Here is a 56,706-nt window from a genome sequence, read left to right as displayed (position 1 = left end):
TAATATGGCCTATCGACTTGGTAAGATTCTATAAGTTTCTAAGTACAATTAAAACATCACAAAAATAAAATGTAATATAAAAGTTATTTATTTGATATTGTATATTTAATCGAGATCACATGTTTAAATGTATCCTAAACTAATAGACATGTTACCTATACATTTTACTTACCCCTGCATTAGCGTCTCGCCTCCCTACAAGATCGCCAATGGTTTCTTTGATGCTGTCTGTTTTCTTCAGGAGGCGACTAAACTTGGCCCCTGCACAATCGAGGATTGCTATGCGCCTTTTATTCCGGGACACTGAAGAGTCCAAATAGACCTGCTGCCCACATTGCAATACTTGGGATTTCAGTTTTCCTTTGTTTCATTTCCATTCTTTATTTGTGTACAGGGTCCGCGGTGGCCGAGTGGTTAAGGTGTCCCGTCACTTTATCACTAGTCCTCCACCTCTGGGTTGCGAGTTCGAAACCTACGTGGGGCAGTTGTCAGGTACTGACCGTAGGCCGGTGGTTTTTCTCCGGGTACTCCGGCTTTCCTCCATCTCAAAAACCTGGCACGTCCTTAAATGACCCTGGCTGTTAATAGGATGTTAAACAAAATAAACCAACTTATTTGTGTACTAAGTATTCGTCATCTGTTGGTGATCCTCCTCAAGGGACTGTGGCTATTTCGAGGTCTTAAAACATTAGAAGCAAACCTGTCGACGTAAATTTTTGCTTTCTCATTCCCATCTTATTTTGAGGCAAAGTGTTTTTTTTTTATGAAGATCACCATGTGTGATCTCTAGTTTTCAAATCTCCACCAAAGAAAACAAATATCTATATGGACAAATATATTTTAGATTCTTCTTAAATGTTAACTTAAATGCCTTTGAAAAAATGACTTACCGATTAACGGAAATCATTCAGTCATTGGCTAAATATATCTCCCCTTTTGTATTTTATAATTTGTCCAGGCACAATTTCGATTTTGTTCGCATCTCTTCTGGTTTTCAATATCATTGCCTTTATGCATCAATGACAAGAATAAAAAAGGGAGTAAAAGGTGTACGGAGCAGTTTTGTATGAATGATTTCATTCTTGTGATGTTTGAGTTGTACTTAAAATAATCTCACAAAATCGATAGATCAGTGTGAAGACACAGTTTAAGACCTTTTCGAAATATGTTGTGAGTGAAGTCGTTGGAATGATTAAAGTGGATTGAAGTCATAAAAAGGACATATCGGATAGTAGAGACACACAATAAGAAAATGAGACTCCCCTCAATGAACAAGGATTCTACCAGGACATGAGACCTGTTGGTATCATTTTACATACGGACCAGCTGAACGTATCTATAGGGGAACGAGACGAAATAATGGAGGGGAGTGAAGGTGATGGGAGTTGAGGAGGGACATTTGGTGTATAACTGTTGGATAGATAGACTTTTCTAAACAAATTAAACACAAGAGAGTTTTTCATTTTTTATATTTGGTTTTTGTTTGTTTTTTTTTTTTTTTTTTTCATTTTTGTTTGTTTTGTTTGTTTGTTTGTTTGTTTGTTTGTTGTTGGGGGTTTTTTTTTTGGGGGGGGGGGGGGGGGGGGTGGTCTTAAAGAGAGAGAGAAAGCCGGGGTTGTTAGTCAAGGAAAAGGAAGAGATAGGTTTTCATTTCCTTAAGTAGACGACAAATTAACTCCTTTACCATTTTTGCTGGGGTCCCATGATTAATCGCTACTTACGACCAGGTAGGAGTTTACTTCCCCATTCTTTTGTCCTGATTGTCCAATAGTTGACAGCTGCTCTTTTCAATCTACGTATCAAAGGAATGCCAGAGCATGTTATGTCATTGTTCAATAAAAGAACATCAATTGTAAAAAAAATAGTAATAAAAAGGAAGGAAAACTAAACAAAGAATCAAAATAACAACGCAGAGACACCAATACACAGTACAGCGGATCAGGGGAAATTACGACCCAGAGTTGTCGTTCCTGTCTGGATAAAGCGCGGGAAAGGTTTTTTTATTTACTTCTGTCTTTATGTCGTTATGTCGTACTGCGTCTGGTATGTACATGACATTGTATGGTGTATACTATATAATATGAAATGTGTGTGTGTAATTTCTTGGCGGTTTAGAATTTTCAAATTGTTTCATACGTACAAACTTTCGTAGTTTAGAATTTTTGAATTATTTTGTGAGTACAAAATTTCGTGGTTTAGAATTTTCAAATCATTTCTTGAGTACAAACTTTCGTGGTTTAAGAATTTTCAAATTATTTCGTGAGTACAAACTTTCGTGGTTTAGAATTTCCAAATTATTTCGTGAGTACAAACTTTCGTGGTTTAGAATTTCCACATTATTTTGTGAGTACAAAACTTTCGTGGTTTAAGATTTTCAAATTATTTCGTGAGTACCAACTTTCGTGGTTTAGAATTTTCAAATTATTTTGTGAGTACACTGTACAAACTTTCGTGGTTTAGAATTTCCAAATTATTTTGTGAGTACAAAATTTCGTGGTCTGTCAATGCAACAATTACATGTATACATATAACAATAATATATACTACGAGTAGCATTCCTCATTGTATTCATATCCATTGTTCAATAGCAACCACGATAACAAACGAAGGTTTATACGCAACGAACGTTTCATGTTTAAATGTTCATGTTCCAGATATCGACCAAGGACGTGTTGCATAGATTTATCGAAATCCTAGAATGTTAAAAACTGTTACGAACTTTCAAAAATATCTGTCAGGTGATCACGAGATCAGTAAATGCTTTCCCTTCACGTGATTGATAATGTAGATATGAAATCACCTTCTATATATAAAAACAGCGTACATGGTTGTCAATATCATATGCATAGTTTTCACCTGTATTATTTACTTAACTTTTTATTTATAATGTTAAAGCTTAGTCACGTTGATACTCGTGTAGATAAAAACATATCATGCACATATTGAATAAAACGACATGCCGTTAGTTAAATTTCCACTTGTCACAGTGGGACGTAATTGGTCGCGATCGATTTATATGGCAGAGGAATTTATATGGCATATGAATTGCAAGAGTCACGTAGTTGTAGCAAAATGTTAATATAAATTTTAAAGAGTAGTAATTTGACTACAAATAACTGAAAATTGGAAGGGGTACTGTATGAGTTATTCGTTGTGTATAAATATTCCCGGCTGATAAGGACCCATGGAAATAAATTTATAAATTTATAAAATCTGAAGTATGGGATGGTGTGTGTGTTTGTATGTATCTGTGTGCTTATTTAACAGTTTCTGTACTGTTTTGAAATAATGTCTAAAATTTTGAAAAATTGAAATAAATATAAAAAAAGTAAGATTACTAGACTATGGTGTTTACACACCACCTGACTATGTAAACAGCATATAAACACAAAATAAAACACCAACATGTGCTTCCTTTTACAGAATATTTAAATGATTTGTTTAGTTAAATAGTTTTTATCCCGTGGCACATCAATTGCTATAAAGCAGAAATTCATAGATTTTACCGTATCTATATCTTATTGAAAATTTGAATTCAAAAGCGAATGTGATGTGCTTTGTACTTCGCATAATTAGGAAAATCGATCGCGAGTATAAGACTCTTATGAACGGAACATTTTCACCTTGGGCTTCTTCCCTGTTTTACAATATGTCAATGTTTGATCATACGAGGACGGATGTCAAGGGGACACAAACAGCCGGGGTCATAGGAGGACGGGTGTCAAGGGGACACAAACAGCCGGGGTCATATGAGGACGGGTGTCAAGGGGACACAAACAGCCGGGATCGTATGAAGACGGGTGTCAAGAGGACACAAACAGCCGGGGTCATATGAGGACGGATGTCAAGAGGACACAAACAGTCAGAATCATATGAGGACGGATGTCAAGGGGGACACCAGCAGTCGGGGTCATAGGAGGACGGGTGTCTAGGGGGACACCAACAGCCGGGATCGTATGAGGACGGGTGTCAAGAGGACACAAACAGCCGGGGTCATATGAGGACGGGTGTCAAGGGGACACAAGCAACCGGGGTCATATGAGGACGGGTGTCTAGGGGACACCAACAGTCAGGGTCATATGAGGACGGGTGTCAAGAGGACACCAACAGCCAGAATCATATGAGGATGGGTGTCTAGGGGGACACCAACAGCCAGAATCATATGAGGATGGGTGTCAAGAGGACACAAGCAACCGGTGTCATATGAGGACGGGTGTCTAGGGGGACACCAACAGTCGGGGTCATATGAGGATGGGTGTCTAGAGGACACCAACACACAGTCATATGATGACGGGTGTCAAGGTGGACACCAACAGCCAGAATCATATGAGGACGGGTGTCAAGAGGACACAAGCAACCGGTGTCATATGAGGACGGGTGTCTAGGGGGACACCAACAGTCGGGGTCATATGAGGATGGGTGTCTAGAGGACACCAAAACACAGAGTCATATGAGGAAGGGTGTCTAGAGGGGCATCAACAGCCGGGGTCATATGAGGACTGGTGTCAAGGAGACAGAAAAAGCCGATGTCATATAAGGACTGTTGTCAAGGAGACACAAATAGCCAGGGTCATATGAGGATGGGAGTCAAGGGGGACACCAACAGCTAGGGTCATGTGAGAACGGTTGTCAAGGAGACACAAATAGCCAGGGTCATATGAAGACGGGTGTCAAGGGGGACACCAACAGTCAGGGTCATGTGTGAACGGTTGTCAAAGAGACACCAATAGTCCGGGTCATATGAGGACGGGTGTCAAGGGGGACACCAACAGCCGGGGTCATCGGAGGACGGGTGTCAAGAGGACACAAACAGCCGGGGTCATCGGAGGACGGGTGTCAAGGGGACACAAATAGCCAGGGCCATATGAGGACGGGTGGTTAGGGGACACAAACAGGAAGGGTCATATAAGGATGAGTGTTTAGAGGGACACAAACAGGAAGGGTCATATAAGGATGAGTGTTTAGAGGGACACAAACAGGAAGGGTCATATAAGGATGAGTGTTTAGAGGGACACAAATAGGAAGGGTCATATAAGGATGAGTGTTTAGAGGGACACAAACAGGAAGGGTCATATAAGGATGAGTGTTTAGAGGGACACAAACAGGAAGGGTCATATAAGGATGAGTGTTTAGAGGGACACAAATAGGAAGGGTCATATAAGGATGAGTGTTTAGAGGGACACAAACAGGAAGGGTCATATAAGGATGAGTGTTTAGAGGGACACAAATAGGAAGGGTCATATAAGGATGAGTGTTTAGAGGGACACAAACAGGAAGGGTCATATAAGGATGAGTGTTTAGAGGGACACAAACAGGAAGGGTCATATAAGGATGAGTGTTTAGAGGGACACAAACAGGAAGGGTCATATAAGGATGAGTGTTTAGAGGGACACAAACAGGAAAGGTCATATAAGGACGAGTGTTTAGAGGGACACAAACAGGAAGGGTCATATAAGGACGAGTGTTTAGGGGGACACAAATAGGAAGGGTCATATAAGGACGAGTGTTTAGAGGGACACAAACAGGAAAGGTCATATAAGGATGAGTGTTTAGGGGGACACAAATAGGAAGGGTCATATAAGGATGAGTGTTTAGAGGGACACAAACAGGAAGGGTCATATAAGGATGGGTGTTTAGAGGGACACAAATAGGAAGGGTCATATAAGGACGAGTGTTTAGAGGGACACAAACAGGAAGGGTCATATAAGGACGAGTGTTTAGAGGGACACAAACAGGAAAGGTCATATAAGGATGAGTGTTTAGGGGGACACAAATAGGAAGGGTCATATAAGGATGAGTGTTTAGAGGGACACAAACAGGAAGGGTCATATCAGGATGAGTGTTTAGAGGGACACAAATAGGAAGGGTCATATAAGGATGAGTGTTTAGAGGGACACAAACAGGAAGGGTCATATCAGGATGAGTGTTTAGAGGGACACAAACAGGAAGGGTCATATAAGGATGAGTGTTTAGAGGGACACAAATAGGAAGGGTCATATAAGGACGAGTGTTTAGAGGGACACAAACAGGAAGGGTCGTATAAGGATGAGTGTTTAGAGGGACACAAATAGGAAGGGTCATATAAGGATGAGTGTTTAGAGGGACACAAATAGGAAGGGTCATATAAGGATGAGTGTTTAGAGGGACACAAATAGGAAGGGTCATATAAGGATGAGTGTTTAGAGGGACACAAATAGGAAGGGTCATATAAGGATGAGTGTTTAGAGGGACACAAACAGGAAGGGTCGTATAAGGATGAGTGTTTAGAGGGACACAAATAGGAAGGGTCATATAAGGATGAGTGTTTAGAGGGACACAAATAGGAAGGGTCATATAAGGATGAGTGTTTAGAGGGACACAAATAGGAAGGGTCATATAAGGATGAGTGTTTAGAGGGACACAAATAGGAAGGGTCATATAAGGATGAGTGTTTAGAGGGACACAAATAGGAAGGGTCATATAAGGATGAGTGTTTAGAGGGACACAAACAGGAAGGGTCATATAAGGATGAGTGTTTAGAGGGACACAAATAGGAAAGGTCATATAATGATGAGTGTTTAGAGGGACTTAAGCGTGTTAAGGCAGACACCAACAGCTACGGTCATATGTGGGTGGATGTCAAAGGGAACACGAACAGGCATGGTCGTCCGAGGTAAGGTGTCTATGGTAACACTTACAAAGGGGGCCATATGAGGACGTATATTTATGGAAACACAGTTAGTCAGTGTCATCATAGGACAGGAATCTAAGGAAAATCAACAGCCAGGGTCATATGTCGACAGGTGTAAAGGAGACTCCAAAAGCGAAAACCAAAGCACAGACGGAAATGCTATGAGGAGGTAAGGCTGTTTGATATGGTTATCCTCAGAATGTAAATCAAACCGAGTTATGTAACAGATCGATAGGACGTGCAGGAGTGAGGATTAACCACGAGATACGACATACATAGATAAAACATAAACCCTATGTTGGGATCTGTCAGCTATTTATCCTTGTCTATTTAACTATGTGTAAGTAAATGCTGGCGATAAATCCCCAGGTTCGCTCGTACTCTGTCCGCTATGCCTTAATCCGTGTAACTTTTTACACCGGTTCTAAATTCATATTTAGCAGATCAAATTGGCTTTTTTTAGGTTGATGCACATTTGGACTTTATGTTTCCTCAGAATCATATTTGATTTTCCCCACAACTTTACTTCTGAATTTCCATCTGTTTTCACTGACTAGACATTGAATGATAAAACAGCTGTGTGCTACAGTTTACAATTCGTGAATAGATGCTGTATCTGTAAGTGAAATCATATTCAAATATACTTATCATTTGTGTGTCTTTCTACAATCATTATTTGGCTTCCGCGAAATTGACCTACCAGCTTTTAAAAGGCGAATGCTTTCTCACTTTTCTCTATATGAACATAAATTAATTCATGTTATGAAATGCATATAAATAGAAACATGCTGATATCAAATTATTTGTAGTATCTTTATATCAATTGACACTAGAATTAACAGCTTTATTGAAAAGGATATATAGAAGTTATTAGGCAATTATTTGTTAGTGCAGGCTAACCGTATACAATTGATATGCTATTACCTACACAGGTAAGTAATAACACAGGTGAAAATCATACAGGTGTAAGGACCCAATACATATACAGATAACACTATCTACCATACCTAGTACAAAATGCATGTAGCACATTCCGTTGGCAGTCATCAAGAAGGTTAACTTTGGTCTCGACGTCATTTATCAACACAACCCAGGGTGATATTAGCTTTTCTATATATAAGTATTAGCAAATCATATTTGTTGATAGGTAAATATCTCGTGCAATACAGGTGTATATATACTTCCGTAACGGACTGAAAGTATTCGTAAATTTTCCGAGAACAAGATAACAATGTTATATAAACGTCTGTTTTAGGTGATATTTTATTAGTCTGAGCAGTAACCAGGAGTGACATCATCGATATCGGGTTGTAAGTATTCCTTATGATATCCTTCGATCACTTTATACCTATCCTATATCCTTCACATGTTACTGTTAGTAACTGTTTGTTGACGATTGACGTTGTAAGTAGCCTAGTGGTGTAAAAGTATTTACCAATATATATTATGGACGGCCTACTAGGTACTGAGTGGCACTTAATATTATAGGTACCAATTTCATTGTTATGTAATTAATAATCCTGTCTGTAATGAACTGAAGGGGTGACACCAGACTTTATACTGGGGAAGTCTTTATTGACATAGTCTGTCGATATAGACAGGTGATCTTTATAGAACGGTGAAGTTGTAAAAATGTATATGTTATAGATAGGAAATATAATAGACATTCGGTAGATATCGATATTTTGGAGGTTTAAAAATTATTTATTATAGACAAGTATTCATTATAGACAGACAGGTAGTTTTTCTACACAGTTGGTCTATCTATATATACAACGGAAATAATCAGCATGCGACCCGAGCAATCAAGTTGTGTGTGAAGTTCTATTAAGCTGTAGTCAGGGCCCAGTAATTGGACGTCTAGCTTACTTTAGGGAATATCGAAACACATAAATGAGACGTATTCGAAATGGAGTTGTTTTCTATGTTTGAGGAGAGTATTATTAAATTGTTAAGAAAGTATTATGAATTTTGAATTAAAATTTATACCAACTGGAAGTAACGAATAGTTACGGTTAAGTTGACAAGGCTTACAATAAAATGAAGACAAATGATGAGTATTAAATACAAATGTTTGATAAGTTACACTGGAGTGTTAATAATTATATCGTCGATAAATATAGTGTTTATATCTAGAATCGTCTTCAAAATCGTATGTTTGCAAACGATATTTGAACATAATCCATGGGCGTCGACGATTTTTTGAAATGTAATACAATAAATAGTTTCTGGGTTTCGATATCTGTATTCTGTATTTTTAAATAGACGCTTACTCACCTTCTCTTCCCAGTAAAAGTGTAACACGAAGGATTATTGGACATACTACCTTGTACCTTAGGTTACATAACATAAATACAATACCCATGGCCCCGCTCGCCCAGATTACCGTTTAGCTAGTCACATTCCAAAGGGAAGTCTTATATATCAACGCGTCGACGGAACCTTGAACTTAAATTATTCGAATTGTGTTACCTGTCAATGTTCGTAGAAATTTCTCCGTTCTTTAACTAGAGCTTTGAACAAATCTTATTGGATAAACTAAATTTTTTGTTTGCAAATGATATATACATATATATATATTGATAATAAAAGCACGTTGATCTGTAAAACATCAACGCTTTCATTATATTTCATGCTTATGCTTTACAGATGAATGTGTTTATGATATTATTTTTTTCATATATAATACCTAGACTCTGAGCTTTTGGTGTTTTTTTATTTCCTACATGTACCTGCCGTATCTACAAGGTATATTTTTTTTCAAAAATCTAGTTGTTTACCTATTTAAATGTACGTTTTAATCATTTTATTTGTATTTCTATTTGTCTTTTGATAAATATATCTTTGTGTTCATCTATATTTTATTGATTTTTTTTTTTCAAATTAAGGTTTTTATACATTGATAATTATTTATAATCGATTCAATCATAAAACTGTCTACCATTTTGTAAGTTGTTACAATTAGCTGTTAAGGTTAACTACAGAGCTGTCTGTAATTTTTGCCATCGATAGTTTAAAAGACCTTCGACAGAATAAATAATCTGCTAAAATTACGCAATGAATAAGTATTGATTTTGTCTTCTTTTCATTTCCTTGTTGACTGTAAAGTTTTACACGGTGAAATTTATGTGACAGATATGTTACAATATAAACATACCAAGGATATTTATTTGATTTCAATATATTGTCACACTCAAGACTAAAGGAAAAGATATGTTTGAATAATGCTATATAAATTGTATAACGTCATCGGGCCTATTAAATCAGCACGGGACATTACAACCAACTAATAATGGAATATATTTACTAAGTTACAAATTCAAGTACAGCATTTTTTGTTTATTAGACACATCAAAGTCCCTCATATACCCTTCTCTCTCTGATTTAAAACCCCATTCTCTGCTCTGATTATCTTCTAACTTTCCTTTAATTTCTTTTATCTCTCATTCCTTCTTTCTTAAAAAACGGTACATATCACAGTTATTTGGCAGTTACACTATAGATCATTAATATAATTTTATCTTGAATATAATGTTGAATTTTGGATAACGATTAGTATTCGAATGATTGTGTGTATGTATGGAAAAATATATTTGCAAATGTATTATGTACTGTTAAAATTATCTTAAAAATAAAAAATAAATAAATAAATAAAAGGAAAATTTAACAAACCGACAAATAAATTTATATTTGACCAGATAAGACCACACATGGAATGTCAATCAATAGATTTAGGATTTTATGTAAAAGGGGTGGGTTGGCCTGGTGGTTTATATTTCCTGGTTAATTTCAAAGTGAAAATGTAGCAATGTCTAATAAAAAAAATAGGATTAATACTGCAAGGAAAGAAAATAAGGAACACCTCGGTATTTTTCATGTTCGTTTGGTTTTCGGATCTCGAGAGAAAGCTGTGATTTAAGGGTTTTTCTCACCTTTCCTTCCAACGTTTTGCATTTGTCTCGACATATTTTGCATTTTGCTCGCCTCCCTTAGCAACAATGATGCGATTTACAGATACGAAACAGCTATATTGTGTAGTTAAATTAAGTTTAGCTCTACCTTATCTATATCTCAATTTGTTAAAAATGCTTATTGCTAGTGTCTATTGATCATTTGGCTCTACAGTATCTTGTTTTACTTCGTACAGAACGGTGCTAAAATATAATATTTGCATTTTGGTGGCAAAGCCACGATATAAACTAAGTAAAAAGATTTGCAGTCTATGTGACCATAATTGACACCCAAAACGTGACATCAATCCATGCTTTGCAAACAAACATGTCATATTGTGCTAGCGCACAATCGGACGTTTGTTTGCAAAGCTCTGGCATCTATATCGACCATAGACATAAAAAAGACAGTTTAATCCTTAAGTGTGTTTTGTACAATTAGATGAAAAATTATCTTTGAATAGAGTATATAGTATAAGTAAATCAACTATATATAAGCTTCCGTAACTGTGAGAAGAGTAAAAAAAAAAAAGAATTAAAAATAATATGTTATTCATTGTAATCGTCTCGTTTTTTGAACAAAAAATGCAGTTACCTGACTGATTCCGTTGACATGAGGTCAGGATAGCAAAGTACAAGGTTATAACGACACTCTCCGGGACTCCAAGGTACAGCGACCAGGCCATCAGGGATACATCGTAGGAAGGGTGTGAAGAAGTCAACAAGGGAAAGAAGGTATGGTGTGATGAGATACTGGAGAGATGCGAACGAGTGTAGTAGTTGGCTACGTAATGTGGATATATATTACGTGTATTTACATTTCGGTTTTCTGTAACGAATTCAGATGAATCGCATTAAAAATAATTTGATAATGAATTGATAGATAAAAATCAGGATAGATGAAAAAAATATCAAAAATCAAAACACACCCGACAAAAAAAAAAACAAAACAAAAAAAACAAAACAAAAAAAACACGAAAAAAGGGAGAAAAAAAGTGAAATCAATGAAAGAAAACTGAGACACTTTTGTTTACCTCATGCTATCACGTGATTTCATTGTCATACAACACTTCACACACATTATCGTTGATACTAGGTCGTTTAAGTCTTACGCAATGTTACGACGTTAAACTGATAACCAATGTTGATATGCTGCATCTCATTATAAGATTAAGAACATATTTATGTATTGTTATGTAGCTGTGTCAAATATCGTGAAACGGGTATTGAAGCATTTCAACTTTAACAGCAACGACAAATTGATATATACATATATTGTTCTTCTTTCGTACAATCCTCTGTGAAGCCCTATTTTGTATAATTAATTTTTCTTTGTTTTCATACCAAATACTGAAATCTTATTGGTCAATATATTTTTTTCATACCTCTATGAAAACAAATATATTGACCACGCCCCCTTTATCACCGGAACTACTTTTATCTCCACCTCAATTAATGTCCGGCTAGATCAAAGCATTTCAGAATCCTTTTATCTCTATCATTCAACTTCCGGCTTGAGAAGTCGTGTTGTAACAATAACAATAATTAATAATTGTTTAACACTAAATAAATGAAGTGGTACTATGATACATGTTTTTTTTACTTTCTTTCTATGTTAATCAACTAGTTAATGTGATCCTCGTTTTGTCATCTTTATCAACCCTTGAGATTCTGTAATGTTCTATGAAATCAAATGAAATTTAACTTAATATTATCACGTGGTCACTCTTCATAAGTGCAAATACTATGACTAGTATTCAAATCTTCTGAATTAAATCATTTTTTTTTTCATTTTGAGAGGCGTCTTTAAAATTTAAGGTACTGTAAGGTATTATGCATTATTACAACAGGGTCATGTTAAAAAGTATACGAATTTAAATGAATATCAAAGCATCAGATAAATAATATTTTGTTTTTCTATAATTATTTTGCAGCGTTTCGAACAGAATTCCTTTGTCTTGTACTGTTGTAGCAGACAATTTGTCCTCATCGGAAAAGGCCTGTATTCCTAGAACCGACGTCTCCGTATAATGAGTTCGGGCTGTCAGCTTTGGGGTTGCATTACAGAGAACTAACTTGTAAATGCGCCCTCAAAGTTGTCAATACGGTTTCATAAACTCCACACGACAGGAGAACAGGGACGATGGTTTGTTTTGTATATCACGATTCTCATAAACCCCACACGACAGGAGGACATAGACGATGGTTTGTTTTGCATCTCATGCTTCTCATAAACACCACACGATGTGAGAACAGAGACATTGGTTTGTTGTGTATCTCATGATTCTCATAAACACAACACGATATGAGAACAGATACATTGGTTTGTTTTCATGATTCTCATAAACACCACACGATGTGAGAACAGATACATTGGTTTGTTGTGTATCTCATGATTCTCATAAACACCACACGATGTGAGAACAGAGACGATGATTTTCTGCATATTTTGTAGGCCACAAATACACACACGCATTGCGATCCTGGTGCTCCATTCATCTGATTGAGGACTTGATATTGTTGGCGCTGTTTCGTGTGTCAGAGTTGTTCAGGGGTTAGACATTCGTGCTAGGCATTTTGGTACTGTGGATATTGGGTATGCCTTTTTATAATCATTTAGTGGCCGGAGATTTCTGTCTTCCTCTTGTCTGATCCTGTGTTATAAATGCAGGTTGTTCTTGCTTACCTGTATCGACTTACAGTACAGAATAATTATTTAATGATAACAGACAGGAAAGCTTTCCTTGTGAATGATAACAGTGCAAATGGAGCGCACGATAGGGAAGAATAATAAAGAAATACACATTCTCTGTCTTGTTATGGACTGAGATTATAGCAGAGATGTTACAATCGTGATGACAGTGGTTCATTTAAAAAAATCCTTGCATACATTGGTTCTTTCTATTTCGGTTTCGTTTTGATATGTCAATCATAATGACATTGGTTGGCTCATTATGTTTCAGCTGTTTTGATAAGTCATTGGTTTCCGTTTTTCTGATGATACTAACGTAGGTTTTCAAAACCGGAAGAGTGACGTTAGTTTTTCAAAACAGAAGTGTAATTAACCTCCATATACCTATAATTATTAAAAATTTTAATTTTCATCTATGTCCTAAAGAAAACATTGGTTGAATATCAAATCGACGTTTGGTTTGTCATGCATTCAAGGATAGTTTTTATACTAATTCCTCAACCTATTAATTAAGACATTAAGGTACAGGGAAGTGTTGCCGAGGATGGCTGCCTCTAACTCTACCATGCTGTGCGAAGTGAAAACGACTGCATTTTTGTTATCTATCTAACCATAAATGCAACCGTTATCGCTATCTACCAATGGAAAATTACATCGTATGAGGCAGCAATGAACCCTCTGTACCAACAGGACAACTGGCGAGGGTTATCTGAAGTGATACGGGTATCTAGGTCCATACACTTTAACCTGTGTCGTCGTGATATCTAACAACATACAGTGCAGATGTAATTTCAGTGGAAAAGTTATTTTTAGTTCTGATTTTTTGAAAGTCTATGACTCTGAGGACAGAGTATCCAGCCCCATCATTGACCGTAATTTTGAAGCTAGAATTCCATTGTTTACATGTATGTGTTAATAAAGATTGTAAACATTTGTTTATTTAATGTGAGATGGTAGCAGGTATAAATGGTTATATAGACATTCCTCCCATTTCTGTAATGAACTTACATTTGGGAATTTTTTAGGACTAACATAACTTAATCAGCCAATCGTACTGTTTAACCTGAACCAAATCCCTAAACGAAATGTGTTTCTATGGCTTGTAGTCATTTTCTTGAGTAATTAACATATGGAATAGGTATTTTCTATATACGATAATAAAGAGTAATGTTTAAAGATTCGAAAAACGAAAATATATACCTCTACTGAAAATAAAATGACGTAGGACCACACGTGAAAAAGGTGGCATTCCCTAGGTTCATCCGTCCACTCTGAATGGTACTGTAATGTGTAAAAAGGTGTGTTTTTGCATTAATCATATTGATATCTTAAGCTACCTACATGTATATCTCTATTTACGTATTGGTGCAGCCTCCTAATCATGAAAAACATAATTAATTAGAAAGTATACCCTTAAGAAGAGGCACAGAGGTATCACACTTACATTCCACATAGGCAGTAGGGTTTCATCTCCCGTTCTGACGTGAAAAGGTAAGACGTCACTTGTCCGACCAAATCGGTTTCCCAAAGTTAATTCCCACATTGCGACACCAAAACTGATTTTTATTAGTTGTTATAACTTGTTTCGCCATTGTTGTAAATTAGATAAAGTTAACATGTACACCATTGTCATTTTAAGCAATTAAAAAACCACAAATTTGAGAAAACAAATCGACATCCAATCAACATAGGCTTAATATGAAGACAAAAACAAAACTTCCATACAAGGAAATTATCCTTAATTGTTCATAAGTAATATATAACCCACCCAAAACAAAAGGAGGAATTATGGCCTGCACAGACAAAGTCATTTAGCGATATCTCCCCTGTCCTCACAAGCCAATCTATTTGTTCAATCTTTAATTAGAATTATGAGCTTATTATCATTATATATGGAGTTTTTTTCATTTCTGTATCTGACGTAGGCTTTTTATAACATTTTACGTTGGAAATTCCAATTTGCCACATCTGCACAACACGAACCTATCGTTCTGACATTACATACTGCCTCAACCCAACGTGAAGATCTTGCCGACCTACCGACCATGCACCTTCATATATACTATCTACGTAGCACACTACTGTCACACGCAATCTGCCGAACCCATAACAGTTTTATCTCTATCATATCTATAATCTTACTTAAATACACATACTACTACACATACGAAAATCATAATATTTTTATTATTACTTTTACAGTTGTCGGTCGATGGCGTTAACAGTCGAAAGATTTCCCACACCGTCCAAAGTAGGGTGAAATAACTGTTCGATATAAAGTTACAATCGACAGTTCCCCACACTATCCAAAAGAAGATGAAATAACTGTTCGATATTCAGTATCAGTTGATAGATTCCCCACACCATCCAAAACAGGGTGAAATAACTGGATGAAATATCCTTCATTTTTTGATCGTTTTTATTGTTTTCAAATGACAATTTTACAATTTAAAGGTGACATAACTTGCACAACAACTCTCATTCAAATTCTACCTAATTATCGTTGACATGTTAACTCAATCAACAAATGTTCGTTTTATTGTACATTAATTATGTGTTAAGCGAAATATTATGTTTGTTCTGTATTCTAGTAACAGCACATGTCTAAAACATATGTGTTTATAATCATGTTTGTGATGATGGAATCATGTTAATAGTTTATTACTTTGGTTTTATGCTAATAAGTAATGACATTTGTGTGTCAGTATTGTATCAAACTTCATGTTGCACGAGAGCACGTCAGCTCATCGATACTCCATTGGTTTCGGCCACCGTCGGTCTCTTTATCCCAAGGAATATTTCATGGTGAAATCAAAGGCAAACAACTAGCCATATGATTAGTGCAAGATAAAATGTAAGCTGATCATTTCTCTTGAATATCACAGCGGAGGAGAAAAAAAGTTCAAAGACAGTCAATACTTTAGTTTAAATATAGTTTATTGTCCATACAAAGGCAATATGATTTGGCACACGTTAGTGTAATCTATAAGCTAGTCAATTGAACGGTAGGGTGACCTCAAAATTCGAGTCTTTTGTTTCTTCCACAGGATAGTGGTGACTAAACTTTTGATTTGTCGTGACATACTGATCCCAGATGTGCAGAAAGCGAAAGTTACCCCCCTGGAGTTTCGAGGGTAGATGGGCACCAACATTATTTTTTGTTTCCCCATTCTCTCAAACATAAGTCGCATCTTCCGATCATAGTTTGTTCCGAGGTTTGCGTCAAATCCAGCGATGAATACTTTACTGAATTTTTCGTTATCTGCGTATACCTAATCAAATTATGTAATCATTATATATAGCGCTTTAGAAGAACGTGATGGTGAATCATATTGTTTGATGGTGACAATAATTAAAAATGTACATATTTTATATTTACATGTACATACGTTAAACTTCCCTCTTAAATAAATATGTTCTTAATTTCATCTTTTTCCTTGTAGGTTTATTTGAAAGAATAGCATATTTAAATCCATTTCCTTTTCATGATTGATTGCAACCAATCTGACACACAGTCCAAAGCCTTTTTGTGATGATAGTCAGCATAACGCTGAAATGACGCGATAGTAACACAATTGTTCACATGCATTGTCCTCACTGCGTTTGATTCATTCATAGCGCATAGCGAAGCATTTCCATGAAGTTGGTCAAATTACACAACAATCACGTCATTTGATCTTAAATGCATCTATCTGCTCATAGACTCATCCATAGATTAACATTGACTCAAATTGAAACTGCTGTGCCAAATGTATATGTAATGATAACGACAGTACAGACAAGTAAATTGTCGAATTATCGAGACGATCTGCCCCTTTCTCGAGACACCAGTACATTACATAGGATCACATATAGACATACAACAGTTACATACATATAATATGAATAAACAACAATACATATCGTTATGTTGTGAAAACGATCCCTTCGGTCAAAAATTAATTCGCCGAGGGCCTATTATAATTAATTAGAAAACATCTTAGGTGGTGTACAAATGGTAAAAATAAATAAATAAATAAATAATATAACCAAAAGGTTTAACAGAATAACACCGCGAGTTGAATCGATGTGATGGCAGTGCGTGCTACGTAGTGAACGTTTTTGTTTTTGTTTTTCTATGTGGTAGGTTCATCGATTTTGCCCCGCAAATCTCTGTCCAAACAGCAAGTAGCAGTAACAATTATGGATATATATATTTATAAACAATAGACGTCGATTTCTGTTTTCTATTCTCTTCCTATTTTTTTTCCGGCTTAACACGTGGTTTCTTAGTGATGTCTGTTCACTTAAGCATTGATGTCATTTTTTTTAGTTTCATCGGGGTATGAAACAAATTTTGTTTGCAAACTATATGAATCCGCGTAGCGGATTCTTACAGAAGATTGCAAACAAAATTTGCTTCATACCCCGATAAAACTAAAAAAAAAAAATTGACATCAACGCTTATAATTAGTTTTTGAAAATGATTTTCTAATTTAAAACATGTTTTATGTACGATTTTACTGGTTTTAAACGGGATTCTTTTTCTCAAATCAATACGCAACGTCAATTGTCGTATTGTAACGTTACATTTTTCGCGCCATTCTCGGAATTTCTTTCATAGAAGAATGAAAAGAATTTTTCGACCTGACACATTTGAGTATTTACCTTGAAAACAAAGAAATATTATTTATAGACAGATGAATGCACTCCATATTAAAGGTAATAACACAAAATAAAACGTGATAAATTGTGTACATCAGAACCCTTAACGATACCTAACTCGGTCGAGTATAAAGATATTCCTTAGTATCATATAAAGTGCATATTGATATGAAACAAATAGATTCGTTATTGTTTTTCCTCTAATACTTCATAGGCGGTTGCGAAGAGATAATGGCTCCCATCTGGAATTGCTCTTCTTCCGATGACTTAAGTTAGATGACTTACGACGGTTGAGTTTCGCGATGCCTCATGGTATGCGTTTTCTTCTTAAATCTTCTTGAGATTGACGGTTTTAGATTCACTTGCTAATTTGTGTACTGCTTTCTGTAGGACGAGTGTTATACCATAAAGGTATATCACATATGCGTAACGACAGCTTCCGGTTCCGGGTTATAGTTAACCTTATACACATTAATGGAGCCGTCCTCGAATCCCACCCACAGGTCAGATTTGGTCAGTGACATGAGGAGGGGCACGTGTGTCTTGTGTAGGTAGAATGGTCAACATTGGCTCAAATTCACTGGTCAGTAACTGTATCGACCGGCTATAATACTCACATACTAGGATGTTGTCATTTAGGTCGACTCCAATGTCGGTGACAGCATATTGCATTCTTGGTGTAAACGTCATGTTTGTTTGAGTAGGCGTGACCTGTTTTGCTGTATACGTCATCTTTCTTGGTGCAAATGTCATTGCATCAACTGTCTTTTCCTTACCATACACCACGACTTCCCCGTTGCCTAGATACCTCATATGTAAAGTGAGATCATCTGAATTTAAAACAACAATGTGACTGTTGTTATGGTCAGTATAGTTTATCACAATCACGAATTTCCCAGAATTGCTCACTTGAATCCTATAAGGTCTGACAAAAATGGGGTTTCCTTTCCGGTCGAATTGGGCTCGAGCTTTTCTGTGGCCTCGGGCGGAATATTTTATCACAGTCCGCTCACTGCGTGGTGACATGGTATAGACAGAACTATCTTCAAGAGCGACGTATACATCCCCAACGGATGACACGTGAAGGTCACGTGGTATCAAAGTTTTGGTACAGACAAATGTCAACAGTTTACTATTTGGCATCTTTGAATGCATAATGCGATTACTAGCGCAGATAAAAATCTCACTCGTCGTTGAAAACCCCATCCCAGTAATGCTGGAACCACATGTTATATGGCTTACCCTACTTCCGGTTTTGTCAGTTAGAATGACGTCATTATTGCCGTTGGATTGAATCCAGCAACCTCCACAGGAAGAGGGCCTCATCAAGGTAGCAAAGTTCCCGGATGGTATCCTGAACGCAAATTCCATGGTCAGGTAATATTTCCGTTGACTTCTTAAATGAAATGCGGAAGAATGAGCGTAACAATGGCTTTGTGCTTCATCGAGTGATTTCCCTTCCGCCATATTGTTATTTTCCAATGAAAAATGTTATTAAACGAGTTGCATTCTACCTATGTAGGAAATGTTTCTTGCTATATATATGAATTGTCTGTATTTCATTGAATGATAGAGATACGCCTATCTTCCTTGTTTTGCCGAGTTGAGTACTTACCTACACCTTATAACAGATAAATTAAAAACATCCGAGTGGCAAACTTTGAACGGATGAACTTTATTGCTTAATATATCTCTATTCTTTATAGGGTGATCCCATGGTTGCTAGGGATGTGATTGATATAATATTTCACTCCCTTTAGGGTGAGACAGGAGATCTCAACCAAAGAGGAAAGATTCTTAAGTTGCTAAACACAAGGCTAACTGAGGGTTCGACAGCTTAATCACCGTATCCCGATAGTTGAGACCCCTTTATGTTTCCCTTCTTATGTATCTAATATTGACGTAACATTAATGCAAGGAAATGGTGACTCGACAATCCTCGTGGACCAAACTCATACACTCAAGTTCAGATATCCTTTTCCACGGTACAAACTCATTTATTATATATTGATCTACATTACACGCGATTGAAATAGGTAGAACTGTCACAAACAAAAAGGGACCTACTACATATACATTGTACCTTGTGTTGTTGTAAATTATTACGCCCTCTCCATTCGTAGATATATGAATTCTAACATCATGTATTACAAATTAGTTCTGTAAATAAGGCGATTGAAATGTTTTCGGTAAATACTTTTACAGTTTGATGGAAGATTTATAAGCAGGTCCTTCATTTGTTCTTGTTCTAATATTGAAGGTGTCAATTTAAATGTTTTTCCGAAATTTTACCAATAATGTGTTTAGGCTTGGTCAACAGTCAGATCTAGATTACAATTAGTAGTAAAACTGAATTTCTGAACCAAAAATAACTAATAAAAAATAAATACAAATGTTAAAACTGAACGGTAAGTCATCTTGCCTCATATTAAATCTTCAAATGTGACAACAATAAAAGATTATTTTTTGTTATTAAAAGGGACAAAAGTTTATTGATATTAATACTTTTTTTTTTTTAAATTAACAGCGAAAATAATTGCATCTGAATTTACTACAATTAAGAAACCAATTTTGGAAAAGTCTTAAACAATACTCAGAAACGATGGTTATCAAGATAAAAAATGTTTTGCTGATAATTAATTACAATCAGTTATTACGAACAATATTACAAATTAACAAATTAGCATATTATCCAAAATGCTTCAATTAAAAAAAATAAGATAAAAAATGTATGTCTGTTTGTAAACGTTATGAAGAAACAAAATGAAAAAAGATCCTTTCAAAAAGGTAACATTGAAGAGGATAAATAAAAAAGTAAATGGACAGATAATAAACACTGCAGTTTCTAAAAAAAAGTATAATAAAAATTTAAAAAAATGAAATGAATAGATAAATAAACAATTTAAATGGATTTTTTTTTTACATAAAATTAAGTTTACAGAATCTTAATTTGAAATGATGAATAAATCAGATGGAAAATATCATTATTTGTAAAAATGTAGAATCTCTGTCATTTTTTCACAAGTGTTAATATGTCAAATCTGGAACCGGAAAAATTGTCATCTAAATGTCAAATTGTGGGAAGATTTTTGTTTCAGAAAAAAACAGTTACTACAGGACTATGGTTGCATTTAAAATTAAAGACACAAATCAAAATAGTTTAGTTTCATATCTGTTTAAATGGTCATCAGTCAAGTCCGATATAAATCATAATCTCAACTTGATAGCAAGGATTTGTGATAGCAAGGATTTGTGATAGCAAGGATTTGTAAACTAATAAATTTAGGGAATCTCAATCACGATACATTTCATCATTTTAAACATATTTTAGAGGGCTCATTTTTTATGGAAGTCATTGCCCACTTCTGTGGTAAGTTATATTGGATTATAATGTATAACTACAGTGAAAATGTCAACAAAGTTGGTAACCGGACAATATATCTATACTAGCCAAATTATTTTATGAGCAGTACTAGCCTATGTATTCAATTGGACTCGATTCAATTCTATTTAAGCATTGATGTCATTTTTTTTTTTAGTTTCATCGGGGTTTGAAACAAATTTTGTTTGCAAACTGTATGAATCCGCGCAGCGGATTCTTACAGAAGTTTGCAAACAAAATTTAACAAAATAGGCGGGGAATGTGGAGATATGGAGAGCTCGAGCCGTGTCTGCAGGAATACAAATCCCGGCGTAAAATATTGTCACACACCTTTTAAGACCGAGAAGTGATAGCAAAAACTCGACGTGTTTTGGATCTTATTCGTTGATTGGAGAATTCTATCTCCGCTACGGTGCGTGTGCGCTACCGAGTGCGCCTATGCAAGGTTGCGCTTTATTTTACTAGGCTAATGGACAGAAACTATTCATCATATTCATATTCTGTGCAATCCGCATATATCAGGATTAATTAGGCTCACAAACTTTGCAAGTTTACAAGAGGTTAAACAGTTCATCTGTAGTGGGAAAAAAGATGTAGTGAATCCAGATAAGATTGCAATACATTTTGTAAGAAGCCTGAGAGTTCGAATTATGTTTTAATGCTGAGAGGTATGACCATGATAGTATAATATTTTGCAGAGTTTTTGCGTTTCGACAAGGATGTCTTTCATTGTATCATATAAATTCAACAAGGATGGATAGTATTGCAACAGCAATACAAAGTCCCCTGCCTGAGCTAGAAGTGCACCTATTCATTTCCCATTTTTTTTTTTTTTGAAAAATCGAAAAAAACAACAAATGTGGGATGCACAACTACATAATATACTGATCATGTAAACCAAATTTCGTTAAGATCGGAGTAGTTCTTTAGGGGGGATTGTCCGGACAACTATTGTGAGACAGACAGACAGACAGACGGACGGACGGACGGCCGGAGGGAGGGTAAACCTATAGTCCCCCCGTTTTCAAACGGCAGGGGACTAAAAAACAGATCAATATCGGAAAGGGAGTATTGTGTTAACTTACTGTACTGTACTGTTTAAGTACTATAGCGATATGTTTCTGCTGCAGAAGTTGATGTTTCATCTTGGGTGTTATCATTCGGATTATCCTCGGTATTTTGAAGAAAAAAACCCGAAGAGTTCCGGATGGGGTGTTATATTATCATTTAAGACAAGGTCGAAAGAGATATTGATGTAAGGGAGGTAATCATTGCTAGATTAAATAAAGTATGTTGTTGCAGCGTCAATCAAGGTTGTCATTCGGCGCGCGTTGGTGGTGTTTCTATGGCAGCCAGTTCCGCTGTAAATGAGCGGTGTTGGAAACTTCATGATTGCTGGAAGTGTGACAAGTTCAAGGATTGGATATGTTGAGGATGCATTTGTAGAGTTGTTGGGATTGTTTAAATTTAAAAATGATTTATCCGTTTATGTAAACAGTTAACAATTTGTGTTAATGTTTTAATTCGTCATTTTTTCTTCTTCTTTTATTTTTTTTTATTTTTTTTTTTCATTTTGCTTTTGGTTTTTTGTTTTATTTATTTATTTATTTATTGGGGGGGGGGGGGGGGGGGGGGGGGATTTTACCGGATGGGGTTTTTGATTTTCAGTTTTTGATTGCTACATGCCTTTTTAGAATATCTGTGGCAGTCACAAGCAAAGGCATTTTTTGTGCTAAAGTTATTATCGTAGATAAAGGGAGTTTGTTTTCCCCATTCATTGTATAGACTAACTCAACACATACCCCACACGTGTTTCACATATATACATGTACAGTGTATATAAATACCCTGACAGTGACTGCTATTATAGAGTGTGCGAAACAGAACGGGTAAAAAAAGTGTGGTTCAATAGTACTAATTACCAATGTTGTAATTAGTGTGTGTAGTACCATTGTAACTGTCGTAATTATCGGGACATACCTGTCGCACCATCGTCGTTACCTGTCCGACATTACAATAGATCTTTGTTTGTAGCACAAAAATACGGAAGCCGGTGAGTGCCGGATGAAGTAAGAAAGTTTATGTCGTAATAACGACTTCATTTTCTCGTTATAACGATTAAGTTGTCTCTTTAACCGATTTCCGTACAAAAATCTTACACTGTTTGAATGTTGAACTTCTGTTGTAAGGAGCAGGGAGACTCAAACGAAGTGTATTGGTCTGCGTGAGTATGCTTTATTTGTCCTTTTATAATTTAACACCTTCACTCTATCACATCTGTTAAAACATATATCGTTCCCGTAGACTAAATTTTCACACACTAATGACAGTGGCTTTACAATCCTAGTTGATCAGATGGCTATCAAATCATGGTTGATCGAACGGCTATCCCATCCTACTTTGATACAGTGGCTATCCAATCCTGGTTGATCCAGTGACTATCCAATCCTGGTTGATCCAGTGACTATCCAATCCTGGTTGATCCAGTGGCTATCCAATCCTGGTTGATCCAGTGACTATCCACTCTTGGTTGATCCAGTGGCTTCCAATCCTGGTTGATCAAGTGGCTATCAATCCTGGTTGATCCAGTGACTATCCAATCCTGGTTGATCCAGTGACTATCCAATCCTGGTTGATCCAGTGGCTAGCTAATCCTGGTTGATCCAGTGGCTATCCAATCCTGGTTGATCCAGTGGCTTCCAATCTTTGTTGATCAAGTGACTATCCAATCCTGGTTGATCAAGTGACTATCCAATCCTGGTTGATCCAGTGGCTATCCAATCCTGGTTGATCAAGTGACTATCTAATCCTGGTTGATCAAGTGACTATCCAATCCTGGTTGATCCAGTGGCTATCCAATCCTGGTTGATCCAGTGACTATCCAATCCTGGTTGATCCAGTGACTATCCAATCCTGGTTGATCCAGTGACTATCCAATCTTGGTTGATCCAGTGGCTATCCGATCCTGGTTGATCCAGTGACTATCCAATCCCGGTTGATCAAGTGGCTATCCAATCCTGCTTGATCCAGTGGCTATCCAATCCTGGTTGATCTAGTGACTATCCAATCCTGTTGGATCAAATGGCTATCCAATCCTGGTTGATCCAGTGATTATCCAATCCTGGTTGATCAAGTGGCTATCCAATCCTGGTTGATCAACTGGCTATCCAATCTTGGTTGATCCAGTGGCTATCCAATCCTGGTTGATGCAGTGACTATCCAATCCTGGTTGATCAAGTGGCTATCCAATCCTGGTTGATCAAGTGGCTATCTAATCCTGGTTGATCAAGTGTCTATCTAATCCTGGTTGATCAAGTGGCTACCTAACCCTGGTTGATCCAGTGACTATCCAATCCTGGTTGATCCAGTGGCTATCCAATCCTGGTTGATCCAGTGGCTATCCAATCCTGGTTGATCCAGTGATTATCCAATCCTGGTTGATCCAGTGGCTATCCAATCCTGGTTGATCCAGTGATTATCCAATCCTGGTTGATCCAGTGACTATCCAATCCTGGTTGATCCAGTGACTATCCAATCCTGATTGATCCAGTGATTATCCAATCCTGGTTGAATCAAGTGGCTTCCAATCTTTGTTGATCAAGTGACTATCTAATCCTGGTTGATGCAGTGGCTATCTAATCCTGGTTGATCCAGTGATTATCCCATCCTGGTTGATCCAGTGATTATCGATCCTGGTTGATCCAGTGACTATCAATCCTGGTTGATCCAGTGGCTATCCATTCCTGGTTGATCAAGTGACTATCCAATCCTGGTTGATCCAGTGACTATCCAATCCTGGTTGATCAAGTGGCTATCCAATCCTGGTTGATCAAGTGGCTATCCATTCCTGGTTGATCCAGTGGCTAGCTAATCCTGGTTGATCAAGTGGCTATCCAATCTTGGTTGATCCAGTGACTATCCAATCCTGGTTGATCCAGTGACTATCCAATCCTGGTTGATCCAGTGACTATCCAATCTTGGTTGATCCAGTGGCTATCCAATCCTGGTTGATCCAGTGACTATCCAATCTTGGTTGATCCAGTGACTATCCAATCCTGGTTGATCAAGTGGCTACCTAATCCTGGTTGATCAAATGGCTATCCAATCCTGGTTGATCCAGTGGCTTCCAATCCTAGCTGATCCAGTGACTATCTAATCCTGGTTGATCCAGTGGCTATCCAATCCTGGTTGATCCAGTGGCTTCCAATCTTTGTTGATCAAGTGGCTATCCAATCCTGGTTGATCCAGTGGCTTCCAATCCTGGTTGATCCAGTGACTATCCAATCCTGGTTGATCAAGTGACTATCCAATCCTTGTTCATCCAGTGACTATCTAATCCTGGTTGATCCAGTGGCTATCCAATCCTGGTTGATCCAGTGGCTATCAATCCTGGTTGAATCAAGTGGCTTCCAATCTTTGTTGATCAAGTGACTATCCAATCCTGGTTGATCAAGTGACTATCTAATCCTGGTTGATGCAGTGGCTATCTAATCCTGTTGGATCAAATGGCTATTGAATCCTACTTTTATCCAGTGGCTATTCGATCCTGATTGATCAGGTGACTCTCTAGTCCTTGCTGATTAAGTGGCTATTCATTCCTAATTTGATCCAGTGGCTGTATTCGGTGGCTTAACCTTTTTTAACGGAGATTTCGTAATTTAATCGCGAATGTGAGCAGAGACTGACCAACACAAATAAAGTGTTTTCTTCTACATGATTGGTCAGCTTTCACCACAGGGACTTGACACAAATATCCCATATAAACTTACTTTAAAACTAATGATATGTGTTGACCTGTGATTATAATGATAGCAATAAAGAATATATATATATATAGAGCCGAGATCAATACAGTTCATATAATTATCTCGACTCTCTGTTTTATTATTATCATTATACCAAACCCCTGTGAATGGACAGTGGTTGGGAATTTGTGTCAGATCCCTGTGACGTTTTTTTTTTTTTTTTTTTAAATTTAAATGTTGTGAAATTATAGGAAATCTATGCAAAGGTCGTTCACTCCGAAAGTTATAATCAACGCGGTTCAGTGCCGGATTGTCGATCAGCATGCTTTTAAAACTGATAAAGCACACACACTCTGTTGACGTCCTGGTTAACGACATTGTGTAAATCAAATATTATTGAAATTCTTATCGTTATATAGTAGCATCCTGCTTGCGATTTGCGAGATGTAATTATGTGGCACAGGGGCTCGGTTTTTATATTTAAGTAACATATATGATATCAGTTAACACACACACAAAAAAACACTATACAGAAATATTTGTATATTTTTTGAAACCTTATGCCCATTTTATTTATCGATAATAAGGTTTCATAATATATATGAATAATGTATTTAAAGTGTTGTGGTTGTTAACTGATGTCATCTGTTATCTAAAATCTCGAAACTGAGCCCCTGTGTTCCGTAGTTGTTGTACAAAATACAAAATCTCTGTTGAAGAGGAAATAAAGAATGTCTGTCTGTCTGTCGATCTGTCTGTCTGCCACTAAATGTAATCAAATATTTATTGTTTAGCAGAAGATATATTCCTAATTGACATACTAACAGTATATACCACGGCATCGACCTTGTTTACGCTTTCTATGTGCACTATGACGTCACACTTTGTTTAGATGAAAACACTAAGATTTCATCAGTAATCCCCCTCTCGTGGGCCCCAAATAATCATTTGCGATATCACTGCTGGGCGACCTTGACAATTTGAATTATTACGCAGGCCACAGCTACACTTTAACACTTCCAATATAAAAACCATGGTGGTGTGTCACAGCGTGTATAGTGCATCCCAACTCGGTCTTAACTAGATCATATTGAAGGACTCTTCGCCATTATATTCCGCACATGATGAGCTGGCCCTAAGTCATTGTGTTGTTTTGTGATGCAGACGACGAGCTATCAGTTCTAAAGGGATGGCTATAATCACAGGAGAAACAATATTTATCGTATTGGACTAACGATAATTCCATCTTAAAGGTATGTGCGTATTTCATCACGAACATGTATATTTATATATATATATATATATATATATAATATTGAGAGAGAGAGTCAGCTGTTTTGTGGGTTTGTGACGTCATCTCATTATTTACTCTACAACAAGCTGTGGGAATCCCCCGAGAGTCTAAAAATGACCGCCGGGAGACGTGATTTGTGCTTGAGATCTCGTATTTTTGTATAGAATTGTGAAAGGCAACGTAGTGCTAATTATCGAAACCTACAATTAGACCAGTATTTTCATCCTGAACAGGGAGGGGGTGTTTTTGAACGCCGGTCTATTTTTCTATTAGGCGCCGAACAATACAATGTATATGAACAGTAAATAGCGACTTCGGGTGATGGATATCATCTGTCTTTAATTAGGCAGTGCAAATATGAAGGCATGTTGAGTACAGCACAAAGGCAGATGTCAATTATATTCGGCCAGTGCCCGGTCTAGATGGACCAAGCCAACATGACCGATAACATGCATATGTAGACATCTTATTAGTACATGAGTTCTAAGAACAACATATACGGACCACCAGATATTCCGTACAAGAGATACCCACGGGGTATATTAATTTTCCTTTCACTAAATAGAAATAATATCTCTGTTGATTTTTTTTTTATATATATTGATATTTTATAACTCCTAAGTATATTGTTAGGTCAAGGTCAAAATTGTGTTCCTTCGTTTGTTTCTATATACAATATATACATGTATATAATTATAGAGCTGATTAAGTATTGTTGAAGTGATAGTTTAAGATGTGAATTTCCTGTTAGCTTCCTGATATGTATTTAAATACAATAATATTCGTATATAAGTTTAATGTATATATTTGGAATATGAAAAACAGACGATTATTGTCTAAATGTATGGATGTATGTATATCTGTGTCCTATACACAGGGGCTTGGCACGTTTTATGACCCTTTGGTTCGATCCCTAGAGCACTTACATTACCCAGAATGAAAAAAAAACTAACCCTTTTGTCCGGTCCCTAGATAACTTATAAATAATTACCTAGAATGAAAAAAAACAATCCCCCTCCCCCCAAAAAAACCCCAACAACAACAAAAAACCCAAAACAAAAACAACCTTTGGTCCGATCGCTAGATCACTTATAATTATTATAACTACCAGAATAAAAATGACTAGTCCTTTAGTCCTGCCCCTAGATAACTTTAACTAAAATTCCATATATCCTTTTCTGGTCTTCAAAGTCACGCTGATATTTGTGAGAATACCATTGGATTTTCCATCGCTCAAGCTGATTCTATTTATTCCAGCTGTAGTAAATTTTGATTGAATGTTTTGGGAAGCTATGATGCTGTGTCTCGCTGTCATCAACTGTCGTTTAAAGATATAATTTACGATGATTTGATATAAAGGCCGGCAGGGGTCAGGGTATCGTTTCATTTATAAATGGTCATTCACATCTAAAGCGGCCTGGAACAGACGAGTTGTCAAGGCTACGTCTCGTAAATGACTGCACAGATTTTCACCAAGTAGCTATAGGGCGATCAACGGGCAGAAGGGCGAGCCCAACGGGTGAAATGGATGCACGATAGAGAAAAGGATGAGATTTCGGACACTAACCATATCACATTGCATTCACTGTATACGGCTATATACACTACTGGAATTGGGGTTGGGAGGGGGCTGGCGGGGGAGGGGGGGGGGGGGGGGGGGGAGGGGGGAGGTGATGGAAAGAATAGTAATGCTATATCGACAATACACATAATTTGAGATGTGTAAATGCTTGTTATTTATTTAATAATCTATTGTATGTATGCAAAAATGTGTTCCCACTCCCGGGGAATATCCACTCTGGAGAATATCCACTCCGGGGAATATCCACTCCGGGGGACATCACTCCCGGGGAATATCCACTCCGGGGAATATCCACTCCGGGGGACATCACTCCCGGGGGATATCCACTCCTGAGACATCCACTCCGGGGACATCCACTCTCCGGGGGACATCCACTCTCCGGGGGACATCCACTCTCCGGGGGACATCCACTCCGGGGGACATCCACTCCGTGGGACATCCTCACCGGGGAATATCCACTCCGGGGGACATCACTCCCCGACATCCCGACATCACTCCCCGACATCACTCCCCGACATCCCGACATCACTCCCGACATCACTCCCCGACATCACTCCCGACATCACTCCCCGACATCACTCCCGACATCACTCCCGACATCACTCCCCGACATCCCGACATCACTCCCCGACATCACTCCCCGACATCACTCCCCGACATCACTCCCCGACATCCGTCATCACTCCCCGACATCACTCCCCGACATCACTCCCGACATCACTCCCCGACATCACTCCCCGACATCACTCCCCGTCATCATTCCCCGACATCACTCCCCGACATCACTCCCCGACATCACTCCCCGACATCCGTCATCACTCCCCGACATCACTCCCCGACATCACTCCCCGACATCCCGACATCACTCCCCGACATCACTCCCGACATCACTCCCCGACATCACTCCCCGTCATCACTCCCCGACATCACTCCCCGACATCCCGACATCACTCCCCGACATCACTCCCCGACATCCCGACATCACTCCCCGACATCACTCCCCGTCATCACTCCCCGACATCACTCCCCGTCATCACTCCCCGACATCACTCCCCGACATCACTCCCGACATCCGTCATCACTCCCCGACATCACTCCCGACATCCCGACATCACTCCCCGACATCACTCCCCGACATCACTCCCCGACATCCCGACATCACTCCCCGACATCACTCCCCGACATCACTCCCGACATCCCGACATCACTCCCCGACATCACTCCCCGACATCACTCCCCGACATCACTCCCGACATCACTCCCCGACATCACTCCCCGACATCACTCCCCGACATCACTCCCGACATCACTCCCGACATCACTCCCCGACATCACTCCCCGACATAACGTTCGTTTATTCCGTTATCGTTTGATTTTTAATTACAAACCCAAAATATAAATCTTTATCTACACTCCCCGACATCACTCCCCGACATCACTCCCCGACATCACTCCCGACATTACTCCCCGACATCACTCCCGACATCACTCCCCGACATCACTCCCCGACATCACTCCCGACATCCGTCATCACTCCCCGACATCACTCCCCGACATCACTCCCGACATCACTCCCCGACATCACTCCCGACATCACTCCCCGACATCACTCCCCGACATCACTCCCCGTCATCACTCCCCGACATCACTTCACTCCCCGACATCACTCCCCGACATCACTCCCGACATCACTCCCCGACATCACTCCCCGACATAACGTTCGTTTATTCCGTTATCGTTTGATTTTTAATTACAAACCCAAAATATAAATCTTTATCTACATATGTATCTATATACCAAACAACACGTGCCAAGAATGAGCGCACGTGAATGTAAGGAATCGTTTACACGTATTGTCTTTAACGCCCTCATAACCTAAGGTCATACGATGTAGAAACCGATGAAGTGCGCCTGCGCTAGTACTCCTGTGTATCCCGTCAGGGTGGCGTAGGGCCAAGCTACTCCGACAAGGACATTGCTATCTAAATGTCAAACATGGTTCCCTATATAGATACAACATTACATGTTTGTTAAAACACATGTCACTTTTTCACGTATTCCGTTATTCGTTTACAGTTTTCAGTACCGATATTCATTACGGAATTCGGATTTACTCGGCTATTGTCGGTAAACTTCGGCGGCGATTATATACACGTAGCGACAAGGTAGGTTCTGATGGCTTATGGTTTCGGTCAAATAACCACTTATTATTACTAATATTATATATTATTGGTCAAAATGACAAAAAAAAAAAAATCTTTTTCTTTTACTTGAAATTTAACCTATTGTGACAATTTCGTGTTTAGGCGTAATGTAGCCATCCGACAAGAGCAAAAAACATCAACTATTGACGTCATTTAATCAGCACTTCGACATTATAGCTATTATTTGGCTGACAAAGTTTATATAGCGATTTTAGACCCGATGCTCTCGTCCCCGACTGGCCGAGATTGATGTATAACAATGCTAATTTCACGGTTGATTGGAGCACTACAAAAGTAGTTACGATCAATAATAGAAATATTCTGTGTGAACATCTGTTAAACCTCGTGGGGTAGTTATTTATTTAACGTAACATGTTAACAAATGCATGTTTAGAAGTGCACATGTTTCATACAAATCAGATCACACGATTGATTATCACATTGCATTGTATACATATATATAGGTTTTAGTTTCAAGTATACAACGTTTGGAGTATCTGTCAGACTGTCACAGCGACATCGAACATCAGAAGTGATTGTTTCCCGAGTCCGCTTAGGTCTACCACAAAAGTTAAACTATTTGTCTTCATGTAGTATTTAGATATACATGTATATCCCATATATATAAGATTATTTGTATCAATATCTTATAAAATCTCTCTCTGTCTCTCTCTCTTCTTTCCCCCCTCCCACTCCCCCTCTTTTCACCTTTCTCTCCGTCACTCTCTCTGTCTCCCTCCCCTTCTGTCTCTCTTTCTCTCTATTTCTTATAAAATTAGATTGTAAATATGTAAATAAAACTGCCATCATGTGAATTTTCTCTCAATGTAAAATTGTATCGGGAGAGGGCTTAATATAAGTTGGAAAACTTGTGCCCAATCCCTTTGTAACAAATTGTAAATTACAAATAAAATATGTTTAAATCAACATCAGGAGAAGCCGTCGTGACGTAGCGGTAAAGATGTTAAAACCCATTTTGAATTGAAATTATCGTAATCTAAAAATGGGCAAGTTCAGCGTGATTTTGAAAAAAAAAACTTTAACACTATTGAATTTGTTAACTTTTCAAACGGATTTGTTCCAAAGCAGAGCCTACTTACTTGGCTCAGTGTCCAGGGACAAGATGGTCGGGTGGCACAATGATGACACACTTGTCTTTCACATGGGCGGCCGGGGTTCGATTCCCCGATTGGACATGAAAAGGTAATAAGTCACCCTGCCTGACCACGTGGGTTTTCCCCAGTTTCTCTCTCTCCCCCCCCCCCCCCCCCCCCCCCCCCCCCCCCCCGCAACAAATCCCCTCGCTATACTTATTAAATATAAGTTGGTATAATGTTTCGCAATTGTTTTAAAACAAATACAGTTTACGCGCTGGAACTTGACAGGGCTCCGGTTTTTTTGTTTTTTGTTTGTTTTTATCATCGCCTTGTGCCTTTTCCCTTTGTTATCCCCACCGTTTGTAAAGCTTATTGTATCGTTATTGACTCAGAATGACCTGTATGTATGAATCAGACATCAAAAGACCGGGTATTGAAAGATTGCACGGGGATATGTTGTTTTATTAAATAAAAGAAAAAAAAAAAAGTGTATGATAATTAAGCAATAAAGATAGGGTAATAACCACAGACCAGATTTTAGATGAGAGTGCCATATGTTTGCATTATGAATTAAATAATCCACGGGTCTGTATTTTAGCGGCAGAGTCCGACCAGAATGACCTGTGGTGTTGCACTTTGATAAGAATATTCATTATATTGATAAAATCCCTGTGTTGTCAATGTAAAATTGAAACAAAAAACGAAAGGTCCAAAACAGTCTCCCTGCTGAACACAGTAGAATTCCTTATCAAAAGGTTTTGTTAACAGACCTGTGCACACATGGAACTACCCAGTTTGAATATTCCACGAAAGGGTCAACGCGACATGTCATTCTGGTTTGACTATATGTATACCATGGTTAAACAAGGCAAGACAAAAATCAGGATAAAAAATGAACCACTGCGGTCAAAGGAGATGTTTCTCCAACCTGTCCGGAGCCTTAGTTATTATTATCCAAAGGGACGTGGCTTTTTCCAACTTGCGGTCGATAATGTATGTATCATATGTCATAATATAAATGTGCCGTGGATTGGATAATTGTGCCAAGTCCCTGTTACCTACATGTAATTCAGGAAGATATCTGATTATCTCACCCTCCATCTTGCATATTAGCCTCCGGCCTCCGTTCTCTGCCCAATATACCAGAGCCCCGTTCGATTTGCACTCTTCTAAGAAGAGAAGCCTTCTAAGAAGATCGTATTCCGTTATATGTAAATCGAGTAAACCGGGAGAATAAAACAAAAAATAAGCAAGTTTTTAAGTTTTCTCAAACACGATGACACAAACATGTGCATGTACATGTATGTGTTATAAATCCTTCTCTAGTGAAACTCATCACTCGCACACTTAAAACATGGTCGCCGCCATCTTGGAAGATACATCTTCCACCTTTGAGACGGAAGAGTAGAAGATCTTCCAGAAGCAGAAGAGCTTCAAATCGAGTGACCGGAAGATATCTTCTAGAATCAGAAGAGTGCAAATCGAACGGGGCTCAGACCTCGGTCTGATAACTGAGTCATTATGACAGACCCCTGTCTTATACCAGCGCCAATCTGAAATCAATTAATGTTTATACAATGTTCACATCTTCACACGTTACATCGTATGAAATGTTCTTCTCGGCCATTGGTCGGTTCTGCCAATTGACGTCATCACTGGCCTCAGACCACAATTATACTTCCGGGTCGTTGTACACGAATGCAGTACATATGGAAATTTCAGGACTGTTGCTAGATATTTTTCCTGATTCAGCTGTTACAGATATGTGCATAATTTTAACATACATTTGTTGTTCAAAATCTATTCTAGTGAGAGAATTTTGTTTTGACACCATCTTCATGTTTGTTTGTGTCCAGGGACACAAGGAATTATAAGACCGGAGTAGTGATATTTTGTAATTTTCCCGATTTTCCCATAACATATAGAGGGTGGTAACATTTAAACAGACATATCTTTCTTAAATGCAGGTCATGAGGTACTTTCCAGCTCACTGTAGATTCAGCTTAAATAGTTATAAATAATCATATTAAAATTAGATTTTTTACAATATTTTGAAATATTTTTATTTTCATTTTACATTGGTATAACATAGAGGGAAATTAATTGTGGTCTGAGGCCCACTGACAGTCTACCGCAGCCTCGTCCTGAATATGATTAATCAGATCGGACACGACCCCTTGTTGCACTCCAGCTCTTCCTGGCTTGGGAGTCGAGATGTAAGGTTACTAGTTCACAACATGACAGTACTATTATTTTGTTGTGTTTGTTAAGGATTTGGGTGAAATTTGACCTGACAGGTAAATTATGAGAGTCATTTCAACCTTGGTCCGTCAAGAGTCAGGGCGCACTAAGTTGAAGGTCAAAAGTGAGGCGTGGTTAATGGTCCATGGAGATACATCATGGTGTAGGAAGTTGAGAATGACAAGAACACATGATATCCTAAATTTAGTCGCCTCTTACGATGATTTTTTTTATCAACAGGTACAGTTCTAAATGCAGGGTAGAACAGTATTAGTTATAGAGGCCGAAAAGACTTTCAGATTTGGACAATAAAAATCGATGACCTTTTAAATACTGCTTGGTTGCTCAATTGGAGAACTATTTGGCCTACATTTGTAAGCGGATGTGTTAACTGAAGCAGAAGACGCTTATCATTGAGGAGCATATGATCCCATATAAATTTAAATGGTTACCTTGTAAATATAGTGTTCGTAATTTATGTCACTATTTCATCATTATCAAAGTTGGAATTACATCTAATGATCTTCTCCATTTTCGTTTTAGCTTGTTCCCCATCCCCATGATTTTAGAATGTCATCACTATCCTTTGTATTGATTAGTTTAAAATCACATTTCACTACATCGCTTTTTCACTGTCTTGCTCTTTTCCCAATCTTATTTTTCACTCATCGCCCTCGGGGGTCCATTAATTTCTGTTTTCATTTTTTTTTTCAATTTCCTGTGTTTTGATTTTGTCGCCATCTTGTCTCAATTTCTTTTTAAAATCAATCATTGTGCACCGGTATTTCATTTTCATCTTACTTAAAGGGCATTGCCTTTCAATTGTCATCAATTTAAGTTTTCAATTGTTCAATAAACAGTGATTTTCACAGTTCCCAATCCAAACAAATCAACACAGCCCATTCGTTATAATGAAGCTTTCAGAGAAAATATTTGCACTTATCCGCCCCAAGTCAAAGTCACTGTGAACTTTGTATAACACTGGTGTACAGCTTGACATGGTGGATGTTTCCCTGAGTCAAAGTCACTGTGAAGTTTGTATATCATGGTTGTACAGCTTGACATGGTGGATGTTTCCCCAAGTCAAAGTCACTGTGAAGTTTGTATAACATGGTTGTACAGCTAGACATGGCGGAGGTTTCCCCAAGTCAAAGTCACTGTGAAGTTTGTATAACATGGTTGTACAGCTAGACATGTGGAGGTTTCCCCGGGTCAAGGTCAAGACCAATGTCCAGTTATCTTGAGAGTAAATACACATATCTGCTGTCGTAGTCTAACCTAGGACCACCGACACTTGAGTGATTGTAGCGACCCACAGTGTGTCTCTGCTGAAAGTGTATCATTTTTGTATAGAATCCCTATTTGTCCCTCGTCACGTTTCCCAAGCATACAGAGGAAATTAATTTCATTTTCTTTAAAATTTATGAAATTAGTTGTGAAATAAAGCTTTAATTAAATCGAATTAGAACTCTTTAAACAGCTCTTAATCCAAATACTTCGTAAATAATTCAGAAAAGGCGATATCCCATATCTTTCTTAAAGTGATCTTGGCGTCATAATCTAATCTGCATGTACTGTCATTCCATTCCATTTTATGACGTCACAATAGGTCATAGTTCATAGGAAAATATATCGCATGATAACATACAAATATACACCATTACAGTATAACTTGTACTGTGTTTGTGAGTTTTAAATATCTGTATTCAGTAAACATTATCACGAATGGTATTCAACATCTCGCACACCTCTATCGATAATGTATTCAAAGAAAGGATTGAGCGATCACTCCGCGGTATTTACCCCGTCGGGAACCTCAATGACGTCACAACAGCTGCAAAAGGAAATTGATTTTGTGACAAACAGCTGATCGGAAAAGTACTGTATGCGTGGTACCCTTGTACATGTGGTATGTTCCGTGAATCTGTGAATTGAAAGTACTAGTGGTGTGAAATAATTGACCTCCGATAAGCTCATGTTTACAAAGTAAACGTTAACAATCCGGAATTGTCTGTCTCAATGCTTGAAGAAGAATTTCACATCAATGTATGAATACACTTGTATTATGATTGATCCTCGGGCGTTTGTAGAAATAAATTGAATATTAATGAAACAATATTATACCAGGTATATGCCCTTATAGAATAAAACAAACCAAACTTACGTATACTACACGTTAGTATCTAATTTTGATTCTAATAATATTTGAAACTACAAATGCCTGTGATTAATGAAAGTCATAGTTTAACGTTGTCTATAGATCACGGAGACCTTGTACACATTGCTGACCTCTACTATCAGATATGATACACGGACCTCAGGATTCGTGCCAAGTTCCCGTGTCTCATATGACAGCAAGAATAATAAACCCGCTGGGTAAACTAACAAAATTTAAGAAAGAACTCCCACCATCAGCTTAATTTATTTTACCTGCGGAGAGAAGACTTATGTCGTTACGAGTTCAGTGTGAAATTCGTTTTTACTTCAGGGGAATCCGGTTCAGTGAATTCAACGACTGGTTATATTTCAATCATTTTGTGGAATTAGTTATTTTCCTTATGGGGTTTTATTCAGACAGATGTTGGTCCTCTTGTGTAGTTTTTAATTGAGACCTTGAAAAATAATTATGTCCTTTTGCATTTCATGCCTGAAATTGACAAAAAGATGTTTTATTTCCCTCCGGGAAACATGATTCATTGTGCGTATGTTTATATAATATCGCATTAGCATTAATTCCTGTCTATCACAGGGACCTGAGAATGAGTTATTACTGTCTATCACAGGGACCTGAGAATGAGTTATTACTGTCTATCACAGGGACCTGAGAATGTGTTATTACTGTCTATCACAGGGACCTGACAATGTGTTATTACTGTCTATCACAGGGACCTGACAATATGTTATTACTGTCTATCACAGGGACCTGACAATGTGTTATTACTGTCTATCACAGGGACCTGAGAATGTGTTATTACTGTCTATCACATGAACATGAGAATGAGTTATTACTGTCTATCACAGGGACCTGACAATGAGTTATTACTGTCTATCACAGGACCTTACAATGTGTTATTACTGTCTATCACAGGGACCTGAGAATGTGTTATTACTGTCTATCACAGGGACCTGACAATATGTTATTACTGTCTATCACAGGGACCTGAGCATGTGTTATTACTGTCTATCACAGGGACATGAGAATGAGTTATTACTGTCTATCACAGGGACCTGAGAATGTGTTATGACTGTCTATCACAGGGACCTGAGAATGAGTTATTACTGTCTATCACAGGGACCTGAGAATGTGTAATTACTGTCTATCACAGGGACCTGAGAATGTGTTATTACTGTCTATCACAGGGACCTGAGAATTTGTTATTACTGTCTATCACAGGGACCTGAGAATGTGTTATTCCTGTCTATCACAGGGATCTGAGAATGAGTGATTCATGTCTATCACAAGGTTATGAGAATGAGTAATTCATGTCCATCACAGGGACCTGACAATGAGTTATTCCTGTATATCACAGGGACCTGAGAATGAGTGATTCATGTATATCACAGGGACCTAAGAATCAATAGCAGGTCCATTTTTAACCCACAAGTGTCTTGTGTCTGAATTAGACAGGCCACCAGCCACTACGTTTTTTGTTAATAATTGCTCCCTTAATCCTTATATAAGATTATCTCCCCTTGTTTGAAACTTAGAATCAGACATATCCAAAAGACCAAAATATTAAAGCTCAATTTCAGTCAAAATATCAATAATCTAGAGACAGGTGGCCATTCTTGTGTCTGAGTTTGTTAGACGCTTTAGATGTTTATATCAAAACACGATGACAATTTCCTGTCGACGATGCTAAAGTTTTATCATTCGGATAGGATTATGTCTTATCAGATTTAAAATGTACACACAAATTTCACACTAAATCTTCCCCAGGGTGCATTGCGATTCCCTTCATAAGGGAACCGCATTGCACTCTGGGAGAGAGTGTTTCCAAATTGTTCGGTTATAAAACAAACAAACATGCTCTGACGCAATCTGGGTCGCATGAACGTTTGTGAATTAACAGTACAGAGCAGAGAATATGAATATTAACAGATGGATAACAATAATGAATGGTAAAACAGATTAATTAATTATCTCATTTATATCAATAATGAATTTAGCAAATTAAATAAATTCATTTTGAGTTACTTAAATAAATAATGTATGAAATTTACATGTATTTGGTCTATCATGATAATATCTAGACATATATCTCCGTCTGTTATGGGGTCACGGTAGCCGAGTGGTTAAGGTGTCTCGACACATTATCGCTAGCCCTCCACCTCTGGGTTACGAGTTCGAAACCTACGTGGGGCAGTTGCCAGGTACTGACCGTAGGCCGGTGGTTTTTCTCCGGGTACTCCGGCTTTCCTCCACCTCCAAAGCCTGGCACGTCCTTAAATGACCTTGGCTGTTAATAGGACGTTGAACAAAAAGAAACAAAAAACAAAAACAAAAACAAAAAACAAACAAACCGTCTGCTATTGAGTATAAGTTGTTGATCACAGTTAAATAATAAATGAAATGGCAGTTCTATGTAGAAATTCCTTAAATAAGATATTCTATGTTTGTTTACATGGTAAATTGATGTGTACTATTTCAATAAGAATATAAATATTCAAAAAATAGATACCTTTGTGTAATATTTCACAGCGCACATATTCCATTAATGAGATCATAGCTTGTTTGGGACGTCCCTTTAATATATGTAGGTGGTAGATATTTAATTGAAATTCGTTTTGTATACATTTCATGAATAATTGACTCTTTTCAAGTGGTTCGGATTTCATTAATATTTATGTGGCGTATATTGTATTTTAACAGTTATCCTGACAAAGCTTGACAAATATGGCGACCAAGGTTAAAGAGAACGGAACCACAGTGAAGACGAACAGGACCCCGGCCCCTCAGCCCCCGATTCCGCCGGACGGAGGGTGGGGATGGGTCATCACGTTCTCATCATTCATGGTCAGCTTCCTAGTAGACGGTGTCTGTTTCACGTTTGGAATATTCTTCCCGGAATTCCTCAGACATTTTGGTGAAAGCAAAGGAAAAACACAAATTCTTGGATCTGTTCTGAATGGAGCGTACCTATCTTTAGGTAAGACTTGTATTCACTGATTTTGAGCAGTAGTTTCGTAAGCGGCGACTGAATGTTGGATATTTTCTCGATAAATAATTCTTTCTTTACTGAAGTCTGCCTAACACTGCCTCAATTTTAGCTGAAATAACAACAAAATCACCTGCCAAATTAGCATTATTTAGATTTAAATTCAGCTTCTACATATGATCTGTGTCACGTACGTTAAACTGAAAAAAGTGATATTTAACAAAATTGTGTAATGATGAACTTTCACTGGAAATATGGGAGAAACAAGCCTTAAAGCGATATTTTACACGTACATAACTGGATGTTTGTTTCACTCATCCTTAGGTCCAGTGGCTGGAGCGCTAGTCAACAAGTTTGGATGTCGTAAAATCGCCATCAGTGGAGCGTTTGTATCCAGTATAGGATTGTTCCTCTCCACATTCTCTCCTACGCTTGACGTCATGATTATCCTGTATGGAGTCGTCGGAGGTACTTCGGTTCATTTTATTTTATTGATGAGTATGGCGTAATGATATACTCAAAATATTTATCGATCATATCTACCGTATTGTCCTGGAAGATACTGTACATATATTTATATATTTGTTAACCCGAACCGTGTCATTACCCCCGTTCGACACTAAATCCTACAGTATCTACCTGTGGTCCTGTATGTCACTAAATCCTATCTACTGTGTGACCCAGTATGACACTAAATCCTATCTACCGTGTGGCCCTGTATGACTCTAAATCCTATCTAACGTGTGGTCCTGTATGTCACTAAATCCTATCTACCTTGTGGCCCTGTATGACACTAAATCCTATCTACCATGCGGCCCTGTATGCCACTAAATCCTATCTACCGTGTGGCCCTGTATTTCACTAAATCCTATATACCATTTGACCATGTATGTCACTAAATCCTATCTACCGTGTGACCCAGTTTGACACTAATTCCTATCTACTGTGTGGCCTATATGTCACTAAATCCTATCTTCCATGGGCTCTGCATGTCACAAGAATATATCATATCTTGTAGCACATAATTGTACAGCATTGATAATTATAACTACCATTCTAAACGAAGGGTTGTACTGGAAATAGCAAATAAAGCCTTAATATTGCGGTCGACGGAGTACAATTCAATGTACACCTCTATAAAAATAAGTGTCTGTCCGGATATGGCTTTTGCCAATGTGGAATAACGGTTAAAACAATTGATAACGCTTGCAAATATATAAAATATATAATGCATACATATGATATCAATGTAAGACCTGTTCAAACTATCCAGCAAAGGGCTCCAATAACGGTGCGTAATACTCTGTGTGGGTAATGCTATACATCAATATATACGTATCGTAATACATTCATCAGATTCGTAAACAATATGTAAATTCAATTCTGAACTGGACGCGATAAGGCATACTCCATACTAATGAAAACTAAAACTTATTAGAATTCAATTCAGCTGTCGCCCTCCATATTAACAACTTAGTGTGATGACGGAATAAGCAGAAGAAAAACTTCAATAATAGATCCTTGGCTGTTTGAATAATAACGAGATTTTAAATGCACCGATTTGCAACGCTTTAACATGTTAAATAAACTGGTTACAGGTTGAAAATGCTAATATCTATCTCAATTTAGCCAAAAGAAATACTCAAAAAAAAAATAATCAAGCATGGCTTAAACTTTAAGGACGATTTTGTGACAGGGTTATAAAGTAAGGCATACTTGACTAAATTGTTTACCAAAATGTGTGACGCGGTGGCCGAGTGGTTAAGGTGTCCCGACACTTTATCACTAGCCCTCCACCTCTGGGTTGCGAATTCGAAACCTACGTGGGGCAGTTGCCAGGTACTGACTGTAGGCTGGTGGTTTTTCTCCTGGTACTCCTGCTTTCCTCCACCTCCAAAACCTGGCACGTCCTTTAACGACCTTGGCTGTTAATAAGACGTTAAACAAAAGCAAAAACCATTATGGGTCGGATTAGACAGGTTTTGCTATATGTGATCTCAGAATGCCTCCAGTTGTAAACATCGCTTTGTGGTTCACTTACTCATCAAAAATAATCAAAACTTGGTATTCTACGGTGTAATAAATAGCGAAATTGAGAAAAGGGTCGAGAAGATAATTGCTCTCGAGTTTATGATAACATTTGGCCCCAAGGTAATCTACTGCCATAAGAAATGTAATTGAAACTCGCTAATACGTCTAATTAATTGCTAGTTTTGTAATGTGACCGATGTCATTCAAACATTTGACACATTATTGTTCGGTCTCAATTCACGACTACGCCTGTGGAGCAGGTGATGTGATGCTACCAGGTCGCTGCAACCAGCGAACGTGGTGCCTCGGTCAACGGGTGTGGAAGTTTTGCAAAGTGATGTACATGTTGAATGTTTTCGAGACAAATTACGCACGGTTCGTCATTAAATGTGATAAATTTGGATTGTCATTTTATAATTAGTGTTGTGAGAAGGACGAAAAATCACGTGTATGATATCATTCAATACAAAAAATGATGAAACTCAATTTAAACCTCGCGAAACAATTATATAACAATTGAGGTCAATCGTGTCGCGGTGATGAAGATGTGCCCGTGCATATTTAACACTTTACCTATAGGCAATGTCACACTTTCAAAACTCCACTTGTTTCTTTCATTTTCCTTTCTTCTAATTATTCATCCAATCATTTATCTTTATCGTTTTTCTCGTCTGTTGACTATTAATCCTTTTCCTGCTCTGTCGCTCAATCCCCATTTTCCTATAATTCCATTCTTTCCCTCCTACTTTGCTTCCGTCGTCCTTTCCCTCATACCCTCTTCAATCCTTTCTTTGTTTTACTCTCTGCGGGAGACTGGAATCAGTTTGTCCGTCCGTCCGTCCGTCCGTCCGTCCGTTTGTCTGTGCACAGGTAATCGCCTTGTTCGTCATTACACATACTATCATCAAGGTTAGGAACTTAATCATATTCGGATATCTACGGTTGGTTACACTTCACTACACTTACATTGTGGTCAATGTACCACAAGTGTGGCTTAGCGTAATGCACTCAGCCGTGGGTATCCCACGATAGAACTCTATCGGTTATTATTGAAAATACCAAATTTCGGGAAAACTGTGATTGTCGACACACTGTTCAGACTGTTCAGGTATGGCCTCAATCGACAAACAGATTTTTAAAAATCTTATTTGGTATATGATTCAATATGTATATTATGTAGGTCTGTCGCTAGGCTGAATAGCTTCATGAAACATCGCATGACCAGATTTGAGTCGGACACTAAGGTGTGTCAAATCTGTTTGGCTATTAATAAGATGCATGAGGGCTGATTAATAAGTTGTGGGCCTCGTTTTGAATGCCCTATATAGTCAGATAATAGTAGGACTTAAAAAGAACATCCTTCTGTACCTCCTTCAATACGAGGCTCACAACTTATCAATCAGCCCTCGTGTTTTGTTATCTTAATACCATATGTTGTAGTAATAAATGGAAAACCTCGTATTGTATTAAAAAGTAGTTTATTCAATTCAGATTAAACCAATCACAATTCAATATACATGTATTTTAACCAATCACATTGCAGGATCTGGGTTCGGTCTGATCTACCTTCCCGCCATTGTGATGGTCGGTTACTACTTCGATAAGAGGCGAGCCTTCGCTACAGGAATAGCGGTGTGTGGTTCCGGAATCGGTGGATTCGTCTTTGCTCCATTGTGTGTGTTCCTATTGGAAACTTACGGTTGGCAGGGAGCGATGTGGGTCATTTCCGGTATCGTTTTCAATGGCGCCATATTTGCATCATTTTATCGTCCACTAGAAGAAAATAAATCAATTTGTAAAAGTGTCGAGTGCGAGCAAGTATCAACATGTGATATAAAAACTGAAAAAGATCCTTTCATTTTACAAGAAAATGGAAATAAAGATATGAAAACAAACGATTTGGGACTAAATCCCATCTATCGTTGTCGTTCTGTGGAAATCAAATGTGACAAGAACGGGATGGACTGTGCCGCACGACTTGCATTTAGCCAAGATTTGTCATTACTAGACACCGGATCCGGAAGTCCAAAACAACAACATGCGCACAAGAATCATTTAAGTCCTTTAGTGCGGAAGGATATATTTTACAGTGGAAGTCTGGAACATATTCCTGAGCGAGCGGCAGCTAAAAGTGACTGTGATTATGTAGCTAAAATGACTATTCATAGCAATGAAGATATACCAGACATGAACAAAGTCTCGTGTTGTTCGAGATTTTGTGTTTTATTTAAGGAGACTTTTGACTTTTCGTTACTGGCTAGCCCTACATTTATAGTGTATGGCGTGTCATGTTTTCTTTGTATGTTCGGTAAGCCATCTTGTTGATATAGAAATAAGTCACGTGCCAAAATGTTTGATTTTTCATGAAAAAAAACAACATTTAAGTTAAAAACCATGTTGATAGAAAGGTTTTTTTTTCGTCTTTGTGTTGAAAGTAAGGGTTTTACGCGCTTGTTTGTTTAAAAAAATATACAGTGAGTATCAAAAAAAAACCAAATAAAAAAACAAGTGAAAAGTTAAATGAATGCAAAAACTAAAAAAAGAAAAAGTAAATTGATATCCAAACTCGCAGCTGTTAAAACCTAGACCTCTGTTTTTATCTCTCCATTTCAGGGTTTTTCATTCCATTTAATTTTCTACCTGCCCTTGCCCAAGATCTCAACCTCACAATCGGCGAAGGCGCTCTCTTGATATCGATCATCGGCATTTCTAACACAGTAACGAGGATTCTGGTTGGCTGGGTTTCTGACCAATCATGGGCCGATTGTCTCCTCATTAATAATGTGGCGCTTCTGGTTGGAGGGCTGATCACGTGCTTCGTGCCATTCTACAAGATATACGCCGTCCTGGGTATTTATTCCGTGCTGTTCGGCGCGGCCATTGGTAAGTCTTATTACGAATCTAACTTGTTTTTATTAAACAAATAAGATCATATGACGATTAGGTGGCATTTCTACGCTGGTAGTACAAAAACAAAACATTCTGCCAAATGATTGAAATACATTTCCAAGACAAACGCAGCTTCATTGTTTGAATACACTTGTGACAAATGGACTTAGGGTGTTTGTGAGATATCTCTTGCGTATTTACATAAGGACATTTCACAATGTCGGCACCATCAACTAACACGTGACTCCTGTAGAACAACAAACATTATTTATTTCAAAGCAATTACGAACCAATATACGCTACCAAAATACATTACATAAATCAACCTTCTTGGTCCGGATGGAAGCACGTGAGGGGTCAGTGCGGGAGGAAACCGGACCACCCGGAGATAACCCACGTGGTTAGACCTCACACATCATTTCACATCCGATCGGGGAATCGAGCCTCGGCCACCTGAGCGAAAGGCGAGTGTTACCACTGTGCCACCCGACCACAGTAAATCTTGTGTAAACTCAATGTCTTGTGAATTGTTTATTTTTAGGTTAAACGATATGGTCAACACAATTCTACTATAAACATAAACTGAAGTTGTGTAATCTGGAAACCTGTATAAACCAGACCTTTAAACTTTATGTATTGCTGTATAACTTTTCTATGTGAATGAACATGTATAAATTTCTATGTAAAATGAACCTGTATAATCCAGATATCTGTATAAACAAGACATTTGACTAATTTCCACTATAAATGTGTCTATATAAATTAAACTTGTGTTATCCGAATACCTGTAAAAACCGGAACCTTCAATTAGGTGTTACTGTATACATTTCTATGAACAACTGGACCTGTGTAGTCTGGACACCTGTATAAATCGGACCTTTAATTAGGTGTTACTGTATACATTTCTATATAAACTGGACCTGTGTAGTCTGGCTACCTGTATAAACCGACCTTTAATTAGGTGTTACTGTATACATTTCTATGTAAGCTGAACCTGTGTAGTCTGGCTACCTGTATAAACCGACCTTTAATTAGGTGTTACTGTATACATTTCTATATAAACTGGACCTGTGTAGTCTGGATACCTGTATAAACCAGACCTTTAATTAGGTGTTACTGTATACATTTCTATGTAAGCTGAACCTGTGTAGTCTGCACACCTGTATAAACCGGACCTTTAATTAGGTGTTACTGTATACATTTCTATGTAAGCTGAACCTGTGTAGTCTGGATACCTGTATAAACCAGACCTTCAATTAGGTGTTACTGTATACATTTCTATGTAAGCTGAACCTGTATGATTTAGATTTCAGATTTTATTTTAATATACATTGCGGAACACAACAAATCTCATACACTTTTTATATATTTTTTTTTTTTTCAAAAAACATGTCTTAACCGGCCCCTGTGAATATCATTCTAAATCAATATTCATTTTTACAATCTTACAGCGGCGTTTGTGTCCCTGCGGTCAATCATTATGGTGGAACTCATGGGGATTGAGAGACTGACCAACGCATTCGGACTGGTCACTCTGTGTCAAGGATTATCTTCATTTATTGGCTCGCCCATAGCAGGTAATCTGTAGTTAATAATCACGTGACCATTGTGACGATATTTGTGGTTAAGAAAATTAAGTATTTGTATTTGAAAGGCATACATCATTGTTGTAACTAAAACTAAATGAGTTGTCTCCCTTGAATACCAACAGTTCCATTAGTTTTAGTGAGCGAGAATATGGCACGCCATTTATTGAATATATTTTCATGTTATTGAGATATAACTCGAAAAACTTTATATAATCTTGATAAACCGATGAAAAAAATATTGAAGTTGCTCCCTTATAACCAACTTTACTCTACAAAATCCCTGTGGAAATCGACTTTCATCGACGCACTCGTTTTCTCTTAGACCTCTGCCAGTCAAAATCGGCGTTACAGTCGGCGACATCATTTGACGTTATTTGACGTTATTGTTAACATACCAGCACGATTAAATTGTTTACAGATATCTGGCCCCGGTCTCTTCCTAATTGGATTTTTTATAGGAAGCATTGTATTAAATGCGATTTGTAATAATATTTTCATATAGAAATTCTAAGCTAAGGTAATGAATATGGGTGTCGGGACAACTGAACAGGGTAAAGGGAGGTAATTATGAATACGAGAGATCGCTAAATCGTGGCACTACGTCATGTATACATAATACGTCACTGGAATTGACCACTATGTCTCGGACCTGTCAATAAACGAAAAAGGCGATTTCTAAGAATTATACATAGTACCCCAACTTCGTAAACGTGTAAAGGGAGATAACCACACAGACATGTCTCAGACGCCAAAATAATTGTCGCGAGATTTAACTTTGCTTTTTATTTCATCTTTCCATTTGGGGTTGTTCAGTTACTACTTATGTATGGTAGAATCCGTAGAAAACCATGATGATTTACATAGCAATGACATAAATAAACACGATATCTAATAACTATAATGCTGTGGACCGAGGAGAAGCTCGAAGTTGAGTGACTACAAATTAAAATGTATGGTGGACTAGCGTTCTGGACCCAGTTGTTCAAAAGGTGATTAGCTTAATCACTTGATTAGTGAAAATTTCATCATTCATTTGTTGAAAAACCTGTGAGTATATCATCTTTAAATTAAGCCAGTTGAAAGAGAATTAAGAATTCCAGAATTTCATAAAGTTTTGTCAAGTTAGTTCTACGAGAAATTAATATATCAGGATTTGAAAAATGTTGTTAAATGTGATTAGCCTAATCACCTTTTGAACAACTGGGCCCTGGTAATGCATTTTTGATGAGAAAATTTAGGATGAACTCACCTTCTGATAATGCTTTTTTGACATTAAGAATGGACAAGAGCGTCCTGGTAATCCTTTTTTTCACGAGAAAATTGAGGAAGGACTAGCATTATTCGGAATGCGAGAAGACTGCTGGTTATGCATTTTGACAAGATAATTTAGGATGGTGTTATTATATGCATGTACTGGTCAGTAAGATATCTAAACTACATGTATTTATTATGTAAAAAATGTAGTGTTATTGTCTAAGGGCAGATAACTCTAATTCCTGATATTTGTAATGTTTTTTATTTCATTTTATTAGTATGTACCTAATTCCGGAAAATATGAACCGGATATCGATGATTTTTTTTTTTTAATTTTTAGTTGAGAGAGATGGAATAAAACGATGGAAGGCAGACGATGTTTCTCAGTGAATTTTTGAATTAAAAATCCTCTCACAGCCAAGGAAGCCCTTCTAACATAGCAATGGATTAGCGTCCTGGTAAAAGGCATTTTTGATATTTTGTATTGACTAGCCTCCTGGTAATGGTTTTTTTTCTGTTTCAGGTGCATTAGCCGATGAGACCGGCGACTACAACATTACGTTCTACCTGTCCGGAGTCACTTTGAGTCTCGCTGGGCTTATCTGCTTCCCACTGCGGAGAATTTCTAAGTGGGAAAACTCCAAGAGGACACAGAGAGATGAAACAATTGTACCTACAGTCTCCGTTTCTGAACCGGAGAAAAAACCGATGCTAGATCAAACATAGGTTGATATTGAAATTACTGTTAAATTGTTTGATAAAAAAACCGGAATGTAAGCTGTTAGTGTAGCTTCTGGCTGGTGACGAGGGGAAGTTCTCGCCTTGAAAAAATGTACTTGAGGAATTTAAATAACTCTCTAGTAATGAATCGTCAGTGATAGAGGACTTGACACAGTCACTTTTTCTGTACGTCATCAAGAACATAGCGTACCAGCGTGTTGAGATATCAAATGACATTAATTCGTTTCAAGGTCTATCAAATGAGGGTTGAGCAGTCTCTCAACACATTTGACATTCAACTGATCAACTTTTTTTGCCATCTACATCAAACTGTTAACAAGATACTGCTAAATTATATCCCAAGAGAACATGTCACCAGTAGAAAAAGATTTGTGTGACGTCACTTCCGGATTTGATGCCAGAATCTATACCCTTGTCGCAAGGGAAGAGTGAAAAACGGCCATTCAAAAAACCGTTATATCGCAGGTTGTGATAACTGACATATCGCTAACTACGCCAAACATTCTCGATTTACAGATAGACATTTTATCATTATTTTTTTACAATATATATAATATGATATCTGTATAGGTATAATATTGGGTTATAAGAACAATACATGTGACGCATGTTTCCATTGTCTTCCTAAAAATCCAAAATGTGTAGAATTTAGAATCCGAATGGTGTAGCAATTATAAATTATAGTACAGCGTGCTAATTTAATTCCTGTGGATATTACTTCGTGTTTATTCATGCGGGTGATACCGCATGCCTATTCCAGTGAATACTATCGCATGTTTATTCATCTGGATAACATTACATACTTATTCATCTGGATAATATTAGATACTTATTCCTTTAGATAATATTATATACCTATTCATCTGGATAAAAGTATATACTTATTCATCTGGATAATATTATATACCTATTCTTATGGATAAAATTATATACTTATTCATCTGGATAATATTATATACCTATTCTTATGGATAATATTATATAATTATTCCTTTAGATAATATTATATACCTACTCATCTGGATAAAATTATATACTTATTCATCTGGATAATATTATATACTTATTCCTTTAGATAATATTAGATACTTACTCCTTTAGATACTATTATATACCTATTCATCTGGATAAAATTATATACTGGATAATATTGTATACTTATTCCTCTGGATAATATTACATAATTATTCATCTGGATAATATTACATAATTATTCATCTCGATAATATTAGATACTTGTTCATCTGGATAATATTATATACTTATTCTTATGGATAATATAACGTTCGTATTTCTGTGGATAATTCTATATTCTTACCCCAGTAGAAAATACGACGTGTTTATATCTTGATTAATCTACGTAATTATTCCTGTGGATAATTCTACATCTTGTGAGTAATTTGACGTAATTATTCCTGTGGATAATGTCGCGTTCTATTTTTTTCGGATAATATCGCATGTTTTGTTCTTCATTGGATAATATTGCATCCGTTTCTCTGTGGATAATACCGCGTTTTGATAACTGTCGATAATACCGCGTTCTAATAACTGTCGATAATACCGTATGCTAATTTCTATGGATACTACCGCATGCTAATTTCTATCGATAATACCGCATGCTAATTTTTGTCGATAATATCCGCATGCTAATATCTGTGGATAATACCGTATGCTAATTTCTATGGATAATATCTGATGCTAATTTCTATGGATAATACTGCATGCTAATTTCTGTCGATAATACAGCATGCTAATTTCTATGGATACTACCGCATGCTAATTTCTATCGATAATACCGCATGCTAATTTTTGTCGATAATATCCGCATGCTAATATCTGTGGATAATACCGTATGCTAATTTCTATGGATAATATCTGATGCTAATTTCTATGGATAATACAGCATGCTAATTTCTGTCGATAATACCGTATGCTAATTTGTATGGATACTATCTTATTCTAATTTCTATGGATAATACAGCATGCTAATTTCTATGGATAATACCGCATGGTAATTTCTGTCGATAATACCGTATGCTAATTTCTATGGATACTACTGCATGCTAATTTCTATGGATAATACTGCATGCTAATTTCTGTCGATAATACAGAATGCTAATTTCTATGGATACTACCGCATGCTAATTTCTATCGATAATACCGCATGCTAATTTTTGTCGATAATATCCGCATGCTAATATCTGTGGATAATACCGTATGCTAATTTCTATGGATAATATCTTATGCTAATTTCTATGGATAATACAGCATGCTAATTTCTGTCGATAATACCGTATGCTAATTTGTATGGATACTATCTTATGCTAATTTCTATGGATAATACAGCATGCTAATTTCTATGGATAATACCGCATGGTAATTTCTGTCGATAATACCGTATGCTAATTTCTATGGATACTACCGCATGCTAATTTCTATGGATAATACTGCATGCTAATTTCTGTCGATAATACAGCATGCTAATTTCTATGGATAATACCGCATGCTAATTTCTGTCGATAATACCGTATGCTAATTTCTATGGATACTACTGCATGCTAATTTCTATGGATAATACTGCATGCTAATTTCTGTCGATAATACCGTATGCTAATTTCTATGGATACTACTGCATGCTAATTTCTATGGATAATACTGCATGCTAATATCTGTCGATAATACATCATGCTTATTTCTGTCGATAAATACCGCATGCTCTTACCTTTCGATGATTATACGTGCTTGATCCTGTGGTTGATATAGAATGCTTACTTCATTGGATAATACCGCATGCGTATTCCTGTGGATAATACACGATTAATTATCAGGAATGAAATCACGACGTTGGGTTATTTTTTTCATCATTTCTCGTGAATTATAAATAGAATAACACACGGAAAGTTTTTTTTACTGTTTGTTTGTTTGTTGTTTTTTTTTTTGGGGGGGGGGGGGGGGGGTTCCTTTTTAGCTCACCTGGTCCGAAGGACCAAGGTGAGCTTATGCCATACCGTGGCGTCCGTCGTCCGTCGTCCGTCCGTCCGTCAACAATTGACTTCTTCTTCATAACCACTGATCAGAATTTGACCAAATTTGGTCAGAAGCATCCCTATGGGTAGGGGACTCAAAATTGTACAAATGATGGGGCTGACCCTCCAGGGGCCTGAGGGGCGGGGCCAAAAGGGGTCAATTTGGCTACATTGATATAAACGACTTCTTCTCCCAAACCGAGCAATGGATATTGCTCCTATTTGTCTGGAAGCATCACTATGGAGTGGGGACTCAAAATTGTACAAATGGTGGTGACCCCCTAGGGGCCTGAGGGGCGAGGCAAAAATGGGTCAATATAGCTATATTGATATTAACGACTTCTTCTCTGGAACCGAGCAATGGATATCACTCATATTTGCCTGGTAGCATCACTTTGGGGTGGGGATTCAAAATTGTACAAATGATGGGACTGACCCCCGAGGGGCCTGAGAGGCAGGGCCAAAATGGGTCAATATAGCTATATTGATGATACCGACTTCTTCTCTGAAACCGAGCAATGGATATCGCTCATATTTGCCTGGTAGCATAACTTTGGGGTGGGGATTCAAAATTGTACAAATGATGGGGCTGACCCCCAGGGGCCGGAAGGGCGGGGCCAAATGTGGTGATTTGGGCTATATTTATAAAAACAACTTCTTCTCTGAAACCGAACAAACGATATTGCTCATATTTGCCTGGTAGCAACACTATGGGGTGGGGATTCAAAATTGTACAAATGATGGGGCTGACCCCCAGGGGCCGGAAGGGCGGGGCCAAATGTGGTCATTTGGGCTATATTCAAAGATCGGAATCGATTCCGAGCCTAAACGAAGTGGCCAGATCTTGCAATGGAGGTATTCGTTCGTTTTCTAATATTACGCGGATTGTGATAGTATTTAGAAACTTTTAATACAGGATATTCTCCTTGGGATTATAAATGAAGAATGCTATATGAGCGTTCACGTGAATTGAATATTTCACGGCACACTGTATGGTTTGATATGCCACGAGCCTTTGGGAAGTGTCGAATCATATAATGAATTAGATACATTCCATATATATTTACATAATTAATTTTCTTTGTTTTCATGGTAAATACTCAAATGTGATTGGTCGAAAAATTCTTTTCATTCTTCTATGAAAGAAATTCCGAGAATGGCGCGAAAAATGTGACGTCACAATACGACAATTGACGTTGCGTATTGATTTGAGAAAAAGAATCCCATTTAAAACCAGTAAAATTGTACATAAAACATGTTTTAAATTAGAAAATCATTTTCAAAAATTAATTATAAGTGTTGATGTCAATTTTTTTTTAGTTTCATCGGGGTATGAAACAAATTTTGTTTGGAAACTGTATGAATCCGTGTAGCGAATTCATACAGTTTGCAAACAAAATTTGTTTCATACCCCGATGAAACTAAAAAAAAATGACATCAATGCTTAAAAGGATGTGAAATCAACTCATGTTTATGACAGTAAGATATCACTAGCCCGACCACTACAGCTAGAGGTATCCCCCCCCCCCCCCCCCCACGTCGCCTGAGCTCACACTTCAATGGTCGTGCTGGGGAGCAGATTAACAATTACAACGTATATGATAATAAACGGAACATACATATAAAAGACAATGGGAATCGGACTTTCTTCACATGCGAGACAATCGTGTGACTTAATTTGTTTATGACGTCACAAAATTGATTTTACACGTGCGCCATTATCTATAACGTTGAATTACAATGTATCTGTGCACTTCAAGGCATGCAGGAACACCAGCAGGTCCGACAAGAATTATGTCTGAAATGTTACATTTAAAAACTGACAAAACGGTTTGTCCGTATTGACGAACAGGCCGAGTATTTCAACAATTATCCAGACTGTTAATTCATTGTACGCAAGGAAAGTTATCTGTGAGTAGATGTTGTCAATTTTTTAAGAAAAAAATGTTCCAAATATGTTGTTCTTAACGTAGTCTACTTGAAATGTTTCACTGATTTTTTTTTTTTATAAAGAATACATGTATATATATATATATTAAAGTAATGAATTGTCCAATTCAGTTCATGGGTTTCTGTTTTTATTTCTACATAGAATCTGTCTTCTCCAGTAAAACAGTACTGATGGCATACACAATATGTCTCCTGGGTGATTCAACAGATATATAAATACACTTGGGATATGAAAATTGTCATTTCAAAGTCAAGATAAGGAGGAAATTAAGTTGTTTTTTTTTTTACTTTTTTAAACTTTGGCAATACTTCAATTTTTTTTCACAACACAAACTCAAAAACCTGGGAACTATTTAAACATTTTTTTAAATCAAAATACCACATACCCATGGTAGGGAATTCGTGCTAAGCGGATTGATAAGACGATTTTTTTTAACAATTCCTACCTTATTGATCGTTGTTCTCGGTCGAAAATCAAACAAATTTTATAAATATACCATGATACCAGCTTTGCCGGTTTTCTTTTTTTGAAAATATTTCTGTCTTACTATAAGCAAATTCTGAGAACGCTGAAGGATGTTTTAACAATAATAGATTTACAAAAAACTTGTTATCAGATGAACAGGTTATCTACAGTGTAGTACATGCTTCACGAAGGGGTTGTTAAAGGGGAATAACTCGGTCTTTAATTAGCAATTGTCATGATAATATTATGTAAAATATCATTCAAGGGAGATAACTCGTCCTACCTTAACGTGAAATATAGTACTATACCATCTACATAATGAGAAATACAACTTTAAATATTGCGATAGACACCACTTTTCGCATGTTGAAAATCAATAGGAAATAATTTTCATTTCAAAACATTTATTATCAAGTAATACAATTACATGTAGATATATAAATAAATGTATTAGACAACATGCTCTACTTAACTGGTCCATTCCAACATAAGATACGTAATAATCAGCTGTATGATAACAATAAGATGACGGAAATGTCATTGTCCCCTTGATTACGATAATGACAGTGACAACAAAACAAAAAAATATAATCTTAAAATGTATTTATTCACCATCAGAGTCATTTTCTTAAAACCTGGATATATGTTGGGTTTTTTTCACGTGAATATCGTAGATCATTCTGGCTCTTAAGGATTGCTTTTGGAGGTATGATATTTTTGACTCCTTTATCACGTGACTAGACGAAGGTACAAACTTTAGTACCTATTAAAGTTACATGGAGAGGATTTCTGAATATCAATGAATCAAAAAGGGAGAATATATTTGAATTCATGTAAGACTCGGTAGTATTCTCAAATAGCAAAAAAAAAAAAAAAAAACCCAAAAAAATAGAAACTTGTTGATGAATCAATCTAAAACTCTAGAAAATGAATCGGGATCACAATTAACAGCATCCCCTCCCCGGATCAGCTGTCAAGTTATCATTAGACCGACGAAATGAAACGAAGGGATGTAACTCTTGATAGTCTGATAGTTTAAAATGAACCCACAGGGTCCCGAGAACTTGCTACAGTATACGGGTGTATTTGAACCTATTAGGGGTTGGGGTCGGGAGGGGGTGGATGACCATTCGGTAACATAAAGCCTGTCTTGTCATTAAAAGAGGTGGGTGGGACTTTAACCAAATGTTAATGTCCTATGTATGCAATGGTAGTCCAAATACATCGACACTTTACTCAGTTGTCAAGCCCCTGTGTCACTAGGTTCCTGGTATTGGGGACGGGACACGACTTTATGTAACTGGGTTTGTGGTTTAGGGTCTGGGGTACATGTTGTAGATAAAGAATACCGGGTATATGTAGATAAAGAATACTGGGTACAGGTTGTAGATAAAGAATACCGGGTACATGTTGTAGATAAAGAATACTGGGTACAGGTTGTAGATAAAGAACACTGTGTACATGTTGTAGATAAAGAATACTGGGTACAGGTTGTGGATAAAGAGTACTGGGTACAGGTTGTAGATAAAGAATACCGGGTACATGTTGTAGATAAAGAATAATGGGTACATGTTGTAGATAAAGAATACTGGGTACAGGTTGTGGATAAAGAATACTGGGTACATGCTGTAGATAAAGAATACCGGGTACATGTTGTAGATAAAGAATACTGGGTACAGGTTGTAGATAAAGAATACCGGGTACATGTTGGGGTACAGGTTGTAGATAAAGAATACCGGGTACATGTTGGGGTACAGGTTGTAGATAAAGAATACTGGGTACAGGTTGGGGTACAGGTTGTAGATAAAGAATACTGGGTACAGGTTGTAGATACAGAATACCGGGTACATGTTGTAGATAAAGAATACCGGGTACATGTTGTAGATAAAGAATACTGGGTGCAGGTTGTAGATAAATAGTACTGGGTACAGGTTGTAGATAAAGAATACTGGGTACAGGTTGTAGATAAATAGTACTGGGTACAGGTTGTAGATAAAGAATACTGGGTACAGGTTGTAGATAAATAGTACTGGGTACAGGTTGTAGATAAAGAATACTGGGTACATGTTGTAGATAAAGAATACTGGGTACAGGTTGTAGATAAAGAATACCGGGTACATGTTGGGGTACAGGTTGTAGATAAAGAATACTGGGTACAGGTTGGGGTACAGGTTGTAGATAAAGAATACTGGGTTCAGGTTGTAGATAAATAGTACTGGGTACAGGTTGTAGATAAAGAATACTGGGTACAGGTTGTAGAAAAATAGTACTGGGTACATGTTGTAGATAAAGAATACTGGGTACAGGTTGTAGATAAATAGTACTGGGTACAGGTTGTGGATAAAGAGTACTGGGTACATGTTGTAGATACAGAATACTGGGTACATGTTGTGGTACAGGTTGTAGATAAAGAATACTGGGTACATGTTGTAGATAAAGAATACTGGGTACATGTTGGGGTACAGGTTGTAGATAAAGAATACTGGGTACAGGTTGTAGATAAAGAATACTTGGTACAGGTTGTGGATAAAGAATACAGGGTACATGTTGTAGATAAAGAATACCGGGTACATGTTGTAGATAAAGAATACTGGGTACATGTTGTAGATAAAGAATACTGGGTACATGTTGTAGATAAAGAATACTGGGTACAGGTTGTAGATAAAGAATACTTGGTACAGGTTGTGGATAAAGAATACAGGGTACATGTTGTAGATAAAGAATACTGGGTACAGGTTGTAGATAAAGAATACTGGGTACAGGTTGTAGATAAAGAATACTGGGTACAGGTTGTGGATAAAGAATACTGGGTACATGTTGTAGATAAAGAATACTGGGTACATGTTGTAGATAAAGGATACTGGGTGCAGGTTGTAGATAAATAATACTGGGTACAGGTTGTGGATAAAGAATACTGAGTACAGGTTGTAGATAAAGGATACCGGGAACATGTTGTAGATAAAGAATACTGGGTACAGGTTGTAGATAAAGAATACTGGGTACAGGTTATAGATAAAGAATACCGGGTACATGTTGTAGATAAAGAATACTGGGTACATGTTGTAGATAAAGAATACTGGGTACAGGTTGTAGATAAAGA

General features: G+C 37.4%; 1 protein-coding gene across 1 annotated transcript; it reads left to right on the top strand.

Moving 5' to 3' along the window:
• Positions 1-27,060: 27,060 nt before the first annotated feature.
• LOC117341445 (monocarboxylate transporter 12-like) lies at positions 27,061-51,074 on the top strand. Its single transcript, XM_033903293.1, has 7 exons — positions 27,061-27,336; positions 39,375-39,651; positions 39,985-40,128; positions 43,235-43,999; positions 44,305-44,574; positions 46,032-46,157; positions 47,947-51,074. The coding sequence occupies exons 2-7, from the start codon at positions 39,399-39,401 to the stop codon at positions 48,147-48,149; spliced, it is 1,761 nt and encodes a 586-aa protein (XP_033759184.1). The 5' UTR covers positions 27,061-27,336; positions 39,375-39,398; the 3' UTR covers positions 48,150-51,074.
• The last annotated feature ends 5,632 nt before the right edge of the window (positions 51,075-56,706 follow it).

Source organism: Pecten maximus, chromosome 13 (assembly GCF_902652985.1).
Source record: "Pecten maximus chromosome 13, xPecMax1.1, whole genome shotgun sequence".
NCBI lineage: Eukaryota > Metazoa > Mollusca > Bivalvia > Pectinida > Pectinidae > Pecten > Pecten maximus.
Note: the sequence above shows the minus strand (reverse complement) of the source record. Positions and strands in the feature narration are given on the sequence as shown.

Bases quoted from the DNA above. Each gene is read 5' to 3' on its own strand.
- LOC117341445 (XM_033903293.1), top strand. From the start codon at position 39,399: ATGGCGACCAAGGTTAAAGAGAACGGAACCACAGTGAAGACGAACAGG. The intron at 39,652-39,984 runs GTAAGACTTGTA...ACTCATCCTTAG, and splicing joins TGGAGCGTACCTATCTTTAG to GTCCAGTGGCTGGAGCGCTA. The intron at 40,129-43,234 runs GTACTTCGGTTC...ATCACATTGCAG, and splicing joins CCTGTATGGAGTCGTCGGAG to GATCTGGGTTCGGTCTGATC.